The 72,089-nt window shown below is 44.3% G+C and overlaps 1 protein-coding gene across 3 annotated transcripts; it reads left to right on the forward strand.

Annotated features, from left to right (window-relative positions):
* The first annotated feature begins 3,119 nt into the window (after positions 1–3,119).
* FAM167A (family with sequence similarity 167 member A) lies at positions 3,120–43,331 on the forward strand. 3 transcript variants are annotated; one of them, XM_044291813.1, is made up of 3 exons: positions 3,120–3,379; positions 33,117–33,618; positions 40,115–43,331. In XM_044291813.1, exons 2-3 carry the CDS (start codon positions 33,250–33,252, stop codon positions 40,376–40,378), a joined length of 633 nt encoding a protein of 210 aa, XP_044147748.1. In that variant the 5' UTR covers positions 3,120–3,379; positions 33,117–33,249; the 3' UTR covers positions 40,379–43,331. The 3 variants fall into 3 exon arrangements, with proteins under 3 accessions (XP_044147748.1, XP_044147750.1, XP_044147749.1); XM_044291815.1 differs by lacking the exon at positions 3,120–3,379 and adding an exon at positions 3,510–3,531; XM_044291814.1 differs by lacking the exon at positions 3,120–3,379 and adding an exon at positions 11,872–11,951.
* Positions 43,332–72,089: the final 28,758 nt, after the last annotated feature.

The raw sequence follows: 72,089 nt of genomic DNA on the forward strand, positions 1-72,089 counted from the left end.
TTCCCCACTCGTGGCGGATCGGGTCGTTTCAGAGGCTATAGAGGTTCCACAGGATCAAGATGTCCTTATGGTAAGTCTAACACCTCCTCTGCATTTTTCTGATTTTTGTGTAGGGGGTTCTTTCCTCAGTTCGGGGGTTCCACATAGAGCTGGTAGATGACCCTCCTTTCCTTCCCCCACCGCACATCCAGGTCCGCTTCAATCAGGCGCAAGCTTTGGTGGATCAGGAGCTGTCGGACCTCTACCGGAAAGGGGCGGTGGAATTGGCCCCGGACAGACATTCGGGAGTTGTCAGCAGCATTTTCCTAGTGGAAAAGAAAGGAGGGCATATGCTCCTGGTAATCAATCTCCGGGCTTTGAATTCGTTCGTCTGGTGCCTCCACTTCAAAATCTTCTTCTGCAACAAGATTGGATGGTGAAGCTAGACCTCAAAGATGCGTATCTGACGGTTCCGGTGTCAGAGTCTTCTAGAGACCTTCTGCGTTTCCTCTGGAAAGGGGACATTTGGCGTTTTACATGTCTCCCCTTTGGTCTCTCTTCAGCTTCCTGGTGCTTCACCAAATTAATGCGTCCAGCTATGGCTTGGCTGCGCAGTCGAGGAGTACGTCTAATAATCTACCTGGACGACATCCTCATCATGGCTCAGGACCGACCCATCCTTCTCAGTCATCTATATTCGACGGTGAATCTCCTGTCCCGTTTAGGTTTTCTTCTCAACAGAGAGAAGTCTGTTCTGATACCATCTCGCTGTATGGACTTTCTGGGCTTCACGGTGGATTCGACCACGTCTACGCTACGCCTCCCTCGGGAGAAGATCCATTTCATCCACAAGGAGTTGCGCCGCGCCTTGGCGGCTCCTCAGATCTCGCTGCGCCATCTGGCCCGAATTATCAGCCTCCTGGCCTCCTCTATTCAGGCGGTCTTCCCAGCCCCGCTACATTACCGAGCCTTGCAACGCTTGAAGATTGCCCACCTACACACGGGGGCTTCATATGCAGATCTCATCTGAGACCAGAGACGAGTTGTTATGGTGGATTCACAATGTCTCGGCCTGAAACGGCAAGGCGATTTTCGGGCCCCAACCGGACTTCACGGTGGAGTCGGACGCCAGTCTGCGTGGCTGGGGCACTCACTGCGAAGGTGTGACCACCGGAGGATGCTGGTCTGAGGACGAGTCCCACCTCCACATCAATGCCCTGGAGGTTCTGGCGGGATCCTTCGCGATCCGCAGTTTTGCGAATGGGGTGGCCAAGGCGTGCATCAGGCTGCGTATGGACAACGTCTCGGCGGTGACGTCTCTTGGCTAGGCCCCCGAGGCCTCGGTTCTCCATGACTTGGGATGTGTCTTGTGTCTTGTCTCTTTTTTCTACCTGGCCGTCCAACCCAGATCTCTCTTTCCGCCAGTTGTCGGCCAAGCTAGTTACACTTCTGTCATCTCTTGTAAGAGAGTGTCCAATGTCCGGGCTCTGGACTATGATGCCCGTTCGTTTACCCCAGAAGGCGTTACTTTCAATATTACGCGCCGCACCAAGACACACATTCACGTGGTACATTATCCCGCTTTTCCTTCTACCCCAGCGCTCTGTCCGGTACTCTGCCTCATGGAATATGAGGCTCGAACTTTGGCATATCGTTCTCCCGCGTCTCCCCAGCTTTTTCTCTCGTTTCGTCGGCCCTTCTCCCCTGTCACCAGCACTACGTTGGCTCGATGGGTTAAGTGGGTCATGTCCTTAGCGGGAGTGGACACGTCAGTCTTCACGGCTCATTCCACCAGAGGAGCGGCGGCCACTTCTATGGCGGTAGCAGGTGCTAAACTGAAAGACGTCATGAGATTGGCAGATTGGTCAAGAGTTTCCACCTTCGGGAATTCATGCTTTCTTGTCAGTTATGGGTCGGCTTTGAACTCGCAATAGGATCCTCAGTGTCTTGAAATAAAATTGCATGATTTTCCTATTTTATGACGTAAAGTCATGATTTTATGAAAGACACGGAGGCGAGTATTGCCCCGCCCTTTTACCCACCCAGACAATCTTTTCAGTGTCTATATGTGGTTTCTTTGCCTTGATTAATTGAATTGATAATGATATGTTTATCTTCAGGGATGTTTGCCCAGTTTTAGGTGTAATGCCGCAATTTTCAGTTTTCTTGGTTTTGCAGGATAGAAGCTTCAAGATCATTAGGACCTTCACAGTGTGGCTCCAGTGCTGAGTTCGCCAGGACGCGGCGGTGTTTCCAGTTACGGAGAGTTCAGTGGTTCGTGCTGCATCGGTTGAAAAGGGATGTTCCGGATTGTTCCTGTTATTGAGTTAGTGTCACCTCGCTAAGAAAGAGGAAGGACTTATGGATGTGGGGTCTATTATAATGGCACATATGGGGAGGGGCTTGTTGCCATGGTTTCTTCCTTTATGTCATGTTTTTTCTTTGCTGCTATTGGTGGACAGTAAAGAAAGAGTTAGGCAATACTCGCCTCCGTGTCTTTCATAAAATCATGACTTTACGTCATAAAATAAGTTGTCTTGTGTTAATTGAGTGAGAAATATGCTTTTCAGAATGAGCACCATATTTTCGAAGCACCTGTTCCTCTTTTTCTGTCGGATAAAGTGGGCGAGGTCCAGGACGACATCATTTTGTTATAATTTTTTATTACATTTTTCTTCGCTCAATTTAAAAAAATGTAAATTCATCATAAATCCGGGGCATTCCGCTTTGTGGTGTGCGATGCCTGGGAGTGTATGATGCACGTGTGCTTGCAAACTAGGTGTGGTAGGGGGGGGGGGGGCATATAACATTTTGCTATGGGGCCCTATGAGATTTGTGTTATATCCCAAAACTGGCACAAATAGCTGGACACCCCCACCCCACCCCACCCCACCCCACCCCATCCCCCCGTTGTCTTATGTCTGATATTGTGTTACATGCGCCTTGTGGGACTGCTGCTCACTTCTCCATTTTGCAGCGACATCAGACAACGCTAGGAATTGCAGTTCTTGCACAAATGAAATATTTTTTATAACTGAAAGAGAACACGGCAGAAGCTAGGACCCTGGCACGGCTCTGCCTCTGCAGGGAGGCACAATGTAAATGTGTGTCCTCAGCCTGTGTGAATGAAAAGGACAGAGGAGCAGAATCGGAATAGCTCTCCTGTCTCCTGGCAACTCTCCTGACGCAACAAAAAGTCATTTAAAAAAATAAAAAAAAAAAGGGACACATCCAAAAAATGGGGAGGTACAACTGGGAGTGAATGCAGATGGAGCGGAGACGCAGCAGCCACAATGACCTGGAGGCTGGGAGGGAATCCAGACTGTAGCGTCTCCGGAGCAGCACATCCCAAGGAACCGGAGCGCAGAACGCTTGTGTATGTGTGACACCCCCGATCCAGGTATGTGCCGCCACGTACATCACCTTGTGGATCCAGAAAAAGATTAAAAACCATCCGTCACCAGGCAGAGTCCAGTATATCGCACCTGCGTGTCCCAGTTGTCAGCCTAGCGCGGATTCTTCTGTCTACACCATCACGTCATTTTCTTTCTCGTGAGTCACATGATCCCTTCTTGAGAATGTCCAATGTCTTTGTTTCCTTTTTTCTATAAGGGAAAGTTCTGCAATTTTCTTAATATACATTGTATTTTAATTCTTCCCCAATTTCAAGATCTCTGCTGGCTGTCAGTGAATGGGAGCACCCGATGCTATCCCTTTTAGATCCAGCCCTGCTCGCACAGCTGAGGGTATGCTTCAATGTATAAGTCTAGGCAGAACGATATGTGAGCCAGAAGCAGCAGGAATCTCTCTCATCTGCGCTGATCCATTGTAACAAACCCATCAGCTGTGTGAGGAGGACTGAGTCAAGGGGAGGGGGTTTGTAGATTCTGTTCTTACTAGCTTCATGGCCGCCGTTTCTAAGGAACCCATGACAGCGGGTCCCCAAGGCCATATATACCCAGAAGGATCCCTCTGACTAAAATGGGGTTCTTTGGGGGGGTCCTCAAAATCTTTAACGCCAATGCTAGCGGGGCAGGCGGAGCTGTTTTTGGTGTTAGAATCCTGATGGAAACCCCTACAGAACCCCTGAACTCAAGTGTGAACTGAGCCAGAATTTTATCTAGAAGGTTTCTATTCACTGACAGCAATCAAAGATCTTTATAACAACATGGAGTAGATTAAAGATTACAGAACTGTTCATTATTAGAGACCAGCGAATTTCATAAAATTCGATTGGGGGCCGGATCGGTCATCCACGTACTGTCTGGTACAAATAAACTTGACCCTGGATTTTAAGTTCTCTGAAGACGTTTTCCGACTCCTCAGGATAGGTCATCTGATCGGTGGTGGCCAGACACTCGGGACCCCCTGCCTATCAGCTGTTTGAAGAGAGCCCGGTGCTCTAACGAGCACCGCAGCCTCCTCACGGCTTACCAAGCACAGCGCCATACACTGTATAGTGGCTGTAGTTGGTATGGCAGCTCAGCTCTATTCACTTGAATAGGACTGAGCTGCGCCTAGGTCACATGACCAATGCATGTGAAATCATTGCCGTAGGGTACGCCACGAGAAGGCAGTGGATCATCAAACATCTGATTGGCGGGGATCCCGGATGTCGGACCCCCACAGATCAGATATAATTATAGTATTGATCGAGCACCATAGTGCTCGGGTGCTCTAGTGCTCGAGTAGAACACTTTGCAGATGCTCGGGTGCTCTAAAGAGCACCCGAGCACAATGGCACAACAGAGTTACAGAGCACCCGAGCACAATGGAAGTCAATGGGAGAAACTGAGCATTAAACCAGGCACCCCCTGCTCTGAAGAGGGGAGGGTGCCGGGTCCCACTGAGGTCTATGCAGAAGATCACTGTACAGTGAGGGAATCCCCCTGTTTAAGTCCGCGGCTTAGGAGTCCCTGCTCTGACTCCATATATAGCTATGTTCATATATGGAATAAGTGCTTAGGGACACCCAGTGTATTTAAATCTAGTTTAGCCTCTATTTCTGAAAAGTTTCTGCTGGGTTTTAAACTCACAACCTTCTACATTAGCGGCAAGGACTTTAACCACTCAGCTTTAAAGCTGAATGATAAACTATGTCAGAAAAACCTCATAGTATTTTTTCATGTAGTAAGTATTCCTATACAGCAGAAGTATCATTTCATATTTCAGTGCAGGTTAACATGTAGCTGTATAGCGTAGGGGTTAAAGTTCTTGGCTCTAATGTAGAAGATTGTGAGTTCAAATCCAAGCAGAAACTTTTCAGAAATAGAGGCTAAATTGGATTTAAATAAACTGACTCGAGCAAACAAGGTATTCGGCTGAACACTGCGATGTGCTGAGCATCGCGATGCTCGAGCCAAACTGGTGTTTGGCCGAGCATGCTCGCTCAACACTAATCAGATACTGATGACCTATCCTCGGGAGCAGTCATCACCATAAAAAAGTCAGAGAACCCCTTTGAAGTCCACTACCTTCCTGCGACTATGTCAGCAGATTGCAGGCTGCCGGTTACTATACCCTAAATTATAGGGAAGAAGACGGCAGATCTGAAATGTTCTCCGACAATCAGCTAAATGAAAAGCAGAAGGGATGTTCAGTTCGATGCCATTTGCATTTATTGCACTGATAGTGGAATCCGGCCAACATGTACGACGAGTAATGACACGAAAAGCATCATGTTACAGAACAGCGATAATATAGAGGTGGCAGCACAAAACAGACAGCAGGATTTCTCAGCTTTAGGCTACATGCACACAACCGTATGTGTTTTGTGTTCCGCAAATTGCGGATCCGCAAAAAAAACGGATGACATCCGTTTTTTTTTTTTGCAGATCCATTGTAACAATGCCTAAAACAGACAAGAATAGGACATGTTCTATCTTTTTTTGCAGGGCTATGAAACAGACATACTGATGCGGACAGCACACGATGTGCTGTCCGCATTTTTTGCGGACCTATTGAAATGAATGGGTCTGCATCCTATCCGCAAAAAAAATGGAACAGACACGGAAATAAACAACGTTCGTGTGCATGTAGCCTTACTGGTGGCAGAGATAAGATGATAAAGCTGCAAGATGGTGAAATATTCCAACTACCTGTTACTGCAAGAAAGAGTGAAAGGGGAGATTCTAACACTATAGGAGAGGGAATTGTTATACCATATATATGTATACATTCTTATACATAGGGGCAGTATTATAGTAGTTATATTCCTGCACATAGGAGCAGTATTATAGTAGTTATATTCTTATACATAGGGGCAATATTATAGTAGTTATATTCTTGTACATAGGGGCAATATTATAGTAGTTATATTCTTGTACATAGGAGCAGTATTATAGTAGTTATATTCTTGTACATAGGAGCAGTATTATAGTAGTTATATTCTTGTACATAGGAGCAGTATTATAGTAGTTATATTCTTGTACATAGGAGCAGTATTATAGTAGTTATATTCTTGTACACAGGAGGTAGTATTATAGTCATTATATTCTTGTACATAGGAGTAGTATTATAGTAGTTATATTCCTGTACATAGGAGCAGTATTATAGTAGTTATATTCTTGTATATAGGAGCAGTATTATAGTAGTTATATTCTTCTACATAGGAGCAGTGCTATAGTAGTTATATTCTTGTACATAGGAGCAGTATTATAGTAGTTATATTCTTGTACATAGAAGCAGTATTATAGTAGTTATATTCTTGTACATAGGAGACAGTATTATAGTAGATATATTCTTGTACATAGGAGGCAGTATTATAGTAGTTATATTCTTGTACATAGGAGCAGTATTATAGTAGTTATATTCTTGTACATAGGAGGCAGTATTATAGTAGTTATATTCTTGTACATAGGAGCAGTATTATAGTAGTTATATTCTTGTACATAGGAGCAGTATTATAGTAGTTATATTCTTGTACATAGGAGCAGTATTATAGTAGTTATATTCTTGTACATAGGAGCAGTATTATAGTAGTTATATTCTTGTACATAGGAGGCAGTATTATAGTAGTTATATTCTTGTACATAGGAGGCAGTATTATAGTAGTTATATTCTTGTACATAGGAGGCAGTATTATAGTAGTTATATTCTTGTACATAGGAGGCAGTATTATAGTAGTTATATTCTTGTACATAGGAGCAGTATTATAGTAGTTATATTCTTGTACATAGGAGCAGTATTATAGTAGTTATATTCTTGTACATAGGAGCAGTATTATAGTAGTTATATTCTTTACATAGGAGCAGTATTTATAGTAGTTATATTCTTGTACATAGGAGCAGTATTATAGTAGTTATATTCTTGTACATAGGAGGCAGTATTATAGTAGTTATATTCTTGTACATAGGAGCAGTATTATAGTAGTTATATTCTTGTACATAGGAGGCAGTATTATAGTAGTTATATTCTTGTACATAGGAGCAGTATTATAGTAGTTATATTCTTGTACATAGGAGTATTATTAGAGTTATATTCTTCTACATAGGAGCAGTATTATAGTAGTTATATTCTTGTACATAGGAGGCAGTATTATAGTAGTTATATTCTTGTACATAGGAGCAGTATTATAGTAGTTATATTCTTGTACATAGGAGGTAGTATTATAGTAGTTATATTCTTGTACATAGGAGCAGTATTATAGTAGTTATATTCTTGTAATAGGGGCAGTATTATAGTCAGTTATATTCTTGTACATAGAAAGCAGTATTATAGTAGTTATATTCTTGTACATAGGAGCAGTATTATAGTAGTTATATTCTTGTACATAGGAGCAGTATTATAGTAGTTATATTCTTGTACATAGGAGCAGTATTATAGTAGTTATATTCTTGTACATAGGAGGCAGTATTATAGTAGTTATATTCTTGTACATAGGAGCAGTATTATAGTAGTTATATTCTTGTACATAGGAGGCAGTATTATAGTAGTTATATTCTTGTACATAGGAGCAGTATTATAGTAGTTATATTCTTGTACATAGGAGCAGTATTATAGTAGTTATATTCTTGTACATAGGAGCAGTATTATAGTAGTTATTCTTGTACATAGGAGCAGTATTATAGTAGGTTTATATTCTTGTACATAGGAGGGCAGTATTATAGTAGTTATATTCTGGTACATAGAGAGCTAGTATTATAGTAGTTATATTCTTGTACATAGGAGCAGTATTATAGTAGTTATATTCTGTACATAGGAAGCAGTATTATAGTAGTTATATTCTTGTACTAGGAGGCAGTATTATAGGAGTTATATTCTGTACATAGGAGGCAGGAAATTATAGGACTTAATATTCTTGTAACATAGGAGGCAGTATTATAGGAGTTATATTCTTAGTACATAGGAGCACGATATTAATAGTAGTTATATTCTTGTACATAGGAGGCAGTATTATAGTAGAGTTATATTCTTGTAGCACTGAGGAGGCAGTATTATAGTAGGTTATATTCTTGTACATAGGGAAGGCAGTATTATAGTAAGTTATATTCTTGTACTGGAGGAGCATTATTGAATGTAGGTTCATATTCTTGTACGTATGAGGAGGTAGCAGTATTATAGTAGTTATATTCTGTACATAGGAGCGCAGTATTATAGTAGTTATATCCTTGTAGCATAGGAGCAGTATTATAGTAGTTATATTCTTGTATATATGAGCAGTATTATAGTAGTAATGTTCTTGTACATAGGAGGCAGTATTATAGTAGTTATATTCTTGTACATAGGAGCAGTATTATAGTAGTTATATTCTTGTACATAGGAGCAGTATTATAGTAGTTATATTCTTGTACATAGGAGGCAGTATTATAGTAGTTATATTCTTCTACATAGGAGCAGTATTATAGTAGTTATATTCTTGTAAATAGGGGCAGTATTATAGTAGTTATATTCTTGTACATAGAAGCAGTATTATAGTAGTTATATTTATTGTACATAGGAGCAGTATTATAGTAGTTATATTCTTGTACATAGGAGCAGTATTATAGTAGTTATATTCTTGTACATAGGAGCAGTATTATAGTAGTTATTTTCTTGTACATAGGAGGCAGTATTATAGTAGTTATATTCTTCTACATAGGAGCAGTATTATAGTAGTTATATTCTTGTAAATAGGGGCAGTATTATAGTAGTTATATTCTTGTACATAGAAGCAGTATTATAGTAGTTATATTTATTGTACATAGGAGCAGTATTATAGTAGTTATATTCTTGTACATAGGAGCAGTATTATAGTAGTTATATTCTTCTACATAGGAGCAGTATTATAGTAGTTATATTCTTGTACATAGGAGGCAGTATTATAGTAGTTATATTCTTGTACATAGGAGCAGTATTATAGTAGTTATATTCTTGTACATAGGAGGCAGTATTATAGTAGTACTTATATTCTTGTACATAGGAGGTAGTATTATAGTAGTTATTGTCTTGTACATAGGAGCAGTATTATAGTAGTTATTGTCTTGTACATAGGAGCAGTATTATAGTAATTATATTCTTGTACATAGGAGGCAGTATTATAGTAGTTATATTCTTGTATATATGAGCAGTATTATAGGAGTTATATTCTTGTACATAGGAGGTAGTATTATAGTACTTATATTCTTGTACATAGGAGCAGTATTATAGGAGTTATATTCTTGTACATAGGAGCAGTCTTATAGTAGTTATATTCTTGTACATAGGAGCAGTATTATATTAGTTATATTCTTGTACATAGGAGCAGTATTATAGTAGTTATATTCTTGTACATAGGAGGCAGTATTATAGTAGTTATATTCTTGTATATATGAGCAGTATTATAGTAGTTATATTCTTGTACATAGGAGGCAGTATTATAGTAGTTATATTCTTGTACATAGGAGGCAGTATTATAGTAGTTATACCCTTGTACATAGGAGCAGTATTATAGTAGTTATATTCTTGTATATATGAGCAGTATTATAGTAGTAATGTTCTTGTACATAGGAGGCAGTATTATAGTAGTTATATTCTTGTACATAGGAGCAGTATTATAGTAGTTATATTCTTGTACATAGGAGCAGTATTATAGTAGTTATATTCTTGTACATAGGAGGCAGTATTATAGTAGTTATATTCTTGTACATAGGAGGCTGTAATTACTCAGCAGGATGTGATAATGAGCTTTAGAGGAATTTCTATTTAATTAAAATGTAAAATATATCTAATAATTATGGATATGTCAGCAGACATACAACAAAATAAAGACTAGTTGCCTTGTGTAAACCTCATACATTCATGTGCCTGAATATGTGTGACTGGTACCTTGTCGCGCTCCCTATGAGTTGGATGCATATTACATTGTGTGAGTACCCATAGAAGGGATGATGATTTATCTTGGAGGTATCCAGTTCTGGTTTCTGAGCTCTTATTACTTAAGAAGGAACAAGGATTCTTTGTATTCTTTACATTCAGAGGTGTCACAATAAGAACATCTTGTGCAAAGTCATCTCCAAGATTACCGAAAATCATGACGAGCAACTTGTCTTGTGAACATTCTCCCATTCTTGACAGTAGGGGGCAGTATAAGGTTTGCCTCGTATGTGGGCAGAATGGACAGACATAATTGGTTGCAGCAGCTCTCCTTTTTAATAGAGGCTGTCCGGGCAGAAGACCTCCTGTGTGATGTCCATGTGCCCCAATGGGGTGCACTGGAGCCATCCGTTCATTGGTGGAGTTTCCCTCTGAGATTGTTGGGGGCAGTTTATATAAATCATTGGTTTTGAGCAGGATAATATCTTTTGAGCTTCTATAGAAGATGCTCTATGTAGAAAAGCAAAGAGCAAAGTCTTCTCTGAGAGTTTTGCTTTTTTGGCCGTGATTATTAATCACACGGACTGACTGGTATAAAGGTCAGTGCAGCTCTGCTTCATTGTGTTCGATTGTATCTAGGCATATGAAATTTTGAAGAAGGAATGTGTAGGACAGCAAAAAAGTAAGCTAAAAAAAAATATATTTTTTTTTTTTGCATGTGTCAGTCTTCACTGTAGTTCTGGATTTCCATTCCTGAATCAGAAAGATCAAAATGGATGAGACAATAGGGTCAGAATCACATTAGATTGTTTAAAATGACATTTTAGAGCACGGGATTGTGGGAGGACAGATATAAAGCGGAATTCATTACATTCCAATATAATGCAGCATCTGTCAGTGTAAAGTGTAGGGCGTCCGGAAATAGATCTTTAATATTCACATTCCTCTACTCAAATAACATGCGCAGCGGGGGTGTCAGGGCTGAGGGCTGTCACTGGATATAGGGGATATGGGGTATATAAATGCCCTAATTTTAATTAAGATGGGGAGGTCCCCAGTGCCCATCCCCATTCTATCAGACAGGAGGAGAGCGGGTACAAAGAGGGTCTCGCACTCTCTGGTGGACCAGACGTCTCTGAACATTACAGGGACAGCCCATTGATTTAAATAAGTAACATGCAATTCCCCATATCCCCTGTGGAGGCACTGTGGGGAAACTGAACACTTGGTGCCTGATTCTTGCCCAGATTCCAGCTTTTTGTTAGAAGACTCTTCAAATAAAAAGGAATTGTACACAGTGGATATCCCCTTTATTTAGCCATTTCTTAGCCCATGGGGAACCCAGGGTTTCTTAAGCCTGGGAAAGTTGGGCTATCTATAGTGATATGTGATGGGTCCCTGGATGCTGATGGTCAGGATTACAGGAAAACTGAAATGATGACCCCATATAATATAAAGTAACTTTCCAGGATAGCCATCACCATACTGCCCCCAGCACCTTCTCTTCTGGCCAGCCTGCCCCATAGACATCTCCTCGGTCAGTACTTGAGATGCTGAGTGTGAGGAGGAGCCGTCATTCCTGATCTCACCCAAGTGTCTGCACAGGCAGGAGGGGAGTGACTGGAGGCAGGAGGAGCTGTCCGCCTCTTATAGGATCACACAGGCTCCTAGTCCTAGTGGAGAGGCTGGAGGCTCCGGAGGTAAGGAGACCGCTTCACTCACTGCTCTGATGTAGCAGAGCCGAGGTTGTCATTCAGCTTTCCAGTGTGCATGGTCAGATCATATCATAGAAAATCGATAGATAGATAGATATGAGATAGATAGAAAATAGATAGATAGATAGGTAGGTAGATAGATAGATAGATAGATAGATAGATAGATAGATAGATAGATAGATATAAGATAGATAGATAAATATATGATAGATATATGATAGATAGATAGATAGATAGATATAAGATAGATAATAGATATGAGATAGATAGATAGATATTAGATAGATAGAAGATAGATAGATATGAGATAGATAGATAGATAGATATTAGATAGATATGAGATAGATAGGTAATATATAGATAATAGATAGATGACAGATAATAGTGAGGTTTATTGCTCCATGTCTATGTAACATTACAGTTCTGTCCTCTTTTCTCTCTGTGTCTCCTTACATATATATATATATATCCCGTGTATCAGTTACACATAGTAAAGATAACTTAAAGCCATGTATATTATACATCTATACCTCCCACCACAGTGGGCACAGTGCGCAGATGCGGTCAGACAGCTGCTTCTTATCCGGATACTGTGGATGTCCTGCTCCTCTCCAGGTGGACGCAGTGCACCTTCTATAGTCCTGTAGATATTGGATGTTACTTTATCTCTCTCTCCTGGGTGTTATTAGATGTCAGTCTGGGGAGCGGCTCCTCTGTCATTCTCCGCTCTATATTGTGTGTATTATCTATGTTATAGAGGTGGGACTGGCAGACCACCTGATGTGTATCGGATGAAGAAGGATCAGGCTTTTACATAGTGTTAGATTTCAACATGACCGATCCTTTTTATTCTCTAAAAAGAGACTGTCAGCCACATATTTCCCCCTCTCTGTTCAGGACACGTGCATGCTCAGTCCAGCCTAGCATGCATGTTGTCTGAACGACATAGGCCTTTGGTTGGCTTTAGGGTTTAAACTTGACATTTTGTATTAAGTATCTCCCATAGTCATCCAATGTTCAGGACCAGGTCTGCTGGAATGAGGGGGCCACCAACCCCCAGTTATAACATCAGTCATATCTCAGAAGATGTGTCATGGGGAGACTCTTTTCCCCTGTGTAAGAGTTCATGTAGAACAATCCTGGACCAAATGTGTCCTTGACTTATGGAGTCATCAGGTAACACATTTGCAGATCCAGAGAACACTTCCTCTCCAAGTACCTGCAACGAGGTGTCTCCAGGTGTCAGTGTCCGAATTTTTAACAAAACCTGAAATACAACAAAGGAAAATGTCCAGCCGTACAACCATCCACAGACAGCTGGTTTCAGGGCGATTGCCCCGCACCAGTGCAGAGTAGGACACTGGCTGAGATGCCTGGGATGCATCTTTGGGAAGGTACTACTCTCTTTAAGGAGACCAGCTGCATATGGGACTCTGAGGCAATGCTCCATGTCGAAATAATAGTCAAAGAGGTATCTCTCAATACTTCCTCTAAGCTTCATCCAAGACATCTCACACCAGAATCCTACTCCGTACTAATGAGGAGCAAACGTCCTGAAACAGCCTTCTGCAGAGGGATATTTGACTTGGCTGTTTTCCTTTGTTGTGTTCCAAGACTTGGTAAAGAAGTCAGACATTGACTTATAGGGATCTCCTTCCAGCAGGTGGCGCTAGCGAGACGGTTCTCTTTTGCTGGCGAGATCTCTTTGCATATTAATTTCCCATGGAGCATTGCCACCAACTCTCCTGACACAGCCGTCTCCTTAAGGAGAGTCACTACGTCCGGAATTTCCGAAAAGGCTAGTAGTACGAGGGTCACTTTGCACTCTAAGGCATATTTTCGAAACCTTGCCAATGTCATGGCATCACCCTAATGCTATACAGCGCTTGGGTGAATGGTATTGTGCAGTGTATAAATATAACCTACACACACTGCCCAGAGAGCGCCATATGGCGTCGCTTTACTGCATCCGCTGCACAGTCAGCACCCTACAATACGCCGATACACAGTTTATATTATATTGTCCAGAACTTTGCCCAGATAGTGTCTTACCTTGTCCATATACTGCCATTTTGTGTATACGTAGCGCCAAACAGTGATGGCATAGAGACAAAAAGGGACAAACAGTTTACTAAAGTATCTCCATCCAGTGCCTACAGCCCTCAGTCCCATAGACCCGGACAGCCAGTCCCCCTTGTTCTCGCTCCTTTAGACTTCATAACAGGAGGGTGATGCCGCCCTCTGCTGGCAGTAGCCAGTAAAACTACCGTACTAATGTGATTTTAGATACATTGTATTGTTACATAAGGAAAACAAGTAACATTTCTTGATAGGAACAACATTGCTGTGAGACAGTATCACACAAGGCAGGCTGAGCTACATAGACCGGCCGGCCCGCCACTGCAAAGTAACTACAGGATGATACATACGGCCAAGAAAGGCAAGGCCCCTGGTCACACATGTTCTATCATTTTTTTTAGAATGAAGGAAATGGAGAGTCAGGGCATGTTCACATCACATCAGTGATGTATGTCGAGAAAGTTCCCAACGCACATGGTCAATTATATTAGCCAAAATCAGTGTCCTACGTTCAATGGAGGCAGACCCTGCGATTGTTACCGTATGGGGCCCAGGAGCTGATCTTTTTCTTCTCTTTTGGACATGCAGCCACCACCGGGGGAGCTCAGTGCAAAGATCTTATTGCAGCTTCCATTGCAGACCTTGGTAATTGTGTAAATTCCTATGCACTTAGCGCCCCTTAGTGGTGGCTGTAATAAGTGAAGGGTAGCAGTGATTTAGAGCTGTATAGTGGGGGGGGGGGGGGCATGTTTTTGAAACACCAATTCTACTTTTTCAGACAGGTCAGATAATGAGGGTGAGGCGGAGGATGACTTTTTAAAATTTCCTTTAAAAAAATAAATTAAAAAATTATCTTGTTTACTATACAAATGTAAAGTCATCAGAAATCTGGGCAGTCAACTTGCCTAGGAGTGATTGACACATGCGTACTGGGAGCCCTATGAGGTCTGTGTACGCCCCTGGCTAAAACAGTACCAAAATAGTGTCATACAGTGAACATATAACAGCACTATACAGTTTGCAGACATTGGTGCTAAATAGTACTTGAAAATAACACTATGGAAGAGGTGCGTTCATGGGGGCAAGCCTAGGGAAACAGCCCCCTATGTCCATGCTATCATCTAGCTCTAGACTGCAATGGTGTTACTAAAGGGACACAAGCACCTGATGCCTCAGTATCTCATTTTTCTACATTCAAGCACATTTCACCCTTGTCCTCCTTGACCCTCTTCTCCATAACCCTAGCAGACACAATGGAGGTAAGTGGGTGGGAGAAGCAACCATCTTGCCCCAAGTGATGACCGAGAACCCAACAGGTGGTCCACCTTGATTCGTGCCAAGGTTCACACTCTTTATTACGTACCCCCCAACCCTCATCCAGTCTTCACCTCATGGCTCCAGCTTGTTGCTGATATTTCACACAGGAATCCAGGATTGGTTCCCACCATCGATGAGCGGGTTTCTCAGGCAGTGCAGTACAATAGGTGATCTTACAGCAGCTCTCGGCACATTATTCACATGTTAATAGTGGACGCCCTATAGTCATGAAGTATGAACCCTGGGGGCACCATAATAAGCCCCTCATATTCAGGGCTTGAGAGGTTTATGAATATATAGAGAGAGAATTTCTCTCTTTGTGTGCAGGGTATTGAGCTCCTGGAGAACCTGCAAAGGCTGAAGTTTTCCCAGGCTCTCCGAGGAACATAAGGGAACGGACAGTGTGCCCTCTGTCCAGGGCTGTGTGGGATAACATGATTGCCAGTGTCATCATTTATTATTATTACTATTATATGTTAAATTATATTATTAGATTTTTGTGATATTGAGGACTATTATTAGTACCGTGATGTATGTTTATTATAATTCTGAATATTTTATTTTATTTATTTAGAATTATCATTGTTATTATTTTACTGTTATGGTGGCTCTTTTTTAATTTACAGTTATTCTTGTGTTATATATTACATTATCCAATATTGTTAATATTATCATTATTATTATGTGATTTAGAATTAAGATTGTTATATTTATGACTATTATTATTGTTATTTCATTTAGAATTATTCTTATTGCATTATACAATATTGTTAATATTATTATTATCATTAGTGTTGAGTGAATCGAAGTCCACAAAGTGTACTACGTTCCAAATTTCAGGATGAGGCCTCTTTCACACGACCGTATGTCTTTGTCAGGGTTTTGCGGTCCGTTGTTTAACTTATCCGTTGTTCCGTTTTTTGTTTCCGTTGTGTTTACGGATCTGTTCTGTTTTTCCGTATGGCATATACAGTATACAGTAACTACATTGAAAAAATTGGGCTGGGCAAAAAAATTTCCAATAGATGGTTCCGCATAAATGGAACGGATACAGAAGACATACGGATCCGTATTTTCTTTGCGGACCCATTGACTTGAATGGAGCCATGGAACGTGATTTGCCTGCAATAATAGGACATGTTCTATCCTTTAGGCCTCATGCACACAGCCGTTGTTGTGGTCCGCATAGGCAGCTCGGATGCAGACCCATTCACTTTAATGAGGCCGCAAAAGATGCAGACAGCACTCCGTTCCGTGGAATAACCCTTTAAGGCTGGAATCTCACATGTACTTTTTTACCTGCAGTTTTTTTTATACAAAAAAAAATATTATATTACTACAGATTCACGCTGGCTCAAGAAAAACTGTATCGAAAACCGCATCCTGGCATTTGTGTATTTTCAGTAAATCCTTGCATTGTGTTAAAATGGCCACTAGGGGCACTATTATATGTAGGAATACTGGTGTATAGTATAGATATAAGTGTTCCCTTACTGTCTACTGACCATGAAGGCAGCAGGTTTCCTTCCAATACTACAGAATAGATATCATGAAGGTTTTACAAGAGCCAAGCGTTGGTCCGCCTTGTGTGCCAAGGTTTTAAAATTTCTATTCAGTTGCTCCTTAGTTTTTTCTGGAAAACTGGGTAACACCCCATACACCTCCTATTGTTCTGCCTCCTATTTGGGTTGTCACTCATAGACAAATACATTGAACAAAAGGACTTTCTGGATCTTTAAGGAACATATGCAGTAAAATACACCGGAGCTTCCCGTAGACATGATTGGCAAGCGTCCACATGGGTGTCTTTCCGCTCAGGTCGGTGCCTGTCATGAGTCACGCTGACATGTATTGCACTAATCTTTCCTGAATATTGTATTTTAGCAAACTGTCAATCATCACAATTTCATGGGATTAATTTTCCCAATTACGCTAACAATTTAATCACCACACAGATAAAAGGATTAACATGGTGAAGGCTCCTACAAGTCCTGGCAGAGGAAGGGCGGTATTACCTATACCCCAGTATCAGGGGGGCTGCCAGATTTTGTCAGGATAGGACAACTGCTAGCAATGGCATCGGGGTACATGCCACCTCTAGGGCCACCGCCAGTGCACCATGGTGCTGCTGGTATCTCCCAAGTCAACCAACACCCCTGTTTCAAAATATGTCCCTAGTAACAATTCTACCCCTACCATACCGATAGGCAAATAGGTGCAACCTGAAGCTCATGGAACCCAATGCAAATTCTGTTATGGGGGACATATGGGGCAATGAGGGCCAGGGTGCAACTACAGTTACACCACTGGGTCCATTTGCTATTTTACTCTTACGAGGGTGGAAGTTGGCATGGGACCGTTCTTCTCAGGTACAGGCGTTGGCATACTTTAGTGAATGGGTCAAGCTTGTGAATCACCCATATTGGGCAAGGAGTTCCTTTGTACCCAGGTACAAGCCTACAGTTACATGCCTGAGTTCAGAGGATATCAGGCTATTTTACTCTTATGAGGGTGGGAGTTGGCATTGGACCAGGGTCCTCAGGTACAGGCAGAGGCATAATTATGGGTTTGCAGTTCCCTATATTAGGCAAAGAGATCCTTTGGGCCACTTGATGATACAGGGCCTTGGTACAACTGCAACCGCTGCACCCCCTACAGCTACACCCCTGGGTCCAGGTATCAAATTGCAAACCAATGCCTCAATAGAAAAGGTCATTATACTCTAATGAGGGTGGGAGTTGACATAGGACCGGTGTCCTTGGGCTCAGGCTTCGGCATATTTTAATGAATGGGTAGGGCTTGTCTTTGGCAGGGATATCCCTGGGCCCCCTCAAGCTTTAGGGCCCAGGTGTAGCTGCAACCACTGCACGCCCAACAGTTACACCCCTGGGTCAGTGGTTATCAGGTTATTCTACTCTTACAAGGGTGGGAATTATCATGGGACGGCATCCTCATGGGGCAGGCATCAGCATATTTTGATAAATGATTGAGGTTAGTCATTTTCCCATATTGGGCAGGGAGGTCTTTTCCGTCCAGGTGCAACTGCAGCCGCTGAACCCCCTAAAGTTACTGCCCTGGGTCCAGGTACCAAACTACAAATGACAGCATCAATAGGCAGGGCTAGCCTACTCTCATGAAGGTGGGAGTTTGGCATGGGACCGGTGTCCTCAGGTGCAGGCATCGGCATATTTTGGTGAATGGGTGGGCTTTGTAACGTACTGAGAAGAGTTTCAGCCTATCATGGAGAATCTGGGTGAGAACCAGTTAGGTTGTCAGTTCTGTCACCCAGTACAAGAGCAGGAGATGTATGACTTTCTAGAGTGAAATGGCTGATAACAGGATACAACAAATTGCAAGTCATCCATTCTACACAATAGATTTTTATTTTGCCAGTCCTTTAAGAAAATGTTCCTGGCCCCACCAGCCGGGTGCACGAAATAACAATGCTTCTGGTAAACGAGTTTCTCCGTGTTCTGCGTAATTGCGAACTGCCAGAAAGAATCTTTCATTGCGTCCCCTTACTGCACTTGTTTCCATGGAAACCACACACCAGTTTTCTTATTTATGACCACTACACGCCCAGAGGCGACCGGCGAGGTGGAACATAGTACATAGTGTAGTACACACACTGACCGTGGACTGTCAGAGAGAAGGCTGACATTTCAATAACTTCACACCTCCTGCAAATATTCCAGCTTTGATGTCTCCGTGTAACTGGATCCAGAGATAAGAAATCAATATTTGGTCGTGGACAATCGCCTTCGAAGCTGGGTAAATAGGAGGGAAGATAATAGGAAAGAAAAATATAGATTTTTATTTTTTTTACAGAATTCCTATAACATGGCACCCAATGCAATAGGTGCCAGGGCTGAGCCTGATGACACAGCATCTCAGCTCCACACACATTTGGTTTTCTGGGACCCAGAGGTCCAATCACTTACAGAGTCATTGGACCTGAGGCCTGTTACTGACTTTGCCCTGTTCTTCCATCATGGTCATATCACGTTTCCTTGATGACTGGCCTGCTGTGATGACATACTGTACATGGTGGCAGATGCATATACTTTCTTGTGTGTAATGTCCCTTGTTTCTGACCTTGGTCATAGATAGCATTTCTTCTCGGTTCTGCTTTCTTCTTGCTACTTCAGTTTTGTTACTTGGTACTTTGAACTCCTCGCTTGGCAATCTTCTGATTATGACTTCATCTCATCCTCTGCTTTGTCATATTCCAACCATTCTCCGGGCGACAACCTCTGGTTTTGCTCCTCACCTTTCTTCTGCTCCCGTTGTTTATAGTAGGATACTCGCCACAATCGGTGATGGCAACGTGAGAATGTCTTTGGGAAAGTCCATAACTTGTTGTATTGTTAAGAGCGAAGAATGAAGATCCATCTGCTCATTAGTAAATCCAGAACCAAACCAAATGCAGTTTAAGATATATTTTTCCAGTGAAAATTGTAACAAGACCTTTTTGATCATCATTATGGTGGTCATAGATGTAGCCATTTCTCAGATCATCCAGAAAACAATGATAATTGTGTTTGATTACCACTACTAGGCCCAAAAGAATAGAATTTACCCCCAGGGCGGCCATCAAGAATTTCTAGTCCCATATGGCCAATGAGTCTGCCCCTGGGAAAGACACAAGATGAAATTACATGAGGTCCATTATGATGAAAATGTTGCTATGATGCCCCGTGCCTGCTGCTGCCTCGTTCCTTCCTGTGGGCACAGGCCCTGCAATACTCACATTCCCTGCTCCTCTACCTCTGGCAGTTCCAGCTTCCAGTGTCTTCCATAGGCTGCGGACAGCACATCTGGTCTATAGGCCTCCTGGGCTGCTTCATAGGGTGCACATGCTCACTCTCTGCTTCTTAAAGGACCAGCATGCCCATGTGGAAATCCCTCCCCAACTAATGGCTGGTCATCCCCATGCATTTTAGGCATCCTACCCATTGGAAGGGTGCCTGAGCTTACCCAATCTCTAGTTACTAGTAAAGGTGTCATTCTGTGTCTGACTACCCGTGTACCAAACTCAAGCCTGACAACCAAATTTAGGTCCTAGCCCCCTGCCCTGAACTTAGCCTGTTTCAAATATTGCCTCATTAACACCTACCCTACTTGTTTCTTGGATTCGTTTTTTACACTGCCTACGCTGACCTCAGCTTGTCTCTTGACTACAACTATAGCTTGACCCCTCAGTGCTTTGCACCGGTGTCTCTAATCCCTGTGGGTCAGCTGCCAACTATACCTGGACTATTTCAAGAGGTAGTGGCCTGGTGGCTCCCCTGCACTGAAGTCCAGATCCCTGTATAGGGGTTAAAGTGTGAAAACCAGGGGACTACCAGGATAACACCCATATAGCTAGCCCCAAGTGAAACCGGTTAGTTGATACAGTGGTTCCACAACCACTGCCCGTAACATAAGACGTTTTGGCCTTTTGGTGCAATAGCTAGTTACAGACCCTTTTTTTATTCACTTCGACTAGGCTCTTGGCAGCAGTACCAGATGTAGTGTCCTGCTGACCAGAGCCAAACTGGCCTGTCAGTACTAGATGGTTCTTTGGCAGAAGACAACCCCATTTGGAGCTGACTTTGGGTCCAGAGGAAAACACATGGTGAAACTACACAGGTCTCATTGTTGTGTAGAAGCTTTGGCCCTATGGCAGCAGGCCAGATACGGACCCTTTCTTTACTGACTGGGCCCCTGACAGCAGCACCAGGAGTACTGCCCTGGTTGACTGGCCCATCAGTAGATGATCCTTCATCAGAAAATAACCCCATTTGGGGCTAACTTTAGAGCCAGTAACTTGCTACTAGGGTCTGTTTCTCATCGTTTGATTCTCAGATGTAGGCCCTTTCCTTGAGAAGAATCCCAAGAATGAAAATAGTCAAAAACGTAACAAATTGGGGGAAACCATTACATCTATGACCGTCTTATTCCTTAAGGTGCTCATACACTATTCATTCTGACCGAATGTGAATGTATTCTAAATAGGGATTAAGGAATAAGTCGCTGCCAGGCACTTCTGGTGGTGGCTCATCTGCTGTAGAAACAAACAATCGGCCATATTGATATCCAACAATCTTGAACCTTGACTTGACCCAACATTTGCCATCAGGGGAGAGTTGAGAGACCCCAATACACATTTTATCTTTATCCAGTCCAGTCAAAATCTGTGAATTTGGACAACTTCATTCTAATGTGTATGACTCCTTTACTTCCTCCTCTCAGCACACTATAGAGCCATTCCTATAATACCACCACGTTTCTGAATATGGCCCTACCCCACATCTACCTGTAGGACGGAATAGTAGGCAGGTTTGTCTTTTTTCGGGTGTGTATCCTAAGAACGACAATAGCAATTTCCTTGTCATCCTTATGAATGGTTCCACAAAGCATCTGCTGTATGAATGGTGGCTGTACCTTAATGGGCTGCTTGTATCTATGTCATGTTTCAAAGGATTCCTGATACTCCCACGTCTCTTCTCTGCATTGTGCGCAGATGATTCCCACAGGCTGTGAAGCGTCTAGACCAGACAGGGTGACTTTTACCAACTATGGGTCGGATAAAAGGCTGAGATTTCCATATTGTACTGAACTAAAACAGAGAGTCCGGGGTCTTCACTACAGGTATCATCTTAGGACATCTGAAACCTGATCGCACAGGCGAGGCTTTTAGCTTGGGACAAATAAATCCTTGCAAGGTGCTCTCATTACCACTGGTGTCTATCGTGTTAACCCATCATAGGGCGAAACAGCCAGAGTGGCTGCTTTTATGGAGCCCATCAATAGAGGAGGACTCACTAGTGGTATTATTGGTTCTACCACCATGTCTTGACCATATGTGGTTTGTGGTACTCCATGCTTACTGCCAGCAGACACTCCTCCACCACCAACACCACCCTTTCTGTGCTGGTTGTAGACATAGCCACTTGGTATTGCTGCTCAGCCACACTCACTTCACTAGGTCATGGGACTGATGAACGTGACGTCACTTAGCCTAGGCTAAGCTGCGAGAAGACTGCTGCTGCAAGAGCCGGTGCCTTCACGAACAGCTGATCGGCCGGGGTCCTGGGTGTCAGATCCCCACCGATCAGATACTGATGACCTACCCTTAGGATAGGTCATCGGTATATAAGTCTCTGAAAACGCCTTTGAAAAATCCTAAAATCCTGCAGTTTTCACAATGACCACTAGCAGGGGCGTTGCTAGGGTCTCAAAAGATCCGGGGCACAAGCCCCAATAAATATGCCCCCCCCCCCCCCCCGCACTATGCTGTACTTGCTATACAGCAGCACTTACCTGTCACATCCAGGGCCTTCAGGGGACGTCTCCTCTCGGTCATCATCTTCTCCATTCGGTCTGGACAATTTCTCTCAGCCGCCTCGTCTCTGCAGAGTGCGACACACAGATATCTTAGCTTCCTCACTTTCTTTCATTATCCCCCAACTGGAGTCCCCACAGTGTTATCCTGCTGCTTGCTATGCCAAAACCTCAAACCCCCCCCCCCCCCCATACCCCAAAATACTATCCTAAAGAAACATTACTGCCCCCCATAGTAATAGTGCTCCTCATAGTCCCACCAATAGTAATTCCCTTCTAGAATGCCCTTATTAGTAACACTGCCCCAACCGTGATAATGCTCCTCAACAATGCCCTCCCATATTAATAATACCCTCACAGAGTCCCTAGTAGAAAAAGGCCCCCTATTGTTCCCCCAGTGGTAATAAATCTCCCTACAGACCCCACAGTAGTAAAAAGGCCCCCATAGTGCGCTTAGTAGAAATAAGGCAGATATACAAGACCCTCCTATAGAGCCCCCAGTAGTAATAAGAACGCCTATAATGTCCCCTGGATCTGCAGTGCCCCCTGCAGTTATAATCCTCCCTCCACCATACAGTCCCATGTAAATAACATCACCTCTTCCCCAGCCGCCTCCAACGCACAATCCCATGTAAACATCACCCCCTAAGGCTACTTTCACACTTGCGTTCGTGCGGATCTGTCATGTACTGACGGATCCGCACCGATATAATACAAACGAATGCATCTGTTCAGGACCGATCCGTTTGTATTAGATTTTAATTTCTAAGTCCCAATACGGATCCGTCCTGACTTACATTAAAAGTCAATGGGGGACGGATCCGTTTACAATTGCACCATTTTGTGTCAATGCAAAGGGATCCGTCCCTATTGACTTACATTGTTAGGCTACTTTCACACTAGCGTTCTGGGCTCCGCTTGTGAGCTCCGTTTGAAGGCTCTCACAAGCGGCCCCGAATGGATCCGTCCAGCCCTAATGCATTCTGAGTGGACGCGGATCCGTCCAGCCCTAATGCATTCTGAGTGGACGCGGATCCGCTCAGAATGCATCAGTCTGGCAGCGTTTGTCCTCCGCTCTGCTCAGCAGGCGGACACCTGAACGCTGCTTGCAGCATTCGGGTGTCCGCCTGGCCGTGCGGAGGCGTGCGGATCCGTCCAGACTTACAATGTAAGTCAATGGGGACGGATCCGTTTGAAGATGACACACTATGGCTCAATCTTCAAACGGATCCGTCCCCCATTGACTTTCAATGTAAAAGTCTGGACGGATCTGTTCAGGCTACTTTCACACTTAGAATTTTTTTAACAATATAATGCAGACGGATCCGCTCTGAACGCTAGTGTGAAAGTAGCCTAAGTCAGGACGGATGCATTTGGCTCTGCAAGGCCATGTGGACACAAAAAACGCTGCTTGCAGCATTTTGGGGTCCGCCTCCAAAATGGAACGGGGGACCGCACGGAGCCGAACGAATGCATTCTGAATTGATCCGCATCCATTCAGAATGCATTGGGGTTAAACTGATGAATTTGGGGCTGCTTGTGAGAGACCTGAAACGGATCTCACAAGCGGATCACCAAACGCAAGTGTGAACGTAGCCTAAACATTAAGTCCCATGTACATAAACATCATTCCCCCCCACCATCCACTTTCAACATACAGTCCCATGTAAATAACATCCCTCCCTCCCCCAGCCACCTCAAGCACACAGTTCCATGTCAATAACATCCCTCCCTTCAGCCCTAAAATACATCCCAGTTAAATAACTACAACTCCCAGCATTTCTCTGCCTCTCCCTTCACTTACCTCTCCTGTACAGACATCACCATTAGGCTCCTTCTCCTCTTGACTCCGGTCCAGTCCTGAACTGGGAAGAGGCGAAGGACCTTTGGTGACATCACAGGTCATGTGAACAGCAAAACAGGCTGTGATAGGATGACCTGGATGGTGACATCATCCTGGTCATCCTATCACAGCCTGTTTTGCTGATCACATGACCTGTGATGTCACCAAAGGTCCTTCGCCTCATCCCAATATTAGATTCAATTGTATTTGCCGTTCTGTGTACGGCTATACAGTTGTATCTAGCAGGTAGGCAGGACATTCGGGGCATGGGACAAAACATCCGGGGCCCAGGCCCCGAATGTTTTAACCTAGCGACGCCCCTGACCACTAGTCCTAAACTATGTCAAGGCTTCCTGTTCTTTGAGACACAGCCACATGGGCCATATACACAATGGTCAGGGGTGGGCCTCACTGACTTCTATGGGAGAGTTTTCTAGGCATGCTCTGTGACCTGTGCAGAGGTCAGGAGGGAGCAGATAAGCTGTGATATCACCTATTGTGAATGGTGGATCCTGTGTTATCTATATAGAGGTGCTACTTGTCATTGTATTCTTGCCTGTGACGATAATGTGATGGCTACTGAACAGAACAGGAAGTCTCCACATATTATTAGGCCTAGTGGCCAATGTGGAAACTGCACGATTTTAGGACATTTTTTGTCATGATAATGACATGGAAAATTAAAACAAAAATTCTAAAAATATGTTTAACATAAAAACGTTGGTGATTTTCTGATGACGCATTCCCTTTAAAGTCAGATACCATATTATGGCATTTGGAGACATTCATCAGTTGTCCATATGATACTTCCACGTGCCCCTTACTTCACACAGAGGGGTCTTCAGTACAATAAGAAACCCTCCACTACAGAAATGCCGGAAGTCAATGCTTTGCTGGCAGACGCTGTCCTACTTCTGGCCCGGCTATCATAAAGAGCACAGCAGAGTCTTTTCTCCTTGGAGGAACACGCCGTGCCTGAGCTGCGGTCTGCTGTACAATGTGCAACCCAGACAATACAATGTTCCGGGAAGACGTCACTAGTGTACTGAATTATGTATATAATGATAGGCAAATAGTGACAGCCTGCCCTTACACTTTCTATGTCTGTCAGCTGAGTGCTTGCTCAACTGACAGCTCTCTCTCTTGAATCCCCCATACACATGCATCCTCGGTTCAGCCAAGCGTGTATATGTTTTTAATGGGGAGAGAGGAGAAAGCCGCTGCCAGACACCTCTGTGGGCTATGAGGTATAAATTACAGCTCGTACCTCATATATGAGTACACTGCTGTATATACTATATATCTGTACATACTGTATCTATTATACCTCATACCTCACACATCAGTACACTGCTGTATATACTATATATCTGTACATACTGTATCTATTATACCTCATACCTCACACATCAGTACACTGCTGTATATACTATATATCTTAACACACTGCACCTATTATACCTGATGTATCAGTACACTGCTGTATATACTATATATATGTACACACTGCATCTGTTATACCTTGTACCTCACATATCATAATAACATAGTTTATAAGGCTGAAAAAGCCCTCTGTCCATCCAGTTCGGCCTGTTATCCTGCAAGTTGATCCAGAGGAAGGCAAAAAAAAAACTGTGAGGTAGAAGCCAATTTTCCCCACTTTAGGAGAAAAAATTCCTTGCCGACTCCAATCAGGCATCAGAATAACTCCCTGGATCAATGACCCCTCTCTAGTAGCTATAGCCTGTAATATTATTACGCTCCAGAAATACATCCAGGCCCCTCCTGAATTCCTTTATTGTACTCACCATCACCACCTCCTCAGGCAGAGAGTTCCATAGTCTCACTGCTCTTACCGTAAAGAATCCTCTTCTATGTTTGTGTACAAACCTTCTTTCCTCCAGACGCAGAGGATGTCCCCTCGTCACAGTCACAGTCCTGGGAATGAATAGATGATGGGAGAGATCTCTGTACTGACCCCTGATATATTTATACATAGTAATTAGATCTCCCCTCAGTTGTATTTTTTTCTAAAGTGAATAACCCTAATGTTGATAATCTTTCAGGGTACTGTAGTCGCCCCATTCCAGTTATTACTTTAGTTGCCCTCCTCTGGACCCTCTCCAGCTCTGCTATGTCTGCCTTGTTCACAAGAGCCCAGAACTGTACACAGTACTCCATGTGTGGTCTGACCAGTGATTTGTAAAGTGGTAGGACTATGTTCTCATCACGGGCATCTATGCCCCTTTTGATGCAACCCATTATCTAATTGGCCTTGGCAGCAGCTGCCTGACACTGGTTTCTACAGCTTAGTTTGCGGATATCACTACACTGCTGGGTATACTACATACCTGTGTCCACAGCATCTATTATAATGTATAATGCAGTGTGTGTATGTGTGTACATATATATATATATTGTAGGAAGGCGCAAGGGGCCGTCATTGATGGAAGGTATGTGTCACCGAGATTCCTGGCCTCGGTGAGGTAAGAGCCAGTAGTTTTAAGTGTCAGTGGCAGCTAGTGCTGACTGACACTGTTTGTTGTTAGTATGGCTGTAAAGCCGATCCGGGCCGGCTCTTACTGGGAGTAGCCAAAGTGCTGGGTGGATGGCTACTCCCCACGCTCCAAGCCGGGTCTTTTTTGGCCTATATAAAACCCAGCCAGCAGTCTCAGCTGGGTGTGGTTTATCCTTCAGCTGACAGAGAAGCTGGGGAATCTGTGTTTTGGGACCTGTGAATTTGTGCCGTGCTAAAGGGCTTAGAGCCGCATGCCAGGAAACAGGCCCCTAAAGCCTGCTGTGGACTGCGGGTGGAAAACTGCTAACCAGGTGAAGATTTTGTTCTATGGACATTGCATGGTGTGAACAAACACCAAGACTGTGAACGGTCATTTTGTTTTTTCCTTATGTGTGAATAAACACTGAACTGTTTAGTTTAAAGACTTTGTGATTGCCTCTATACTGCGTCCGCTAGTCTGTCTACCAGAGCAAAACCCTGCAATATATATATATATATATATATATATATATACAGTACAGACCAAAAGTTTGGACACACCTTCTCATTCAAAGAGTTTCCTTTATTTTCATGACTATGAAAATTGTAGATTCACACTGAAGGCATCAAAACTATGAATTAACACATGTGGAATTATATACATAACAAAAAAGTGTGAAACAACTGAAAATATGTCATATTCTAGGTTCTTCAAAGTAGCCACCTTTTGCTTTGATTACTGCTTTGCACACTCTTGGCATTCTCTTGATGAGCTTCAAGAGGTAGTCACCTGAAATGGTTTTCACTTCACAGGTGTGCCCTGTCAGGTTTAATAAGTGGGATTTCTTGCCTTATAAATGGGGTTGGGACCATCAGTTGCGTTGAGGAGAAGTCAGGTGGATACACAGCTGATAGTCCTACTGAATAGACTGTTAGAATTTGTATTATGGCAAGAAAAAAGCAGCTAAGTAAAGAAAAACGAGTGGCCATCATTACTTTAAGAAATGAAGGTCAGTCAGTCCGAAAAATTTGTAAAAATTTGAAAGTGTCCCCAAGTGCAGTCACAAAAACCATCAAGCGCTACAAAGAAACTGGCTCACATGAGGACCGCTCCCGGAAAGGAAGACCAAGAGTCACCTCTGCTGCAGAGGAGTCACCAGCCTCAGAAATCGCAGGTTAACAGCAGCTCAGATTAGAGACCAGGTCAATGCCACACAGAGTTCTAGCAGCAGACACATCTCTGGAACAACTGTTAAGAGGAGACTGTGTGAATCAGGCCTTCATGGTAGAATATCTGCTAGGAAACCACTGCTAAGGACAGGCAACAAGCAGAAGAGACTTGTTTGGGCTAAAGAACACAAGGAATGGACATTAGACCAGTGGAAATCTGTGCTTTGGTCTGATGAGTCCAAATTTGAGATCTTTGCTTCCAACCACCGTGTTTTTGTGTGACGCAAAAAAGGTGAACGGATGGACTCTACATGCCCGGTTCCCCCTGTGAAGCATGGAGGAGGAGGTGCGATGGTGTGGGGGTGCTTTGCTGGTGACACTGTTGGGGATTTATTCAAAATTGAAGGCATACTGAACCAGCATGGCTACCACAGCATCTTGCAGCAGCATGCTATTCCATCCGGTTTGCGTTTAGTTGCACCATCATTTATTTTTCAACAGGACAATGACCCCAAACACACCTCCAGGCTGTGTAAGGGCTATTTGACCATGAAGGAGAGTGATGGGGTGCTGCGCCAGATGACCTGGCCTCCACAGTCACCGGACCTGAACCCAATCGAGATGGTTTGGGGTGAGCTGGACCGCAGAGTGAAGGCAAAAGGGCCAACAAGTGCTAAGCATCTCTGGGAACTCCTTCAAGACTGTTGGAAGACCATTTCAGGTGACTACCTCTTGAAGCTCATCAAGAGAATGCCAAGAGTGTGCAAAGCAGTAATCAAAGCAAAAGGTGGCTTCCTTGACGAACCTAGAATATTACATATTTTCAGTTGTTTCACACTTTTTTGTTATGTATATAATTCCACATGTAATTCATAGTTTTGATGCCTTCAGTGTGAATCTACAATTTTCTAAGTCATGAAAATAAAGAAAACTCTTTGAATGAGAAGGTGTGTCCAAACTTTTGGTCTGTACTGTATATATATATATATATAGAGCAGTGTACTGATGTGAGAAGTATAAGGTATAATAGATGCAGTGTGTACAGATATACAGTCATGTGAAAAAATTAGGACACCCTTTGAAAGCATGTGGTTTTTTGTAACATTTTTAATAAAAGGTTATTTCATCTCCGTTTCAACAATACAGAGAGATTAAAGTAATCCGACTAAACAAAGAAAACTGAAGAAAAGTCTTTTCAAGATCTTCTGTAAATGTCATTCTACAAAAATGCCTATTCTAACTGAGGAAAAAGATAGGACACCCTTGCCCCTAATAGCGAGTGTTACCTCCTTTGGCTGAAATAACTGCAGTGAGACGGTTCTTGTAGCCATCTACCAGTCTTCGACATCGGTCTGAGGAAATTTTACCCCACTCCTCAATGCAGAACTTTTTCAGCTGTGAGATGTTTGAGGGGTTTCTTGCACGTACAGCCCTTTTCAAGTCACCCCACAGCATCTCAATGGGATTCAAATCTGGACTTTGACTTGGCCATTCCAGGACTCTCCATTTCTTCTTTTTCAGCCAATCTTTGGTTGATTTACTAGTATGTTTTGGGTCATTGTCATGTTGCATGGTCCAGTTCCGCTTCAGCTTTAATTTTCTAACTGATGGTCTCACATGTTCTTCAAGCACCTTCTGATACACAGTAGAATTCATCGTGGATTCTATGATGGTGAGCTGACCAGGTCCTGCTGCAGCAAAGCAGCCCCAAACCATGACACTTCCACCTCCATGCTTCACAGTTGGTATGAGGTTCTTTTCTTGGAATGCTGTGTTTGGTTTACGCCAAACATGTCCTCTGCTGTTGTGTCCAAATAATTCAATTTTGGACTCATCTGTCCAAAGAACATTATTCCAGAAGTCCTGGTCTTTGTCAACTTTATCTCTGGCAAATGTCAGTCTGGCCTCGATGTTTCTCTTGGAAAGCAAAGGTTTCCTCCTTGCACACCTCCCATGCAAGTTAAACTTGTACAGTCTCTTTCTGATTGTAGAGGCATGTACTTCTACATCAACAGTAGCCAGAGCCTGCTGTAGTTCTCGAGATGACACTTTAGGGTTTTTGGAGACCTCTTTTAGCATCTTGCGGTCTGCTCTTGGGGTGAACTTGCTGGGGCGACCAGTCCTGGGCATGTTGGCAGTTGTTTTGAAAGCCCTCCACTTGTAGACTATCTTCCGGACAGTGGAATGGCTGATTTCAAAATCTTTTGAGATCTTTTTAAATCCCTTCCCAGACTCATAGGCTGCTACAATCTTTTTTCTGAAGTCCTCTGACAGCTCTTTTGCTCTCACCATGGTGCTCACTCTCACTTCAACAGTCAGGAGCACACCAAACTAAATGTCTGAGGTTTAAATAGGGCAAGCCTCATTCAACATGCAGAGTAACGATCTACTAATTATGTGCACCTGGTGTGATATACCTGTGTGAGATCTGAGCCAATTTAAGAGGGAATACATGTGAGGGTGTCCTATCTTTTTCCTCAGATAGAATAGGCATTTTTGTAGAATGACATTTACAGAAGATCTTGAAAAGACTTTTCTTCAGTTTTCTTTGTTTAGTTGGATTACTTTAATCTCTCTGTATTGTTGAAACGGAGATGAAATAACCTTTTATTAAAAATGTTACAAAAAACCACATGCTTTCAAAGGGTGTCCTAATTTTTTCACATGACTGTAGGTGGTCAGTTATATATTATAGTTATTGTGTTAGGTACATGACGTAATAGTGGTTGTAACTGTCGGCAGTATTATATATATATATATATATATGAGTGAGATATGAGTAAAAATAGGGAATGGGAAGCAAATGAAGAGAAAGGAGGATGACCTCCTCTTACCACTCCATTCTAGTCTCAGTGGAGAGCTGATCCTGCTGTTCTTCTCTATGCCATTGGTGGCTGAAGGACATGTGTAGTTCCTTTACTAGATGTAGAGGACCTGTGATGACATCATCACAGGTCCTTAAGCTCTCTCCACTGATCATACGGATACTATACTGGAGCTGGACAGTAATGAGTGTAATTAGGGGACGGGGTCTTTGGTTCACTGTGGGCCCCTTTTCCCCACGGGGCCTGGAGGTATGCCACTGGCCTAGTGGTGCCTGGCCGATGATCACACACAAGGTGGTGCACCCTTTATTTTGGGTTCTGCAGCAGGGTATATATTAAAGTAAGGTCACGTGAATAATCTGTGGCATCTCCCCCTGCTGTGATACAAAAATAGGCTTTTTATCTTAACTCCTTCAAGAATTTTTTTTTTCCACTGGTATATATTGCACCAGTGCTATAGTTGCCTTTACTAGAAGCCTTGTGTACTTAGACTATATAAATATCACTGAGTAAATAAAACTGAACCTGCCAAGGACTTCAGATATACATACAACTAAACATTAGCATGAAGGGCTTCAACATCTTCTACATTCTCCCAGAAATGTAATCCATTCTGGTTAGATAATATCAAAAGAATAAATAACATCTACAAGTAATTAAGTCCTAAGGATTGGAGACCAGAGGTAATGTATTTCTTACAAATATTATTATAATCACTGATATTGTTATTTAAAGAGGTCTTACCCTGTAAGATATTTATGGAAATGCTTGGGTCTGATAGGTGTGGTCCAGGAAGTTTGCTCATGTTTTTGCAACTACTATAGAATTGCATAGAAGCAGCTATACGCATCTCCATTCAGTCTCTGCCGAAGTCTTGCGGTCACTGACTGCATTTCACAGCGATGCGGGGGGCAGGGAACCATCACGCTCCCAAAAAATGAGGGTCCAGAGCTGGTACCTTCTGTTACAGCAGTGGGTGTGGAACCACTATACAGATTTGGCTTGGGGCTAATCCTAAGGGTCTTATCCTGGCAGTCCTCTGGTGTTCACCCTTTAACCCTTATACAGGGATCTGGACTTCACTGCAGGGAAACCACCAGCCTGCTACCTCCTGGAGTAGTCTCCATGTGCTTAAGAGCTGACCCACAGGTGTCAGAGACACCAGTATGGAGCACTGAGGGATTACGCAGAATAAGTAGCTAGGGAAAGGCCAAGGTAAGGGCTGGCGGAGTGCGTGTAATACGGTTAATAGTCCAAGGTCAGGGCAGACAGTGAATGGTCAATACAGTAACAGTCACAGGTCAGGCAGGGGAGAGGCAATACGGGTAAACAGGCAGAGGTCGGTACACAAGCAGACAGCAAAACAGCACACCTCGAAGAGAACTTAGCAAGCTAAAGAATTCTATTGCTCAGGCACACTTCCACAGGGGAATATACCTTAAGTATCCAGTGTAGCCAGGACATGGCTGGAGAAAATGCAGGTGCATGCATGCTGGCTCTTCAAGAGCCCAAGGGACCCAGAGAGCGAGAGGTCTAGCCAGCAACCAGGCTGCAGCCTGCGTAGAGGGACAGAGTGGACCCAGTGGCCGGACCCACTGGATGGAAAACTGCGGGAAGTGCGTCCAGGACGCCGGGCAGAGTATGAGGAGCAGCAGCAGCAGCTCACAACAGCTGCTGCTGTTACACCTTCACCTATTAGAAACTTATGGTAAATTCTAACCCTACATTTTCAGGACCTTGAAAAGGTTGTTAGATAGATCCTTGTCATATACGCTGGCATTTCATGTGGAGATACCGTATCATAGTTCTCTGTTGTAGTGACCCAAAGGATAGACCATCCATATCAAAATCCCAGAGAACCCCTTTAAAAGAGGTCAACATTCAGCATCTTGTAGAACTGTGGCATAATTCAGGCCGACTTCATAGTGAATTCCTAATCCATCACATATTAACTTTATCTGTGTCATGTAAATGTTTTTATCTTTTTGCAAAACCAGAAAGTCTTCATGCATTGTTTACCAGTCACTTGTTTCATTTTATTTGCTTAACGAGTCATGTTTTAATGACATCCATTCCCACTTTGTTATTTTCAGATGCTACAATCAAGCTGATGAATCGGCAAATTCAATGAAGCTCATGTAGGAAGTTTCTCTGGGATTGTCTTAAAGCATGATGTAGACCATATGACTATTTTTACTAGAATCAGTCTTGAGGTGTCACAATATCATGTCATTACCAAAGATACAAGTTGAGGAACCAGAAGATGAAGCTGAAGGTAACGCAGTCCCACCAACAGACGATCATCTACGAAACTTGAAAGCCCTGACTGAGAAATTAAGGTTAGAGACTAGGAGACCATCCTATCTAGAATGGAGGGCAAGACTGGAGGATCAGCCTTGGAAAAGTCCAAATCCTCCTGTGGAGCAAGAGGTGGAGGAACAAAAAGAGACTGGAGAGGGAATATGTTCAGCTTTAGAGATAAAAACGGTCCAGAAGACCACATCTGCCCCAAAGGAGAACAACATACTCACGTCAGGGAAGATCCATGGCTTTGATAGCATCGACGAGGCTCTAATTTGGCTCAGGAAGGAGCTGGTAAGTTGCCGTCTGTTCTCAGGTTACTGATGACTGCTGTTGAAATTCTGCTGTGTGCATAACATTTGATTCAGTCTCTGAAGTAAAAAGCAGATGCATTAACTATAAGAGGATTTTTGTGTTGAGGATGGTATAACATGCTTAGATGCCGGTAACTAATCCATAAGATTGATCTTACTTTGAAAGTTTCGATGCCCCAGAAGCGGGTATTCTAATGACCTTCCTCTAGTATCTCTTGGCTCCTAATTCGGCTGCTGGTTTTCAGCATCTTGATGGGGCCACGCACTTAATTTAGAATTTTTGGATAACTGGTGCCAACTACTTAGTGACTCTTCCAAAGTAAACTTATTCCTGGGTGTCCTATAGCTGGCCATATTGAAACCCAACAAGCTTGATACTTCTTTCTCCAGACATCTACTACCATGGAGAGTCAGGAGATCCACATATACATTCAATCACCAAAATCGATGAGTTTGAAAATGTTTTATCTAATTGTATGACCAGTGTCAAGGAGGTTGAGTAGAAGTAGTTTCTTGCAATCAGCGCTCAGTCTATCCCTCTTATCAACCCAAAGGGTTCGGTGTCCTGTTCATGATTAATGCATCTGATCACTACTTTTACTTACCTTTAAAAACAAGATTAAAGGGGTTTTGACATCACAGACAATGGGGGCATATTGCATACCTCTGGGACCCGCACCTAAACAGAGAATGGAGCGGGGAAAGTAGTGGAGGGTGCACTATGCATGCGCAGCCGCTCTCCATTCATTTCTAGGGGATACCGAAAATAGCTGAGAGATGGCTCGGCTATTTCCGTTGGCCCCATAGAAATGAATGGGAGCGGGGGCTTGAGTGTAACTTGTATGGAAGCAGCGGGGAGCAGAGCTTGGTGGGGACCGGACCTCCAGCCACAACTCTTCTCGCTCCGTTCTCGTTGTAGGTGCCCACACCTATCAGACAATGGGGGCATATCCTACCGATATGCCCCCATTTTGTGTGATGGGAATACCCCTTTAAGGGTCCACAAATCTAAAGTTGCCCACACACAATCGATTCCAAATACTTTAATTTTGTCAAGACCAGACAACTATTTCATGTATATGTCAGGGTAATAAAAGATCTGACATATTGGAATATCATGCCCATAGCCGTAAACAAAGAAATGTATGTTCCCTATCAGTGTGTCTTTGGAATGTGGGAGGAAACCCATGCAGATGATGTCTTTGGTCGGATTCCAACCTAGGACCCAATGCTTAAAACACCATTGTTAACCACTGAACCACCATGCTGCCGCATTCTTTGGCCAATAGCTACCCAGGATGGACGAGCACCCTAAAAAGGGGTTGATAAGAAACTAAACATTGATGACCTGTCCTCAGAACAGCTCATCACTACCTAGACTGTGGGGGTCTGACTTCCGACACCCCTTCCTGTTCGCTGTTCTTCCTTGATCTGTGGTGTCACATCCATTGGTCACATGGCCTTTCTGCAGGTCATTCCCATCCGAGTAAACAGGACTGAGCTGCAATATCAAGCATAGCCACAATACAATAAATGGCACTGTGCTTGTTATAAGAGGAAGGGGTAGCAGCTCTTCTTGGAGAGCTGCAACCCTTTGAGCTGATCGGCGGGGGAGCCGGGATTCATTCCGCCCCCCCCCCCCCCCCCACCAATCTGAAATTAAAAAGGGATACAATGAATTAAAAAAAAATGCATGGCTGATTTCTACCAGTAACCGCACCACACTTCTCCATGGGATGTGTCTGGTACCCCAGCTTGGTTCCATTGAACTAAATAAGTGGTAATAAAAAATTCAACCTAGTGACAGGAGTGGCGCTGTTTCTGGAAAAAAAGCAGCCATGTTAATGTAATCCTAGACAACCCCTAAAACAGAATTGACTGGGTGTATCCGCAACCCTTGCACCCCCCTGTGGGTACACTTTGGGGTAAGAGACAGATTTCATGAACATAGAGTGGAAATGAGACCTTCATTTTCCAACATTTTCATTCCCTGATGAATTATGTATTTCTGTGCATCTATGATCTCCGGTTCCTGCTGGTAAATGCTCTAAATGTTCTAAGGTGTCATTAATAATGTAGACGAGGGAGAAGTAACCTCAGCGACCATTAACATAATTAACAACCTTCATATTGGGGGGTCACAAGAGTTCAAAGGGTATAGAGCTAAACGTGAACCCCCCGGCGGTCATCAAGTTGTAGACCTTATCTAGAAATGAGATGACTTCTTAAGGTGGCCAAAGTCTTAAAAGGGTCCACTCCTCAGGATCTGGTCTCATCTAACACCCTGCCAATCAGGTGTTCAGGCATAACTACCACACCACAAGTAAGCACTGGAATCGATTTGTCTCATTAGCGGGACTTCTTTACCCGTGAGGGGCTGGTAGTGGCGCCTCCAAGGCTGAACCTCTGTCCTTGCTCTTCTAATCGGAGTGGCATTGCAGGCAGGAAATTGTCAGCGCCAGGCTAAATGCTCAGCCCTGTCAATTTAGTGGCAGGTGGACAAGTCTTCATCTGTGGGGACAGGCTCTCAAAAGGTGAAGAGGTCCTGCTGATGAGACATATCGATTTGCTAGAATTGATTCGCTCATCTCTACAGTTAATGAAATACATCATTTAAAGAGGTTGTCCACTCTTCATAATTTCTCCTTGTTAGAAGAGTCCTCTTCAAAATAAGCTGATGGCAGGGGACTATACTGCTGAAATGAAGCGATCAATTACAGTCTGTTGAGAAACCTGGCAGGAAATGTTGAACTTTTCTATAGCACCTCCACAGGGGAAACTAAGAATTACATGGTGTCCATTACAATCAATGGGCTGGTCATGTAATGCTTGGTCCTCCAGAGACATAGATGCTCTTTTCTGATGATCCTGAATGAGGCACTCCTCTCTGTTCACTTAGATTAAACCTATTTCCATTCTGTAACGGGGTTCTCCAATTACCAATGTGGTATTTATAGGAATGGCATCCTATCTGTATAAGGCATCCTGCACATGACCGTATTTTTTCCCCGTTTACTGGCCGTTTTTGCGATCTGTATACGGTCCATTCATTTCAATGGTTCCGCAAGAAAAAGCTGAATGTACTCCGTATGCATTCCGTTTCCGTATTTCTGTATTTCCGTTCCGTTTAAAGATAGAACATGTCCTATTATTGCCCGCAAATCACGTTCCATGGCTTCATTCAAGTCATCGGGTCCGCAAAAAAACAGAACACATACGGAAATGCATCCGTATGTCTTCCGTTTCCGTTCCGTTTTTTGCAGAACCATCTTTTGAAAATGTTATGCCCAGCCCAATTTTATCTATGTTATTACTGTATACTGTATATGCCATACGGAAAAACGGAATTGAAAAATGGAACAGAAACAGAAACACAACGGAAACAAAAAACGGAACAACAGATCCGTGAAAAACGGACTGCAAAACACTGAAAAAGCCACACGGTCGTGTGCAGGAGGCCTAAAACTAGTGAAAACATCATGCTGCTGATTTCTAGAATCATTTTGTATTCCTTATGGCTATTGGTGCCAGTAGAAGGATAACCCTGACAATGCCAGCCGCTCCTAAACTACGTCCTGTCCAGACCTCAGACTGCTCAGAGAGGAGCCTGACATGAACTTGTCTCCGCTCATAAAAGACGCTGCTTGATTCCTGTATGCTGCCAAGTGCTGTAAAAAGCTAAACAAAGCTACAGTCTCAGCCCAGGTCAGCGGGTGATGACCGCCATCCCCCCAGACCAGCTTTACTGCACAGTGGGAGTCAATTACAGCCATCATATACTGACGCCAAATGTGATATCACATGACTGCATAATACACTGTATAACCTAATACACACTATTACTTATGTAGTTGGCATGTAATAGACCAAAATACCCATAATTACATAGATGTCTTATTTTTGTATTAATTTTTAATTTCTAAGTAATATTTTAGCAGTTATATTCCTGTACATAGGAGCAGTATTATAGTAGTTATATTCTTGTACATAGGAGCAGTATTATAGTAGTTATATTCTTGTACATAGGAGCAGTATTATAGTAGTTATATTCCTGTACATAGGAGCAGTATTATAGTAATTATATTCTTGTAAATAGGAACAGTATTATAGTAGTTATATTCTTGTACATAGGAGCAGTATTATAGTAGTTATATTTTTGTACATAGGAGGCAGTATTATAGTAGTTATATTCTTGTACATAGGAGGCAGTATTATAGTAGTTATATTCTTGTATATAGGAGGCAGTATTATAGTAGTTATATTCTTGTACATAGGAGCAGTATTATAGTAGTTATATTCTTGTACATAGGAGCAGTATTATAGTAGTTATATTCTTGTACATAGGAGGCAGTATTATAGTAGTTATATTCTTGTACATAGGAGCAGTATTATAGTAGTTATATTCTTGTACATAGGAGGCAGTATTATAGTAGTTATATTCTTGTACATAGGAGGCAGTAATATAGTAGTTATATTCTTGTACATAGGAGGCAGTATTATAGTAGTTATATTCTTGTACATAGGAGCAGTATTATAGTAGTTATATTCTTGTACATAGAAGCAGTATTATAGTAGTTATATTCTTGTACATAGGAGGCAGTATTATAGTAGTTATATTCTTGTACATAGGAGGCAGTATTATAGTAGTTATATTCTTGTACATAGGAGGCAGTATTATAGTAGTTATATTCTTGTACATAGGAGGCAGTAATATAAAAGTTACATTCTTGTACAGATGAGGCAGTTTTATAGTAGTTATATTCTTGTACATAGGAGCAGTATTATAGTAGTTATATTCTTGTACATAGGAGGCAGTATTATAGTAGTTATATTCTTGTACATAGTAGCAGTATTATAGTAGTTATATTCTTGTACATAGGAGGCAGTATTATAGTAGTTATATTCTTGTACATAGGAGCAGTATTATAGTAGTTATATTCTTGTACATAGGAGCAGTATTATAGTAGTTATATTCTTGTACATAGTAGCAGTATTATAGTAGTTATATTCTTGTACATAGGAGCAGTATTATAGTAGTGATATACTTGTACATAGAAGGCAGTATTACAGTACGGTAGTTATATTCTCGTACATAGGAGCAGTATTATAGTAGTTATATTCTAGTACATATGAGCAGTATGATGACAGTAATATAGTAGCTATATTGCATAGTAACATAATTTGTCATGCTAAAAACTTACCCTTTCAGCCTATAATTAAGGTAAAAGTAATTCCTTCTCAACTCAAAATCAGAATAACTCCCAGGACTAGTGACCCTTCTCCAGTAATCTAACTATTAATTATAATATTAATACACTCCAGACATCCAGCTTCTCCACAACTCTTTTAGTGAGTTCACCATCACAATCTCCTCTGGGACAGAGCTCCATAGTCTGACTACTCTTTCAGTAGAGATGGGATGTTAATCCAGGAATTTATTCTGATTGCCAGATTTTTGATCAGAAAGGGAGTTTTTTCTCCCATAATATGGGGCAATTGGCATTGGCCTCACAGTTTTTTTTTTTTGCTTTTCTCTGGATCTTCACTGTAACATTTTAGATTGGAATTGATGGACCTGGTTCCAACCTTACCAACTATGTAACTCCCTGTTATGTTGGGGTAGAAACCTTCTTTCCTGCATATATAAAGGATGTCCACTCATATATACCATCAAAGGTATAAATAGATGATGATAGATCTCTATATTATCCTGAGATGTACGTCACCATGAGATTCTTCACTCAATGGAGCCCCACAATGCAGTCTTTAAGACTATTAAAAACTGTCCTGTTTGAGGAATGTTCTCATGCTTCGCTGCACGTTATTTTTGTATTTAGTCTCTGGAAAAAAAAGTTGCAAACCACTAGATTTAACAGGCAAATCTCCTGTCAGTGTTTTTTATTTTAGTAGAAGCCAATAAATCCTTCACATTGGCCGGGAACCAAAGGCATTTTCCACCAGTACAGAAGCTGTGACGTTCACATTGTTTCCTGAGGGTTGAGATGTGCAGGGCCCCCGGTGATCTTCCTTGGCATCTACTGGCATCTACTTTACACTTCTTTTCTATTGAGATAACCAAGATCTGTTGGATCTGTTTCCTGTGCCAAATGCCAGTTGCTACAACAAACGTTGTCTGGTGTTCAATGCCAAAACATGTGACCAAGAGATGCGGCTGCATAATTTTTTCTGATAGAAGGATAAACTTTTTTCTGATAGAAGGAACAGATAAACTTCCTAGACATCGATCCACCGATAGGTTGATAACCCTTGGACACAGTATCTTCTTTCATCATGAGATGATTATATTCTAGAGGGTTCTTGAGTAGAAGTCCCATTACATTCATCCAGAGTCTTTGATTATGAGTGTTTTGGCAAAGGAGAAATAGGCTAGGGAAATAGGCACATAGGTTGTCACTGCTGATTGCCCAACCTTGATTTATTCAATCTGTAATTATATATCTTTTTCTTTTTAACAGACAGAGATGCGCCTTCAGGACCAGCAGTTGGCACGACAGCTCATGAGGCTTCGCAGTGATATCAACAAGCTGAAGATTGAGCAGACTTGTCACCTCCACCGACGAATGCTGAATGATGCCACCTATGAACTGGAGGAAAGGGATGAGCTCTCGGACCTTCTATGTGACTTCCCCATGATGTCGTCATTTGGCCTTTCTACGCCCCTTAAACTTATTGGGGTTACCAAAATGAACATCAACTCTAGGAGGTTTTCCCTCTGCTAAAACCATGAGGTTTCCACACAAGATCCTCACAATAGTCATCATAGTGTCTTGCTGCCTTATACTAGTACCAGCTTATTACGCCACCCAACACTGTGACCAATGCATTGGGCAAATCCCTACAAGAACATACAATCCAATGTTCATCCCTACATGAGAGCCTTTCATGATGTGCATTACTACTGCTAGATATAACCAATGTTCTGTAATATACATATGAGTGGTGTTCTGAGGAGACAAGGACATGAGTTGCAGTATATGGTGTATAAGGAAACTGTCAGCATTGAAGGACAGGATGTGGTCCATGGCTATTAGCAGGTCAAGAAGATGTTACTGTTGTATTCAACAGCAAAAAAACTGTAGGGTTACTCAAGTAGTGGCTTATGATGAGTTAAAACATAACGTAAGGTGGCCAATAATGATGACTTCGACTGAACTGGCCAACCATCTAATATATATGGGGGTGTCCCAATTCTACTCTACCATCAGATGTTGGAGGAAAGAAGGGTCATCTTCTAGCTTTCACAATTTTCCACTGAAAATGTTGGTTATATTCTCAGAATCTAGTGATTTTTTGTATCTGTGCTGGGGTGTACGTGGAGGAGAGGTCCAACTCTTGGTCACATTCCCCATCTGTTATAGTTCATTATGAAAAATTGGTGGGTAAAATGCATAAGAACGTAGTATATTCAGGGCACGGACAAGGACAGTCAGAGTATGCAGTTGCCTAAGGGACCATTGAAAGAGGTATAACCAATTCTAAGGGTACAATGGAATAGCAAAATCAATTTCAAGACATTTACAGTAGAGTTGGTTTGTGTGAAGCATCAGACAAAAAGCCTAATTATCAGCTCTGGCATGGTCACTGCCGCCCACACCACACCTAGAAATGATTCATATAAGGCTGGAAAGTAAGGGAAAGCACAGATGAGGATTGTCATTATTTGCCTCTGGAAGAACAAGTAGTATGGTTCCATGACTAATATTAAAGGGGTTTTCTAAGATCTTTTTTACTGATGACCTATCCTCTGGATAGGTCATCAGTATCTGATCGGTGGGGGTCCGACAAACAGGACCCCCACCGATCATCTGTTTGAGAAGGCAGTGGATGGGGCTGAGCGCGATACCAAGCACAGTCGTTATACAACGTACGGCACTATGCTAGGTGAACTGCGAGAAGGGCATGGCGCTCACAGGAGCCCCGCTGCCTTCTCAAAACAGCTGATCAGTGGGGATTCCAGGTGTCGGACCCCCACTGATCAGATACTGATGATCTATGCAGAGGATTGGTCATCAGTAAAAAAAAATCGTGGAAAACCCTTTTAACGTAATACATTTGCATCATGAGACTCTTGTCCTAACACTGGGCCCATGTATAGTGAAGTTCTTTGGCCAGCAAGCAGTTTTAGAAAAAAAATAAATCTCTCATCTTAAATGTCTCTGCTTTATTTGTCTTTTGGAATACATTATGTCCTATACTCCAGTCACACCCAAAACTGCATTATTTTTGGTTTCTGGCTTCCTGTTAGGCTGGGACATGTCACGTCTTCTCTTCCCTTTGTTGAATCAGCATTTGTAAAGAGCATACGTTGTTATGTCTTTTTACGTCGACGGCCCGCGTCTGCCACTGCTCCACTACCCCGGGTGGGCACAGTCTCTGTACCATTCACACTGTGTCTGTCACACGTCCAGCGCTGCAGCATCAAGCCCTGTGTGTCTATTGGGCATATTCATTTAACCATGTCTCATTCTGCAGTATTGCAAGGGTTATGCCCTCAATTGGTTCTGTGTTCAGCAGACAGGCTGTTTCTAATGTGTTAATCGGCTTCTGTTATATATACTGTGCTATTTGTCTCATTCTCTGCCTGAGCAATAGATTCCCTAGTCTGCAGGCTCCTCCTAAGATGTGCCGTATCTGATTTTCTGCCCATGTGCTGGTTTCTGCCTGATTCCTGGATTCTGACCCTCTGCTGCCTGATTACCATATTAACCCTTTGCTGCATGCCCTGATCTTGGACCTGTTTCTTGGATTTGCACATACTCGGCTGCTGTGACCTCGGCCTGTTACTGACTGCGAGTTTGCCTGTCCCTTTAGTGCTACCCACTGGTGTCTCTTGACCCCATGGGTGAGCAGCCAACCATATGAAGACATCTCCATGAGGTAGCAGCCTGGTAAGTTTCTTGCAGCAAAGTCCAGATCCCTGTAGGAGGGGTTAAATGGTAAGCCACCAGGATAACACCCGTAGGTTTAGCCCAAAGCCAAATCCGTTGGCACAGTAGCTTCACAACCACTACCAGTAACAATGGCTTCTTGAGAGGCATCCGAAACGGCACAGCCATGTGATGGTCATAAAATACATCTCTCAAGATGCAATGCATTAGAGTGCAGTAGTCAGCTGTGACTGGAGTATGAGATATGAGTGTAAATCCTTCAAATAAACTGGACACCCGACCCTGAATATTACAATGATGTATTGATGATTATTAGATTTACAAGGTAGTGCATACTAGAGAAGGATAATAAAGGGTTAAGTATATGAAGAAACATTGTATCTAGAACTTGTGGCAGCAATAACACTGTCATATGAAACAATGTATCCTTTAGAATCAGTACATCGTCTATGTAGCGCATCCCCAATATTACGGCGCCCCACCATTCAACCGCCATCTATCAAAATGCCAACTGAGGCCTTTCCGTTCTAATGTATCATCCACTCGCAGAACTGTATCATTGTGATTGTATTTGCCCAATATCCGGACCTTTCCTTCTCTATGTGGCCTTTTTCTTTTGCTAATTTCTATGTAATAGTTTTTTTTAAGATTGATGCAAAAAGTGAACAATTTCCTTTGGATGTGGAGAACTGAATTCATTTTTAATAAGGTTTTATGAAGGTGTATGGAAATTTTGTCCTCCTTTTAAAGAAAACAACAGAATAAAGGGAAAGTGATAAACGAGTATCTGGTTGTTACAATTGAAAATTATATATTTTTAATGATTTTTGCTATTTCACACATTATGACTCATACCCCATAAAAAAGTTGCAAAAATCTATCTGTCATGGAGAAGTGTTCCATGCTTAGGATCCTCTTCTAGTATGCAGCTCTCCCTCTGGTGGAATCCGTGTAATACTAATTTTCTCCTGTAGTGGCCGCTGCAGGGGAAATGTATAGACGGCTGAGGTTTTTTAAGCCAGATCCACGGTGATCAACTGATCATCAAGCTGGCATCCAGACAGAAAGGAGCTGAGGCAACTCCTGTGGAGGTTTATGGGTGGGGATCAAAGCAATGAGACCCCCACCAAGTCACTATGCTAAATCTGCGGTGGGGGAACACTAGCACACACAGATAAAAGCTTTAATGCCAGATAAAGAAAACCACATCTTCTACAATGCAATACAATGGAGTTCAGTTGGACTGGAAGATGTTTGTGCTGATAAACCAAGCATCTGGATCCTGAATGCAGCTCTGGATGTGAATGCAGTAGACATGGCTATATCTCCTCACCACGGATGTTCAACCTGCAGCCCTCCAGCTGTTTTAAAACTACAACTCCCACCATGCCCCGCTGTAGGCTGTCCGGGCATGCTGGGAGTTGTAGTTTTGCAACAGCTGGAGGACCGCAGGTTGGGCATCCCTGGTGTACACCATAAGCGAACTATAGGAAAAGGCGCAGATCTCTCCGGTGGCCGATTAGACAGTATGTGCAGCAGCTCCTGTCCCGCCACCTCATCTCTACACTAAAACGAGCAGTGTGTAATGTGATGGAAAAATGAATCCATCCAGAAAAGAAAGCAATATAGACAATCACAATACGTTCATAAGAGCCTTGTATTAAAGGGGTATTACAGTTGGTTAACGATAATTATCAGATCGGTGGGGGTCTTATTGCTGAGACGCCCACCAATCACAGGAACAAAGACCCAGTACCCCATGCAGCCCCCCTGAAATGAACAGAGCGGTCAGTTGTACATGCGAGCGCCCGCTCGATTCATTTCTATGGGAGTTCTGAAGATGAGTACAGCGCTCACCTATCTCCAGAACTCCCATAAAAAATAAATGGAGCGGCTGAGCACATATGCGACCAGCTGCTCCGTTCTTTTCAGGGAGGGCTGCAAGGGGTACAGGTCCCCCATTCTCGTGATTGTTGGGGACCCAGTGGTAGGACCCCCATTGACCTGTGGATAACTTTAACCAACCGAAACACCCCTTTAACTTTGTCGACATGATAAATGCCATTTGCAGAAGTGAGACAGCCAGTGGCGTAATTAGAATTCTATTGGGACCCCTCCATTGGGACCCCTCCATTATAGGTTTGAATTTGGCCCCCTTCAACAATGTATATTTTTTATTTTGCCCCCTCACTCTGTGTGTGTGTGTGTATATATATATATATATATATATATATTTATATATATTTATATATATATAGGTAAGGTGTCACGGACGGTGTACAGAAAACAAGACAAAGCAACATGCATATATGACTCACTGGATCCAAAGCTAAGGAACAAAAAGGGAGACCCCTGCAACAAGACCTGGCACTTTCTCTTACTGCTCAGCCTATGCAAAGTTCCCAAAGGTGGATGGTTGCATATCCACGTACCTCGACTATATAACCCCTGAACACCCTACAATAGTGAGGGGACACGACCACCGGCTCCCTACACCATACACGGAGGGAGTCAGGGTCACCTGGGATCCAGCAAACAGAAAATAACAGATAAATGTACAGCACTTAACTTTGTAGCAGACTGGGAAACAGGATCAGCATGCGCACACACTCCAGGAAGAAGTATAAGCCGCCCAGTAATGCATTATGGGGCGGAATTTAAAGGGATGCAATCAGTCCAACTATATGACAGCTGAGAGAGGCTAACGAGATGAGGAACTGAACCTCACAACAAAGAAAACTCAAGGAGGAGGTTCTGAAAGGCTTCTGTCAGAGCTTCTCAACTGTCTGGTTGTGACAGTACCCCTCCCTCTACGAGTGGACTCCGGACACTCAGAGCCCACCTTCTCAGGATGGGACCTATGGAAAGCCCTGATGAGACGAGAGGCCTTAATGTCCGTCACTGGGACCCACATCCTCTCCTCAGGACCATAACCCTCCCAATGAACAAGGTACTGGAGAGAACCGCGGACAAGCAGAGAATCCACAATCCTAGAGACCTGAAATTCAAGATTCCCATCAACCATAATCGGAGGAGGAGGCAAAGGCGAGGGTACAATGGGTTGAACATAAGGTTTCAATAAGGACTTATGAAAAACATTATGGATCTTCCAAGTCTGAGGAAGATCAAGACGGTAGGCAACAGGATTGATGACAGACAGGATTTTGTAAGGCCCAATAAACCTAGGACCCAACTTCCAAGAGGGAACCTTCAATTTGATATTCTTGGTAGACAACCACACCAGAATACCAACATTCAGGTCCGGACCAAGCACACGTCTCTTATCTGCCACACACTTATATCTCTCACTCATGCTCTTTAGATTATCCTGAATCTTTTGCCAAATAGATGACAAAGACGAGGAGAATCTGTCCTCATCAGGTAAACCAGAAGACCCCTCTCCCGAGAAAGTCCCAAACTGCGGATGAAACCCATATGCACCAAAAAATGGTGACTTATCAGAGGACTCCTGACGACGGTTATTTAAAGCAAACTCAGCAAGGGACAAAAAAGAACACCAATCCTCCTGATTCTCCGCCACAAAACAGCGCAGATATGTCTCCAGACTCTGATTGACGCGCTCCGTCTGGCCATTCGACTGCGGGTGGAAAGCAGAAGAGAATGACAGCCGAACCCCCAAGCGAGAACAGAAAGCCTTCCAGAATCTGGAAACAAACTGCGTGCCCCTATCAGAGACTATGTCTGAAGGAATACCGTACAATTTGACAATGTGATCAATAAATGCCTGCGCCAGCGTCTTAGCATTGGGCAGACCAGGAAAAGGGATGAAATGCACCATTTTGCTAAAACGGTCCACCACCACCAGAATCACAGTCTTCCCCGAGGAACGAGGCAGGTCCGTTATGAAGTCCATGGACAGATGTGTCCAAGGACGGGAAGGAATGGGTAAGGGAAGGAGAGGATCTGATGGCCGTGAATGAGGGACTTTGGCACGAGCGCAAGTCTCGCAGGCTGCCACAAAACCCTCAACCGACTTACGAAGCGCAGGCCACCAGAATCTCCGAGCGATGAGATGCAGTGTGGCTCTTGCCCCCGGGTGCCCAGCAAGGACCGTATCGTGGTGTTCCTTAAAAATCTTGTGTCTTAAAGCGAGAGGCACAAACAACCTCTCAGGAGGACAAAGATCAGGAGCCTCTGACTGGGCTGCCTGCACCTCTGCCTCCAATTCAGAAAAAAGAGCAGAGACCACCACACCTTCGGCTAAAATGGGACGCGGGTCTTCAAAATTCCCGCCTCCCGGAAAACAACGTGACAGGGCATCTGCCTTCACATTCTTAACCCCAGGGCGGAACGTGACAACAAAATTAAATCTTGAAAAGAACAAAGACCATCTGGCCTGTCTCGGGTTCAGACGCTTGGCTGACTCCAAGTAGGCCAGATTTTTATGGTCAGTAAACACGGTAATAGGGTGTCTGGCTCCCTCTAGCCAATGGCGCCATTCCTCAAAAACCAACTTGATGGCCAAACAATTCCATATCTCCCACATCGTAATTTCGCTCTGCGGAGGAGAGTTTTTTCGAGAAAAAGGCACACGGTCGCCATTTGGCAGGAGAGGAACCCTGAGACAAGACCGCACCCACACCCACCTCAGAAGCATCAACCTCAACTATGAAGGGTAAAGAAATATCAGGTTGCACCAAGATGGGAGCGGAAGCAAACCTCTCCTTAATATTAGAAAAAGCCTTACGCGCCTCTACCGACCAAGAAGAAAAATCTACCCCCTTTCTGGTCATATCAGTGAGTGGTTTAACAATAGAGGAATAATTCAAAATAAACTTCCTGTAATAATTGGCAAAGCCCAAAAAACGCATCAGCGCCTTCTGATTCTCAGGAAGCTCCCACTCAAGCACAGCGCGGACCTTCTCGGGGTCCATGCGAAAACCAGAAGCGGAGAGAAGAAACCCCAGAAATTGAATTTCTGGAACCGCAAACACACATTTTTCCAGTTTCGCATATAATTTATTCTCCCGCAGAATGAGCAAGACCTGACGTAAATGTTCCTTATGAGTTTTGAAATCAGGAGAAAAAATCAAAATTTCATCCAAATACACTAATACAAATTTTCCCATCAAATGATAAAAAATGCTGTTCACGAAATGCTGAAAAACGGCTGGGGCATTCATCAAACCAAAAGGCATAACCAAATTTTCAAAATGGCCCTCAGGGGTATTGAAGGCCGTCTTCCATTCGTCTCCTTCTCTGACCCTGACCAGGTTGTATGCCCCTCTTAGATCTAATTTGGAAAAGACTTTAGCCCCAACAACCTGGTTAAACAGGTCCGGGATCAGAGGAAGCGGATAAGGGTCACGAATAGTGATACTGTTCAGCTCCCTGAAATCCAGACAAGGTCTTAAAGAACCATCTTTTTTCTTAACAAAGAAAAAACCAGCGGCAACAGGTGACTTCGAGGGTCGTATGTGTCCTTTTCTCAGACTCTCAGAGATATAAGCACGCATAGCGATCCTTTCAGGTTGGGAAAGATTGTATAAACAAGATTTAGGCAGCTTGGCGCCTGGGATGAGATTAATAGGGCAATCGTACTCCCTGTGCAGGGGCAAATCCTGAACTCCACTCTCAGAGAAGACATCCGAAAATTCAGAGAGAAAAGATGGTACAGTCTTAGTAGCAACCTCAGAAACAGATGTCGTGAGGCAATTCTCTCTGCAAAAGTCACTCCAACCATTTATTTGCCTCGCTTGCCAATCAATGGTGGGATTATGTTTAGTGAGCCAGGGTAGCCCCAACACTAGAGGAGTAGGCAAACCGCTAAGGACGAAACATGACACATCCTCAACATGAGCATCACTCACAATTAAACGGATATTGTGAACTATGCCCTTTAATGATTTCTGAGAAAGTGGAGCGGAATCAATAGCAAAAACAGGAATATCCTTTCCCAAAGTGCACACCTGGAAACCATGAGTTATTGCAAATTGATTATCAATAAGATTGACCGCTGCTCCACTATCCACAAAAATCTCACAAAAAATGCTCTTGCTCTCTAGCGCCACCCTAGCAGGCAGGACAAAACGGGAACTACAAGCAAACGGAAAACCTTCAATTTACGCCTCAACCCTGCCAATAGTAACAGACGGAACATTTTTAAAAGATTTTTTCCTCTTTGTTTCTTTATTACTCCCAGAGAACTGCCTGAATCTCCTAGAGGGACAAACATTTGCCAAATGATTTATACCTCCACAACAAAAACAAACCCTCCCATGCGGGCTGAATCTTCTATTGTCAGAAGCAATCAACCCCAGCTGCATGGGCTCTTGCTCAGAAGGGGCTGACAGCGACTGAGACCCCTGCGCACAGAATGGGACCGCTGCACTGTCCTGGGACTGAGTATGACAGGAAGGAGAGATCTCTCCTCTCTCTCTAAGACGCCTATCAATACGAACGGCCTGAGACATAGCAGAGTCCAAGGAAATAGGCCTTTCATGAAAGGCAAATGCATCTTTCAATCCCTCTGAAAGACCATGGCAAAATTGACTTCGGAGTGCAGCATCATTCCAACCAGTATCAGCTGCCCATCTCCGAAATTCTGAGCAGTATATCTCTGCGGATTGTTTACCCTGGCATAATAGACGTAGTCTAGACTCAGCCAGAGCAATACGATCCGGATCATCATATATCTGACCCAGGGCTAAAAAGAATTCATCCACTGAACGGAGGGGCCGTGCCCCCTCCAGCAGCGAAAAGGCCCAGGACTGAGCGTTACCCCTGAGCAGCGATATAATGATCCCCCCCCCTCCGTTCCTCATCACCAGAGGAATGGGGAAGAAGGCGAAAATGGAGTTTGCAAGCCTCTCTAGCGAGATCTTAGGCTCAGAACAAACTCCATGAACGCCAGCTGAACCGGTCACTTGAAGCTGAGAAAAAGTCCTGCGGAGATCAGCTACCTCCAATGAAAGACCCTGAATGCGTTCAGCCAAAAGTGAAACCGGATCCATGCTTGAGACGGTTTTGGCGGCTTATAATGTCACGGACGGTGTACAGAAAACAAGACAAAGCAACATGCATATATGACTCACTGGATCCAAAGCTAAGGAACCAAAAGGGAGACCCCTGCAACAAGACCTGGCACTTTCCCTGGCTGCTCAGCCTATGCAAAGAACCCAAAGGTGGATGGTTGCATATCCACGTACCTCGACTATTTAACCCCTGAACACCCTACAATAGTGAGGGGACACGACCACCGGCTCCCTACACCAGACACGGAGGGAGTCAGGGTCACCTGGGATCCAGCAAACAGAAAATAACAGATAAATGTACAGCACTTAACTTTGTAGCAGACTGGGAAACAGGATCAGCATGCGCACACACTCTAGGAAGAAGTATAAGCCGCCCAGTAATGCATTATGGGGCGGAATTTAAAGGGATGCAATCAGTCCAACTACATGACAGCTGAGAGAGGCTAACGAGTTGAGGAACTGAACCTCACAACAAAGAAAACTCAAGGAGGAGGTTCTGAAAGGCTTCTGTCAGAGCTTCTCAGCTGTCTGGTTGTGACATAAGGCTGAGTATTTAGCCTGTAATTGTGGAAGGGGCGTAAGGTCTCTATATTTCCCTGCCTACCGGTCACCTGTGCATGCACATTTCCGGTGCCGAGGGGCGTTTCTGACCTGAATCGGCACGCTTCTACGAGCCCCAAGGAGCTGCTTGAGTAAGTATCCTCACCGCAATACCATCCGGCCTGTAGACAGCATACGGGTAAGTGCCGCTACACACGCCACGGGCGTCTTCCCCCCGGTTCGGGCCAAATCCCGGTGTAACGGCGCACTGTGCAAGTCCACGCACTTTATGACACTGGAGCGGTCACTTCCCGGGCCATCGCAAGTTTTTTGCGTGGGAACTCTATCACAGTGTTCTACGTCATTGAAGGGGTGGGAGTAGCAGCGCTCACCCCACCATGCATCAGGTAGCAAACCATCAGATGTTTCATCCACACACAGTCATCTCGGGTAACTGGGGCATGGTTGGTGGCATCCCTACCCTTTATAGACAGGCACCAACCCCCTCCAAGTCACATTCATCGGTCAATCAGCCATGCCAGATCCTGGCTACCCCAGATAATTCATTTCCTCACCCCCACTACCATTCAGACCCATGGTCTCGCCCGGCACCCTCCCTAGTTCACGTACCTGCCTAGGCACTCCAGCACTACACTCTTCAGGCGTACCTGCCTAGGCACTCCAGCACTAAACTCACATCCATGCCAGATGCTTGCCCCAAAAAAAAATGAAAAATCAAGCTCCCGTTTTTTCTCGCCTGTTACGCCGTCCAAGGCTACGTTCTTTAAGTTCAAATGTCCATTCCCAACCACGTTTTCTGGTTCACATTCTTTCCATTCCATGTCTACCGCCTGTTTAGCCATCCAGGTTCACGTTTGTTAAGTCATTTTCCAGGCGGTCGTTCCTGGCTTACGTTTGTTAAGTAAAATGTCTAGCCGGTCACGTTTCCAGGCTTACGTTTGTTAAGTTAATGTCTAGCCGATCACGTTTCCAGGCTTACGTTTGTTAAGTTAATGTCTAGCCGGTTACGTTTTTTCCAAGCTTACGTTTGTAAAGTTTAATGTCTAGCCGGTTACGTTTCCAGGCTTATGTTTGTTAAGTTAAAATGTCCAGCCGGTCACGTTTCCAAGCTTACGTTTGTTAAGTTAAAATGTCCAGCCGGTCACGTTTACAGGCTTACATTTGTTTAAATTTACCTCCATTGGCTGTGTCATTACTCAGGCCACATTTGTTTATTTCAAAGCCATCGCCTGTCACGCCTTTCAGGCCCATGTTCATTAAGTTAACATTCCACCGTCACGTTCCATCCACCTAGTGCCCTGTCTCAGGTTCATTATTACCAGGGTAATGTATGTCGGCTGTTATGTTCCACGCTCTCTTTTGTTAAGATAAATCATAGCCTGTGATGTCACTCAGTTTCAGTTTATTAATCCAATCATCTCCCGGTAAGTTAGGTCACCGGGCACCTCTTCTAGACATTGCTCCTGTTCATGACATTGTTTTTTTTCTCCTATTTTTCAGGTTACTTCATCATTACCTGTCGCATGGCACGTCCAGACCACATTCGTAGTCATTTAGGTTTACGCTCGTTTTACATACATCATCCATGCTTTTTCAGGTTTAGGCAATCTCGAATCCAGGTAAAAAAAAAAAAAAACACTGGTTTTGCTACCTCTCCATACACTGTACTTTCTCGCTGGCACGTCTTGCCAAATTCACCACCTTTCTACGCCGCCGGCTTACTGTCATACGCTGTCAGAATCATGTTTTCAATTTTTCTTTTCCACGTTTCAGTGCTCCGACATTTCGGGTTCTTTTACCAATAATCGCTTGGCTTCACTCCACATTGTAATCATGTCACACCTATCAGACATCGAAGACGCAGTTTCAGAACACGCCAGCAACATGTCTTTAAGGAGCTGGACGATCCCTAAATTGATTCCCAAATTGAATAGAAGAGGGATTCGTCATCCAGCGTCCGCCCGGAAGGCCGAGTTATATAGGCTTCTGGTTACAGACTTAGCTGCTCCAGCAGTTGAGCAAGTTTCCATGCTAACAATACAACGTTCTCTGGTGCAGTTGCATTCTGCTATTAACAACATCTCCAGCTCAGTCACCGACATACAGAACAGACTGCTCGCAGTGGAAGCCAGGGCCCACGCTTCCAGCTGTCCAGCCTCACTTATCCCAGGTAGGTTCTCCGGTGCACCCGACATAGCCCCGTCACATTTCATCCCTGACAATATTAAAAGGGACATCCTAGCAGGCAAGGACGTAAACCTTGTATCCATCCTCATCGCCACCCATGATTCGCTAGACAGCAGAACCATCGCCTACAGGGATGTTTACATAGTGCTCAAGTCCAAAGATGCCCGTCTCAATAAGAAACTCACTATTCCAAAGTTCGTACTGGCGTTCAGTCTTTTCAGAGACCTCATATGTTCAGCGCAGCCAGGTAGACGGGAGGAACTGGATGCTTATTTATACTGGGTCACGGATCTGGGTCACAAATACGGTGGGCATGCTTTTTATGATTACCATCGTTCCTTCTCTGCAAAAGCTGCTGCCCCGCTAGCCCAGTTTCAACATGTCATCAATTGGACCATCATGGACATGGAGCTGTTTTGCAGGCATTTCGCAGGACTCAAGGCCTCAGAATGCGCCACCTGTCAGTCCATACTTCATTCATCCGAATGGTGTCAAAACCTGGGTTCCACCTCTCAGGAAAGGTAAATCCATCCCAACAGTAGACAAATTAGGCAGACCCAAAGTCTTTCTAGGCAAAACCCAGGTATGCAGCAATTATAATTTGTTGGTTTGTAACTACAATAAGTGTAGGGCCCTCCATGTCTGCTCGGTCTGTTTCAGGGCCCATCCTCAATCTACCTGTCCTCAAAGGTCATCAAGGAATACATGACTAGCCGGTGTCAACGTGGACCTGTTAACATCCCTTTTACAAGACCATCATGATCCCAATTTTGTTCAATTCCTGGCGTCCGGGTCCAGGAAAGGTTTTCATACAGTGTTGGTAGCTCTGCCTCAACCTCCTTTCAGCACTCAGAGACCCGGTTTCAGTCGATACCCTAATCCAGTCTGAACTACAAAAGGTCTTCCTTATAGGGCCTTTTTCCACGCCCCTTTTGATTACTGGAGGGTCAATCCCGTCAGGCTTGTAAGCAAAATATTTTCAAATCAAAAACGCTTATTATACAACCTCTCAGCGCCTCATGCTTCTGGTACACCCAGCCTCAATTCCCTCATTCCTTCTGAAGAATATTCCATGAAATACTCTTCCATAGACGAGGCCATTCAGCTTATCATTCAGGTGGGCAGGGGAGCCTGGTTGTCCAAAGCGAACATTGCCGACGCATTTAAGTTGCTACCAGTTCACCCACAGCTATGAAAATTTGACGGGATCAAATGCATGGGTTGCTATTGCTTCTCAAATCGTTTAACCTTCGGGTCCAAAAGCAGCCCTTGGATTTTCGATCAACTCGCCCAGGCCCTCCACTAGATTTTGGTTAATCATGCCGGCTGCCCCATGATTATCCATTATCGTGACGATTTCCTATTAATAGAACATCTAAGCCATAGTCCCGACAAACTCAACAATCTCTTAAAATTTTTCTCTGAGTCAAACGTCCCTGTAGCATAATCAAAGGTCAAAGGTCCCTCCACTTTGGTAACCTTTCTGGGCATTGTACTAGACACCAAACAATGCAAGCTAGGCTGCCAGAAGACAAATTAGTCAAAATCAAAGAGACCATTGCCAAATCAGTGACTTCCAGGACACTCATCAAATTAGAGCTACAATCATTATTGGGGATGTTAAATTTCGCATCCAAGGTCATGCCAAAAGGCAAGGCATTCATATCTAGACTACTCCAACTGCTCTCCACAGCCCCCGCACAGGATTCCCCCATTCGCTTAGACAACGAGGCCTTAGCCGATCTATCCATGTGGAATCTCTTCTTGTCTAGTTGGAATGGCGTTTCCCTGTTTGTCCCACAATGCCCCGCTTCACCCACAGTCTTCACTGATGCAGATGCATCTGGAGGGTTCGCAGCAATATATGGTAACCAATGGTTTGCAGGTCCATGGCCACCAGAAGTTTCGTTAGTCAAGGAATCTTTAAAATCCTTACCGTTACTGGAAATATAACCAATAGTCGCGGCAGCTCAAGTTTGGGGGTAAGCTTTGGACAAACTCCCTAGTCGCCTTCATCACAGACAACCAGGCAGTAGTTGATATTGTCACCAAAGGCAGATCCAAAGCTCCGCAAATTGTGCCCTTTGTTCGTAAATTGATTTGGCTCTCCTTACATTTTAATTTCCACTTCTCATGTAAGCACATTCAGGGGGCACAAAATCTCGCGGGAGATGTTATCATGTTTCAATTTCCCCACTTTCTTTAGGGCAATGCCGGAAGCAGAACAGACAGGATTATCCCTGCCAGTGTTCAAAGCACTGTCAATGGATTAATGAGGCATATCTCAGCAGCCAAGTCACTCATCCACAAATCACTATCAATCAACACTGCTAGGAATTACAAAACTGTCTGGAACACCTTTAACCAATTCACACGCCGCCATCCCAGGAATAACATCAACAGAACCACATACATCATGGCTTTTCTAACCTACTGTCATGAAGAACTCAAACTTTCCCATAACACAATCAGGTTATATTTGGCCGGGGTACCGCATCATTACATGCTAAAACATCCAGACAGCAGGTCATTTTTTGCTTCACAAGCAATCAAAGTAACTTTAAGGGGTATACTAAAGAGTTCCAAGAACCCAGGTCCAGGTAGACAACCAGTTTCAGGAGAGCTATTTAGAAAACTTTCCCGCTCCCTAGACCGCAATCCTTTTGGGCCCTATACCAGTACAATCATCAAAGCAGCCATGTATCTCAGGTTTTACGGCTTTTTAAGACCAGGGGAGTTCACTTGCACCTCTCCCAGGGTCAAAGGCTTGTCCATAAGTCAATTAGTATGGTACGGTAATAATTTCACATTATTATACCTATCATCCACCGAAACTTCCCAAGTCGGGCCCCCGATAAAAATAAATTATTTCCAGACATTCAACGAGTGGTGCCCTGTCAGGGTCTTAAAAGAATTACTGTGCGCTTTGGGCAACTCCTCGTCAGATAGTCCGTTGCTTCCCTTTAAAAACCGATCTCTCACGTCAACGCAGTTCATCACCCACATTCGCACACTAGCTTCAGGTCTAGGCTTCAAATCCAAATTCATCTTTGAACATTCCTTCCGTTTCGGAGCTGCATCTTCGGCTTCCAGACTTGGGGTTCCAGCTTACATCATCCGTAAAATGGGCCGCTGGCAATCATCCTGTTTCGCTCGTTACGTTCAAAATCCACAGGCAGAAATATTCAAAGCCTGGCATTGTAAGTTGTTGTCATCATCTCAATAAATTCCTATACACTAAATGGTTTGGTTTTTGCCCCCTTACAGGCATACCCACGTTCGTGGCTAAGTGCACACCGCCAGCCATCTTAGATAGGTTCGGCATTAGTAAGTCAGATAGGCACCTTGCCTCCAGTCAGGTTCCTCGTCTCCTGCAGCCATGACCACAAATATATATATATATATATATATATCTCATTTTGCCCCCTCTGTATATAGTTAAATGATTGCCCCTTCTCACTCTGTATATATCTTATTTTGCCCCTTCTCACTCTGTATATATCTTATTTTGCCCCTTCTCACTCTGTATATAGCTTATTTTGCCCCTCTCACTCTGTATACATCTTATTTTGCCCCTTCTCACTCTGTATACATCTTATTTTGCCCCTTCTCACTCTGTATATATCTTAATTTGCCCCTTCTCACTCTGTATATATCTTATTTCGCCCCTTCTCACTCTGTATACATCTTATTTTGCCCCTTCTCACTCTGTATATATCTTAATTTGCCCCTTCTCACTCTGTATATATCTTAATTTGCCCCTTCTCACTCTGTATATATCTTAATTTGCCCCTTCTCACTCTGTATACATCTTATTTTGCCCCTCTCACTCTGTATACATCTTATTTTGCCCCTTCTCACTCTGTATATATCTTATTTTGCCCCTCTCACTCTGTATATAGCTTATTTTGCCCCTTCTCACTCTGTATATAGCTTATTTTGCCCCTTCTCACTCTGTATATAGCTTATTTTGCCCCTCTCACTCTGTATACATCTTATTTCGCCCCTTCTCACTCTGTATATAGCTTATTTTGCCCCTTCTATGGCCAGCAGGCCCCCTTTCTAAATTCTTACATAAAAAAATACTTACCTCTGTTCTGATCCGCTCCATCTCTGCTTGCGCTGTCAGTTGTGAACACATCCCATCATACACTCTGCTGTGCCGCGTAATCATGTCATCCTGCAAGACCCATGAACTCCAGCGCCGGGTCTCGCCAACATGACATAACAATGCAGCGGTGGCACAGGAGAGGGTATTGGGATATGTGTAGCCGCACTGGCTTATATAATGCAAATTAGAGGGGACTGGCTAAAAACAGTTGCGGGCCCCCTCCCCCTGCCGGGCCCGGTCGCAGTCGCCCCCTCGGCAACCGCGATCATTATGCCCCTGGAGAAAGCCGCTTTAAGGATATTTTTGTATTTTATTAGGCTGCGTTGTTCACACTTGACCAGTGGCGTACCGCCAATTGCGGCAGACCACGTGATCGCTATGGGGGGATTGGCCCCAACCCCTCACTTTCTAATCTTACAGTTAACGCTTCCAAGCCAGTTTCACAGCAGCAGAGGACGGATGGAAGAATCATCGTGGGGGGGCGGTCCTCCCCGGGTCACGGCTCTCAGGGGGAGTGCCAGAAGCATTGCTGGAGCGCTGGGAGCTGATGTCCTGTCACTCACCGCTCAGCTCCCCGCGCTCCTCCCCTCATTCAGGCTGGCGGTGCACAGAATGGTGAAGCAGGAAGATTACTCCCCGCTCCACCCTTCAGCCTGCAGGCACAGATCGCGCTGCCGGCCTGTGTGGGCGAAGACTGCAGCCCGGAAATCTGCATAAGCTCCGCCCACACAGTTCTGCAGAGCGATCTGTGGTTGCCGGGGAGAGAGGACTGGGAGCTTCAGGAACGGGACAAGGTGAGTAGTTACAGAGGCGGTAAAGAGGGCTTTATAATTATGGAGGGGGCACAGAGGGCTTTATTACTATGGAGGGGGCACAGATGACTTTATTACTATGGACGGGGCACAGAGGGCATTACTACTATGGAGGGGGCACACAGGTCATTACTAATGTGAAGGGGGCACAGAACCAGAGGGCATTACTACAATGAAGGGGGCACAGAGAACTTTATAACTAAGGAGGGGGCACAGAGGGCATTACTACTATGGAGGGGGCACACAGGTCATTACTAATGTGAAGGGGGCACAATGAGCATTTCTACTATGGAGGGGGCACAGAACCAGAGGGCATTACTACAATGAAGGGGGCACAAAGGGCATTATTACTGTGAAGGGGGCACAATGGGGATTTCTACTATGGAGGGGGCACAGAGGTCATTTCTAACACTGTGGGCATTACTACTATTAAGGGGGCACAATGGGCATTATTACTGTGAAGAGGGCAAATGGGCATTATTACTGTGAAGGGGCACAATGGGCATTATTACTATGAAGGGGGCACAGTGGGCATTATTACTAAAAAGGGGGGAACAATGGGGAATATTACTATGAAGGGGACACAATAGGGATTAATACTGTGAAAGGGGCATAACTACTGTGAGGGGTACAATTTTTTTTAAAGTATGGGGGGGTGCCAGAGAAAGGAGCCGCGCCTGTGCCAAACACCCTAGCCACGCCACTGCCTCCCAGTGTCTGCTGCCTCTGTGACCACCACGTTGATGAACTGGAGGTCTCCTGCAGAAATCCTGATCACATTGTGAGTGACTGTCAGTGTAATAATCTCTCCGTCATTCACACACACTGTGCTGCAATGCCTTAGGGGAGGGAGCTGTGAACCACGGCCTCTGTCCGATGTGTATATGTGTATGTATGTATATTTACACACATTTTTCTATGGGGGACATTCTCTGTATGCCCCTGCACTTGACGTACATGAATCACATCCGTCTCACGTGTTGTAACTTGCGCACGTGGTGGCTTCATCCCTTAATTATCTAGTAATGACAATTATCTCATCTCGTGGAGGGAGCCGCGGCATCCTCTGTGGGAGCGGCCGTCAGTACCTTCACTTACTGGATTATTATTAATTAACTCCTTCATGCTGCACAGATTTTGGGCCTTTATGATCCTTTCTCCTGGTTAAACAGGCATGACTTTTTACTTTCACACTAGCGTTTTTCTTTTCCGGCACTGAGTTCCGTCAAAAGGGCTCAATGCCAGAAAAGAACTGATCAGTTATACCCCATGCATTCTAAATGGAGAGTAATGCTACTTTCACACTTGCGGCAGAGTGATCCGGCAAACAGTTCCGTTGCCGGAACTCTCCGGCGGATCCGGCAAAAACGTATCCTAACTGATGGCATTTGTAAGACTGATCAGGATCCTGATGAGTCCGAAAAATGCCTGATCAGTCAGAAAAATGCTCTGAAATGCCGGATCCGTCTTTCCAGTGTCTTCCAGCAAAACGGATCCGGCATTTATTTTTTTCACCTTCTTTTCGGTCTGCGCATGCGCAGACCGGAAGGACGGAGCCGGCATTCCGGTATTTTGAATGCCGGATCCAGCACTAATACATTCCTATGGAAAAAAATGCCGGATCCGGTATTCAGGCAAGTCTTCAGTTTTTTTCGCCAGAGATAAAACCGTAGCATGCTGCGGTTTTATCTTTTGCCTGATCAGTCAAAATGACTGAACTGAAGACATCCTGATGCATACTGAACGGATTACTCTCCATCCAGAATGCATGGGGATATGCCTGATCAGTTCTTTTCCGGTATAGAGACCCTGTGACGGAACTAGGTGCCGGAAAAGAAAAACACAAGTGTGAAAGTACCCAATATCCATCAGGATGTCTTCAGTTCAGTTATTTTGACTGATCAGGCAATGCACAGGCAATTATTGGGAGCCACCATTTCCGATACTTGCCTGATAAAGATTAGAGGTGAAAATTGCAGCAATCATGTCCCCTGTATGAGGATGAAGGATCGCTACTGTGATCATTCATCCCCATATAGTTTCATTGTGTGCCAAAAAGAGCAGGCATCTGCTGCTCAAAAACTATGATTTTAGTTCCGCATCAGCAATGCTTTCAGCAAATGCTCATTTATCAGGTTATTTGTGGCACATTTACACGGGGCAGTTTTGTCCCCAATAATTTGTAAGGGGTCCTTTAGACCCAGCAACCCTGTTACTGACCAGTAGCCCTTTGATCAAGGGATTGCCAGGAACAACCAAAGCGGCAGGGTTGTCACTGCTTTTATTGTGTACACAGCTCTTAATAGGGAGCAAGAAAGGTGTGGCCTATAGATGTTTTTTTTAAGAAGTTCCATTCACTGACAGCAAGCATCGATCTTACAAAATGATAAGAAACTAAATCACAAATCATATTAGGAAGTCAAAATACTTTTTCATTATATAATGATCAAGCTCTATTTACATATTTGCTTAATTAGAATACCTATAGAGGGACCCTTTAACAGGATCTTTTCATTTAAAGGGCTATTCTGATCCAGACATTTATGTTATATCCACAGGGCAGGTGCTTATTTGACTCTGAAACGTGTGCTACTGAGGAAGGAGCTAAGATGGCTCTGAAACGTGTGCAACTGAGGAAGGAGCTAAGATGGCTCTGAAACGTGTGCTACAGAGGTAGGAGCTAAGACGGCTCTGAAACGTGTGCTACTGAGGAAGGAGCTAAGACGGCTCTGAAGCGTGTGCTACAGAGGTAGGAGCTAAGACGGCTCTGAAACGTGTGCTACAGAGGTAGGAGCTAAGACGGCTCTGAAACGTGTGCTACTGAGGAAGGAGCTAAGACGGCTCTGAAGCGTGTGCTACTGAGGAAGGAGCTAAGACGGCTCTGAAACGTGTGCAACTGAGGAAGGAGCTAAGATGGCTCTGAAACGTGTGCTACTGAGGAAGGAGGTAAGATGGCTCTGAAACGTGTGCTACTGAGGAAGGAGCTAAGACGGCTCTGAATCGTGTGCAACTGAGGAAGGAGCTAAGACGGCTCTGAAACGTGTGCTACTGAGGAAGGAGGTAAGATGGCTCTGAAACGTGTGCTACTGAGGAAGGAGCTAAGACGGCTCTGAAACGTGTGCAACTGAGGAAGGAGCTAAGATGGCTCTGAAACGTGTGCAACTGAGGAAGGAGCTAAGATGGCTCTGAAACGTGTGCAACTGAGGAAGGAGCTAAGATGGCTCTGAAACGTGTGCAACTGAGGAAGGAGCTAAGACGGCTCTGAAACGTGTGCAACTGAGGAAGGAGCTAAGATGGCTCTGAAACGTGTGCAACTGAGGAAGGAGCTAAGATGGCTCTGAAACGTGTGCAACTGAGGAAGGAGCTAAGATGGCTCTGAAACGTGTGCTACTGAGGTAGGAGCTAAGACGGCTCTGAAATGTGTGCTACTGAGGTAGGAGCTAAGACGGCTCTGAAACGTGTGTTACTGAGGTAGGAGCTAAGACGGCTCTGAAACGTGTGCTACTGAGGTAGGAGCTAAGACGGCTCTGAAACGTGTGCAACTGAGGAAGGAGCTAAGATGGCTCTGAAACGTGTGCAACTGATGAAGGAGCTAAGATGGCTCTGAAACGTGTGCAACTGAGGAAGGAGCTAAGATGGCTCTGAAACGTGTGCTACTGAGGTAGGAGCTAAGACGGCTCTGAAATGTGTGCTACTGAGGTAGGAGCTAAGACGGCTCTGAAACGTGTGCTACTGAGGTAGGAGCTAAGACGGCTCTGAAACGTGTGCTACTGAGGAAGGAGGTAAGATGGCTCTGAAACGTGTGCTACTGAGGAAGGAGCTAAGACGGCTCTGAAACGTGTGCAACTGAGGAAGGAGCTAAGACGGCTCTGAAACGTGTGCTACTGAGGAAGGAGCTAAGACGGCTCTGAAACGTGTGCAACTGAGGAAGGAGCTAAGATGGCTCTGAAACGTGTGCAACTGAGGAAGGAGCTAAGATGGCTCTGAAACGTGTGCAACTGAGGAAGGAGCTAAGATGGCTCTGAAACGTGTGCAACTGAGGAAGGAGCTAAGACGGCTCTGAAACGTGTGCAACTGAGGAAGGAGCTAAGATGGCTCTGAAACGTGTGCAACTGAGGAAGGAGCTAAGATGGCTCTGAAACGTGTGCAACTGAGGAAGGAGCTAAGATGGCTCTGAAACGTGTGCTACTGAGGTAGGAGCTAAGACGGCTCTGAAATGTGTGCTACTGAGGTAGGAGCTAAGACGGCTCTGAAACGTGTGCTACTGAGGTAGGAGCTAAGACGGCTCTGAAACGTGTGCAACTGAGGAAGGAGCTAAGATGGCTCTGAAACGTGTGCAACTGATGAAGGAGCTAAGATGGCTCTGAAACGTGTGCAACTGAGGAAGGAGCTAAGATGGCTCTGAAACGTGTGCTACTGAGGTAGGAGCTAAGACGGCTCTGAAACGTGTGCTACTGAGGTAGGAGCTAAGACGGCTCTGAAATGTGTGCTACTGAGGTAGGAGCTAAGACGGCTCTGAAATGTGTGCTACTGAGGTAGGAGCTAAGACGGCTCTGAAACGTGTGCTACTGAGGTAGGAGCTAAGACGGCTCTGAAACGTGTGCTACTGAGGAAGGAGGTAAGATGGCTCTGAAACGTGTGCTACTGAGGAAGGAGCTAAGACGGCTCTGAAACGTGTGCAACTGAGGAAGGAGCTAAGACGGCTCTGAAACGTGTGCTACTGAGGAAGGAGCTAAGACGGCTCTGAAACGTGTGCAACTGAGGAAGGAGCTAAGATGGCTCTGAAACGTGTGCAACTGAGGAAGGAGCTAAGATGGCTCTGAAACGTGTGCAACTGAGGAAGGAGCTAAGATGGCTCTGAAACGTGTGCAACTGAGGAAGGAGCTAAGACGGCTCTGAAACGTGTGCAACTGAGGAAGGAGCTAAGATGGCTCTGAAACGTGTGCAACTGAGGAAGGAGCTAAGATGGCTCTGAAACGTGTGCAACTGAGGAAGGAGCTAAGATGGCTCTGAAACGTGTGCTACTGAGGTAGGAGCTAAGACGGCTCTGAAATGTGTGCTACTGAGGTAGGAGCTAAGACGGCTCTGAAACGTGTGCTACTGAGGAAGGAGCTAAGACGGCTCTGAAACGTGTGCTACTGAGGAAGGAGCTAAGACGGCTCTGAAGCGTGTGCTACTGAGGAAGGAGCTAAGATGGCTCTGAAACGTGTGCTACTGAGGAAGGAGCTAAGACAGCTCTGAAACGTGTGCTACTGAGGTAGGAGGTAAGACGGCTCTGAAACGTGTGCTACTGAGGAAGGAGCTAAGACGGCTCTGAAACGTGTGCTACTGAGGTAGGAGCTAAGACGGCTCTGAAGCGTGTGCTACTGAGGAAAGAGCTAAGACGGCTCTGAAACGTGTGCTACTGAGGAAAGAGCTAAGACGGCTCTGAAACGTGTGCTACTGAGGAAGGAGCTAAGACGGCTCTGAAACGTGTGCTACTGAGGGAGGAGCTAAGACAGCTCTGAAACGTGTGCTACTGAGGAAGGAGCTAAGACGGCTCTGAAACGTGTGCTACTGAGGGAGGAGCTAAGACGGCTCTGAAACGTGTGCTACTGAGGAAGGAGCTAAGACGGCTCTGAAACGTGTGCTACTGAGGAAGGAGCTAAGATGGCTCTGAAACGTGTGCTACTGAGGGAGGAGCTAAGATGGCTCTGAAACGTGTGCTACTGAGGAAGGAGCTAAGACGGCTCTGAAACGTGTGCTACTGAGGAAAGAGCTAAGATGGCTCTGAAACGTGTGCTACTGAGGAAGGAGCTAAGACGGCTCTGAAACGTGTGCTACTGAGGGAGGAGCTAAGACAGCTCTGAAACGTGTGCTACTGAGGAAGGAGCTAAGATGGCTCTGAAACGTGTGCTACTCAGGGAGGAGCTAAGACGGCTCTGAAACGTGTGCTACTGAGGAAGGAGCTAAGACGGCTCTGAAGTGTGTGCTACTGAGGAAGGAGCTAAGACGGCTCTGAAACATGTGCTACTGAGGTAGGAGCTAAGACGGCTCTGAAACGTGTGCTACTGAGGAAGGAGCTAAGACGGCTCTGAAGCGTGTGCTACTGAGGAAGGAGCTAAGACGGCTCTGAAACGTGTGCTACTGAGGTAGGAGGTAAGACAGTTCCAAAACACATCTAAAAGGAGGAGGAGAGTAGTATTGTATGTATGGGAACAACTGGAAGGAGATGCCCGCTGAGTGGAGATGAGCAGAGCAAAAAATCATACTATTCCACTGAACATGTGCACGCTGATGAACTACACTGAATGCATGGCATGGCAGTATCCACTCAGAGGAGAGGAGGGCAATACTGGGAGCCGCATTGCGCTACCTGATACATATACATCGGTGGACTGCACTGTACTGCGGAAGGCGGTAAGAAGCACATTGCACTTTCCCTTTTGAATCTGCTACACTCAGCAAGTTCACTCGTTAAAAAAATAATTGCACTTGGTGTGAATATATACTTATTGCTATATATCACAATTAGGACTCATGCATACGGCTATTGCCATTTTTGCGGTCCGCGAAACAGAAGTCCGGCCCCTAATAGAACAGTCCTATCCTTGTCTATAAAACAGACACGAATAGGACATGTTCAGTTTTTTTGCTGTGCCGCGGAATGGACATATGGGTGCGGACAGCACACCGGTGTGCTGTCCGCATATTTTGCATCCCTATTGAAGTAAATGCTGTAAAACAAAACAAGCAATGCAACAGCTCACTGCAAACCAAATAAAGTACAAAATTGCATAATAATTGCTAGTGCTATACTAATAAGTTAGAGATGCTTGGCAAATCATTTTGTACAAAATTATTTGAGCCCGTCTGCCGCACGTCAAGGCGATCTCTGTAAGACGGGTTCCTAACACTAAATACTACCTGTTATGTGCCATGACGGCTGCCATATAATTCAGCAAGTGTAGGCTGATTTTAATTAGTGTGAGTATATCGCTTGGCCTGCTCTCCCTCATTCACTGGAAGCCATTTCGCACCAGGAGAGAGATAGTTTGTGGACTCTCATTGCAGTCTTTGGTGGCCATTTGGCACCAGGAGTGGTGTGGTGTGGGCTCGGCATGCATGTTGGTACCTGCATTCCTTGGATATAATGGAGGCCATTTTGGCACCAAAAAGGACAGAAATTAAAGCAGGCCCAGCATGCATGTGGGACCTACACTCCCTGAATTGTATGGCAGCAGTCATCATGGCACATAACAGGTAGTATTTAGTGTTAGGAACCCGTCTTACAGAGATCGCCTTGACGTGCAGCAGACGGGCTCAAATAATTTTGTACAAAATGATTTGCCAAGCATCTCTATTTTATTAGTATAGCATTTGCACTTATTATGCATTTTTGTACTTTATTTAGTTTGCAGAGAGCTGTTGCATTGCATGTTTTGTTTTACAGTGTTGTTCTCAGCCATAGCAATGTGCCCCTGCGCTTTGGGATGTGCTGACTGACCCCCCTTTTTCTTTGCAGTATTGAAGTAAATGTGTCCTCATCCAAACTGCAAATGAAGATCGGATGTGGGCCAAAAATACGAGCCCTTAACATCATATATACAGTATAAGACAGCATATAAGATAACCTGATCTGATACTACCTGGAATTATTTTAAAACCTCTGCAACACATACAGATATGTGGGGACACAGCCTATCTTCTAATCTGACCGAGTCAGTTGTCACTATTAGGCAATAGTGAACCTAATTGCCTAATTGGAATAACAACTGAGGATTAAAAGGGGTGGATACCATATTTAATATACATGTAAAGCCTCATTCACACGTCCGTGTCCTTGCTTAAAGGGAACCTGTCACCGGGATTTTGTGTATAGAGCTGAGGACATGGGTTGCTAGATGGCCGCTAGCACATCCGCAATACCCAGTCCCCATAGCTCTGTGTGCTTTTATTGTGTAAAAAAAACGATTTGATACATATGCAAATTAACCTGAGATGAGTCCTGTCCCTGATTCATCTCACATACAGGACTCATCTCAGGTTCATTTGCATATGTATCAAATCGGGTTTTTGGACACAATAAAAGCACACAGAGCTATGGGGACTGGGTATTGCGGATGTGCTAGCGACCATCTAGCAACCCATGTCCTCAGCTCTATACACAAAATCCCGGTGACAGGTTCCCTTTAAATCCGTGAGCAGGTGGTCAGTGATGCATCCGTGAAGGATCCATGTTGGGTCCCTGTGTCTGTTTTTTGCTGTCCATGTTGCATCCGTTTTTCACTAACACTGTACAGCTGAAAAATTATTTTCAAAGCATCTCTTCTTAATGATCCGTGAAACACGGATGCAACAGGGATGGCATCCGTGGTTTTCACGGACCCATAGACTATAATTGACGCGATGGATCCATGAACACGGACAAAATAAAGCATGCATCTGTGCTAAAAAACACTGACCAACGGACCATGCTAAGACACTAATGTCTGGATACACACATTAAAATGAATGGGGACGTGTGCTGTCCTTGGAGAACACATACAGCACACGTCCGTGAAACACTGACATGTGAATGTGGCTTAATTCAGCACGCTCCTAATTAAGGAAGAGACTTTGTATCACATGGGCCCTGAGATCTTCCAACTTTATCTTTTTTTTATGTGCACCTCCCCCCAGGGCCCTCTCTATAACGCGTCCCAGGTGTAGGAAATGCCGAGTGGTATGTTGCCGCCTAAATTGTCTCTTTATGTGTGTCACGGTGCTCCTACCTGGATACGACTGGACCCCAGGCTTTGGCTCTGAAGCAATAAATAAGGGGAATAATTGAGGGATTTGAAGAAATAACTTGAGTCCAGACCTTGAGATGAAGTTCAATGGCGGCTTTACTTGAATAAACGTTTCTCCAAACAGTTTCAGGTTTTGTCTTGGTTCCAGCAGGCTTTAGCATTAAACTGGCAGGCAAACTCAACTCTGCTCTATCCTTCTCTCACTCTGCTGTACTGACAAGCTGACTTGGTAACTTGTCTTCTTCTTTACGCTGCACTTCACTTTTTAGTCCGACTCATGTTCAGCCAAGGAATAGGTTAGAATCCTGGCAGCTCCAACATGGAGTCTCAACCAGCACAAACCAGAACTGCCCCACCTCCTCCTGGTAGCCAGCAGGACTGACCTACTTCTGGCCAAAGGGGGGGGGGGGGGAGAATGGAATGGTGAGTTCCATTCTCTCTAACTATAGCTCTGCCGTGTTCTCTGCCACCTGCGGGTGAACCAGGCACATTACATGAACAGTTATATACCATTATTATAAATGCACAGTGTTGAGGGACCTGGAAATAAATATATAGGTGACATACAGGTTAGACCAATGAAGACAGTAGCAAGGTGCAGAAGTGGTAACACCACTCTGGGGTGTTACACACACATAGTCAGTAAGAGCCCAACAAATCAAGGAACTATTGTATTGCTATTTATTTTTATTTGTATACATTTTTTGTTCAGATTTTTATGGTTTAGATTCTTATTATGTACATGATTATATATCTTTTTACTGGATTGTTCTGACCCAGGTATCAATCTAATCAAGATAGTGGGGTTACATTTACTTATTAAGGATTCTTATATTTTATTCTGATAAATATTCTTAATTTTTTTCATGGATAATTATTAATAAATTTTTGTTATACAGCCAGGTGCCGGTCTATTTATTTTCTTTTATCCTCGCTTTTTGACCATTTGGTTTAGGACAGCCAGTAAGACCAGAGCACCCACCACTATCCAACGATTAGACCAGGCATGCTCAATCTGCGGCCCTCCAGCTGTTGCAAAACTACAACTCCCAGCATGCCCGAACAGCTTACAGCTATCAGCCTACAGCAGGGCATGGTGGGAGTTGTAGTTTTACAACAGCTGGAGGGCTGCAGGTTGAGCATGCCTGTCCTATTCTTTAAGGATAGGACATTTCTAGTGGAGTCTAGTGGACCACAAAACACACATGATCCCTAAAAGTGATAACTAAATGGCTCGGTGAACAAAACATTGAAATTTTGGGTCCACAGCCAGGATCCCATTGAGAACCTGTGGTCAATCATTAAAAAGCAGGTGGACAAACAAATACAGAAATTGTGATAAACTTCAAGCATTGATTAAGCAAGACTGGGTTATCAGTCAGGACTTGGCCCAGAAGCTGATATCCAGCATGGCAGAGAGAACTGCTGGTCTTGAAAAAGAAGGGTCAACACTGGAAATTATGAGTCTTTTAAAAAAAAATATGAATTTTTCAATAAAGGGTTTTTAAAAAAAAAAAATAACTCACAAAATGCTTACAATGATCCTTCAGTATACGGCAGCAAACTTTGTGAAAACCAAAATTTGTGTACAATTTCTCTGCAGCGCCACCACAGGGACAATGCAGCATTCACACAGCTTTCATTGAGCTCAATGGGCTGTCTATGTACTCCATGGACATGCTGGGTCCTCCAGAGAGAGAGATGCTCTTTTTAGCTGCTCTCTGGCTGATGGGTGAAAATCTTGAAATTAGATTTTCTTATCCAGACAGTTTCCTATTTGGGGGGAGGGGGGGGGGGGATATTTGTTCAATTAAAAATGATAATAAGATTATTGTAAATTTGACCTAACCCTACCTGGATATTAAATGGCAAACTTCAGTCCTAATCATGGCCTAGAAGGAAATAAAACTCGACACCCCCCCCCCCCCCCCTCAGCCGACCCCTTCATGACCGATCCAAATCCAGATTTCAGGTATAATACAGGTCTGCTATTTATGTAAGGAGATTTCCTGACTACACAACCATATAAATACCGCACATTCCACATAGTGACTCGTGATGTCATAAATAAACAAAAATGACACGAGACCCCACTGCTCAAGTCTTCAGCTCCCGGTGGGAAACCTTTTCTGTAGCTGCCAAATAACAGTAAGAATGTCCTAAAACGCGTGAGTCACAATATTGTAGAGTCTGGACCTTTCCCTCCTGGTGATCAGCCTCCAGCCACAGCCAAGACCAACACAACAGAAGAGCCTATGAGCTCTCACATAGGAATGTAAAGAAGACCCCAAATGACATCAATGTGACCCCTTCACGGCTGTGTCCTTGAGAAGATGCCAGATAGGAGTGATCGTGAAGAGGATCTATCACCTGATTCATGTATACCCTGCTAGATATATAGGCAGGTAGGGCTCAAAAAGCTGATCAAAACATACCTTGATTTCCCTTATTTCAGGTCCGATTAGACTGTAAAATCCACTTTTATAAATATGTAAACAGAGCACTCGGAGGCCTGCTTATTCCTTTTGAGCACCGCATCTCTGATGCCCTCCTGCCTGTTAGTGCCCCCCTGCATGTGTCACGACCATGTTTATGGCCGTGACTCCTTGGGAGCCGCATACAGTTGCCCGCGGTTTGGGTTGTTGTGTCAACCGCAGCTGGAGGCATTTTTCTGTTTGCCTCAGGTGCGGTTGCCGCGGACAACAGGTATGTGTGCGGTTGCCTTGGAGTTGTGTGCGTGTATGTATGCACTTTTGTATGTCTGGTGTGCACTCTGTTTTATGTTTGGTGTGCACTGACATCTTCCCTTCACTGTGGTTGCCCGTGGCAACGTTTGGTTGGACATGTACATGTGGTGGCAGTGTCCCGGCCTTCGGGCTGACTCCCTGGACATGGTTGCCACCCATGTCGTTGCCTGCGGCAACAGCCACAGTGTGTTCTTGGGTTGTTCACTTTCCCTTTAAGTTTGTGTTTCCCTTCCCTGGTGGTGGAAGGGTTAACTCCCTTTCTGTGTGTGTGAGACACTGGGTGTGTCTGACTGTTGGGTGTGGCCACTTAGGCCTATAAAGCCTCTGTGTTTGGCATGTCTCAGTGGGTTGCTTTAGCCATGCTCAGCTAGGAGTTAGGGTCAGATTAGGGATGCGATTAGGGTCCTCAGCCGTGACAGTATGACCACAAGGGCTCCTCACGTGGCCTTCCCTCGAAAGAGGGTGAAGCATGTACCGCCATCTGCAGATGGGGTGCATGCGCGTTCTCCGGAGGGAGAGCGTTGTGGGGGTTTCGTCGCTGACGGCGCGGTGAGTGGCGTTTCTCCGCCATCCCTTCACCGTGCTCTGTCTTGGCGTCCCCTGATTTTATATTGCACTTTTGTTGTTTGGTGCAGCTTATGGATCTGGATTCCTGTGTGTGGATATGTGTTTGCTGGGTTCATTTCATGTTCTGTGGACATCAGCTTGCCAGCACAGGGATCCAGTCAGCAAGGCTGTGGCAGGTAGGTGGAACTAGTTCAGTTCACCTGCCATATCCGTAAGACTGTTAGTGTTCCCCTTTTCCCTGCAGCTTGGCCAGTGAGACCCCTGTTCCTCCGTGTCCAGAAGGAACAGGCCGTCTTACCCTGACTCCTAGTCCAGGGACCGGTCGGAGGGTGAGTTAGGGATCCGAGGTTCCTGAGCATGGGTCCTCCTACCTTAAAGGTCGGCCCATGCAGCTAGGAGTTAGGGTCAGGTTAGGGACGCTTTAGGAGGTGACCTGCTCCCTAATCCTGTCGTCCTGGCCGAGCAGCCTAACATTTTCTGGCATCACACGGCTGAGGGTTTTCCCCATCCTCAGCCGTGACAGCATGTAATAAAAACGCACCCCATTCCTTTCATTGACAGCGCTAGACTCACTGGTGTAGCGCTGAGATCCCGCGAATGCGCACTCCCACGTATGACGGCGCTTGCACCGTCTATCTCAGTGTTTCCCAACCAGTGTGCCTCCAGCTGTTGCAAAACTACAACTCCCAGCATGCCTTGACAGCCTTTGGCTGTGCGGGCATGCTGGGAGTTGTAGTTTTGCAACAGCTGGAGGCACACTGGTTGGGAAACACTGGTCTATCTCATCAAGTCCTATTCCTCTAGTGTGCGCGCGCGCCGTCACGTCACTGCACCCAGAACTGGCGGCGCGTTCGGCTTCAGAGGGAGTGGAGGAGCTTGTCTTCAGGGAGGATTGAAAGGCGAGTATTCTCTCCTCCCCCCTTCTCCCTGTCTCTTCCCTGTGTGCTCCCACTGCCACCAACGTTAACGGGGAACAGTACATTGAATGTTTGAATTATTATTTTTTAAATAATTTGGCAAACTTAATGTTGCCAAATGCCACTACCACTGCCACCAATATCAGGGAAAAATGTCAACCGCACGCGCTGACTTTGCAGCGCATGCGCTTGCCAAATGCCACTGCCACCAATGACTTTGGCATTATGAGGCACAATGGCAACCTCATGCACTGCCATAGCAGTGCATGCGGCTGCCCAAGCACACAGCCACAGACTAAATTGGCAACATGAGGTACTTTGGCAACCCCATGCGCTCAAGTCGCAGTGCATGCGGTTGCCCAAACACACTGCCACAGACAAATTTGGCAATATGAGGTACTTTGGAAACCCTATGCGCTGCCGTTGCAGTAAATGCAGATGCCCAAGCGCACTGCCACAGACTAAATTGGCAACTATGAGGCACCATGGCAGTGCATGCGATTGCTATTGTGCCTCATAGTGCCAAAGTCATTGGTGGCAATGGTACTGGCATTTGGCAACATTCAGTTTGCCATATTATTTAAAAAAAGAATAGTTCAAACATTCAATGTACTGATCCCCTTTAATGATGGTGGAAGTGGGAGCACACAGGGAAGAGACGGGGGAAGGGGGAGGAGAGAATACTCACATTTCGATCCCTGAAGGCAGCTCCCCTGCATGAAACATAAAATTGTTATGATATCACAGCAGCTTACATAACAGAAACTCACTTGTGATGTCACAGCATTGAAACATACAGTTGTTATGATGTCAAAGCAGATTACTTAACTAAAACCTACTTGTGATGTCACAGCAGCTTACATACATGAAACATAAAGTTGTTTTGATGCCACAGCAGATTACTTAACTGAAACCCACTTGTGATGTCACAGCAGGGAACATACAGCTATTGTGATGTCATAGCAGCTTACTTAATTGAAACCCACTTGTGATGTCATTGCCACAGCACTGAAACATACAGTAGGTATGAAGTCACAGAAGCTTACTTAACAGAAACTCACTTGTGATGTCACAGCAGCTCACCTGCATGAAACATACAGTAGTTATGATGTCACAGCAGCTTTCTTAACTGAAACTTACTTGTGGTGTCACAGGTGCTCACCTGCTTGAAGCATACAGTTGTTGTGATGCCACAGCAGCTTTCTAAAGGGGTTGTGCAGGGGTTTTATGTTGATGACCTATCCTCAGGATAGGATATGTAGACCGTAAGGCCCGTTTCACACAGGCGTGTTTTCCGCGCAGGTGCAATGCATGAGGTGAACAGATTGCACCCGCACTGAATCCGGACCCATTTCTATGGGGCTGTGCACATGAGCGATGATTTTCACGCATCACTTGTGCGTCGCTTGAAAATCGCAGCATGCTCTATATTCTGCATTTTTCACACAACGCAAGCCCCATAGAAGTGAATGGGGCTGCGTGAAAATCGCAAGCATCCGCAAGCAAGTGCGGATGCGGTGCGATTTTCACGCATGGTTGCTAGGAGACGATCGGGATGGAGACCCGATCTTTATTATTTTCCCTTATAACATGGTTATAAGGGAAAATAATAGCATTCTTAATACAGAATTCTTAGTAAAATAGTGATGGAGGGGTTAAAAAATAATTAAACTCACCTCATCCACTTGTTCGCGCCGCCCGACTCGTCTTCATTCTTCTTCTTTGATGACCTGGGAGGAAAAGGACATTTGGTGACATCACTGTGCTCATCACATGGTCCATCACACGATCCATCACCATGGTGATGGACCATGTGACATACCATGTGACATACAATGTGATGAGCGCAGTGAAGTCACCACAGGTCCTTTTCT

Source organism: Bufo gargarizans, chromosome 4 (assembly GCF_014858855.1).
Source record: "Bufo gargarizans isolate SCDJY-AF-19 chromosome 4, ASM1485885v1, whole genome shotgun sequence".
Lineage (NCBI taxonomy): Eukaryota > Metazoa > Chordata > Amphibia > Anura > Bufonidae > Bufo > Bufo gargarizans.

Coding starts and splice junctions, on each gene's coding strand:
- FAM167A (XM_044291813.1), top strand. CDS start 33,250: ATGTCATTACCAAAGATACAAGTTGAGGAACCAGAAGATGAAGCTGAA. Junction 33,619..40,114: donor TTTGGCTCAGGAAGGAGCTG/GTAAGTTGCCGT, acceptor TCTTTTTAACAG/ACAGAGATGCGCCTTCAGGA.